Source organism: Ostrea edulis, chromosome 9, assembly GCF_947568905.1.
Source record: "Ostrea edulis chromosome 9, xbOstEdul1.1, whole genome shotgun sequence".
Taxonomy (NCBI): Eukaryota; Metazoa; Mollusca; class Bivalvia; order Ostreida; family Ostreidae; genus Ostrea; species Ostrea edulis.
This window is the reverse complement of record NC_079172.1, coordinates 17090492-17162580: the sequence shown is the minus strand read 5'-3', so window position 1 is coordinate 17162580 and position 72089 is coordinate 17090492. Positions and strand designations below refer to the sequence as shown.

The 72089-nt window shown below is 36.5% G+C and overlaps 3 protein-coding genes and 1 long non-coding RNA gene across 4 annotated transcripts; 2 read left to right on the top strand and 2 right to left on the bottom strand.

Moving 5' to 3' along the window:
• The first annotated feature begins 4112 nt into the window (after positions 1 to 4112).
• Positions 4113 to 9374, top strand: LOC125658689 (uncharacterized). The gene is made up of 5 exons (XM_056148674.1): positions 4113 to 4403; positions 5517 to 5800; positions 7014 to 7187; positions 8111 to 8235; positions 9078 to 9374. The coding sequence occupies exons 2-5, from the start codon at positions 5677 to 5679 to the stop codon at positions 9132 to 9134; spliced, it is 480 nt and encodes a 159-aa protein (XP_056004649.1). The 5' UTR covers positions 4113 to 4403; positions 5517 to 5676; the 3' UTR covers positions 9135 to 9374.
• Positions 9375 to 15046: 5672 nt separating this feature from the next.
• Positions 15047 to 35613, bottom strand: LOC130050073 (uncharacterized). Its single transcript, XR_008798460.1, has 2 exons — positions 35308 to 35613; positions 15047 to 15813 (listed from the first exon to the last, which is right to left on the bottom strand). It is a non-coding gene; the product is annotated as an uncharacterized LOC130050073 (long non-coding RNA).
• LOC125658690 (uncharacterized) lies at positions 34842 to 66728 on the top strand. The gene is made up of 4 exons (XM_048890047.2): positions 34842 to 35221; positions 40706 to 40845; positions 60554 to 60603; positions 65134 to 66728. The coding sequence occupies exons 1-4, from the start codon at positions 35142 to 35144 to the stop codon at positions 65260 to 65262; spliced, it is 399 nt and encodes a 132-aa protein (XP_048746004.1). The 5' UTR covers positions 34842 to 35141; the 3' UTR covers positions 65263 to 66728.
• Positions 66729 to 67473: 745 nt separating this feature from the next.
• On the bottom strand, positions 67474 to 70284 carry LOC125673068 (uncharacterized protein K02A2.6-like). The gene has a single exon (XM_056150654.1). It carries the CDS (start codon positions 70282 to 70284, stop codon positions 67474 to 67476), a length of 2811 nt encoding a protein of 936 aa, XP_056006629.1.
• Positions 70285 to 72089: the final 1805 nt, after the last annotated feature.

Sequence of the window (72089 nt, the reverse complement as noted above, 5' to 3'; positions counted from 1 at the left end):
TGTCTTCCTTTTTACTACCTCAATAAGCGTGGCTAGTGACGATTGTCTCCCTCAATAAGCGTGGCTAGTGACGATTGTCTCCCTTTACACTACCTCAATAAGCGTGGCTAGTGACGATTCTCTCCCTTTTCACTACCTCAATAAACTTGGCTAGTGACGATTTTCTCCCTTTTCACTACCTCAATAAGCGTGGCTAGTGACGATTGTCTCCCTTTACACTACCTCAATAAGCGTGGCTAGTGACGATTGTCTCCCTTCACACTACCCCAGTAAGCGTGGCTAGTGACGATTCTCTCTCTTTTCACTACCTCAATAAGCGTGCCTAGTGACGATTGTCTCCCTTCACACTACCTCAATAAGCTTGGCTAGTGACGATTTCTCCCTTTAGCGTGGCTAGTGACGATTGTCTCCCTTTTCACTACCTCAATAAGCGTGGCTAGTGACGATTCTTTTTCACTACCTCAATAAACGTGGCTTGTGACGATTGTCTCCCTTTTCACTACCTCAATAAGCGTGGCTAGTGACGATTCTCTCTCTTTTCACTACCTCAATAAGCGTGCCTAGTGACGATTGTCTCCCTTCACACTACCTCAATAAGCGTGGCTAGTGACGATTTCTCCCTTTTCACTACCTCAATAAGCGTGGCTAGTGATGATTGTCTCCCTTTTCACTACCTCAATAAGCGTGGCTAGTGACGATTTTCTTCCTTCACACTATGTAGTTCCCGGAACTCCTCTTACATTTTACGCAATAGCCAGATCATCATTTGCAAGATGCCTGGTTGTGTCCATTAGATGTGCAATAAGGTTTCAGAGATTTAATTTTCACCCTGAGGACCAAATGGCGTAGAAAACGACGTTTTCTTTTCTTTCTTTTTTTTAAACCCTGGTTCACAGAATTCCCCATACATTTTACGCAATAGCTAAATCATAATGATTGGTGGTGTCCTGTAAATGTATTATAAGTTTTTGTAAAAAAAATTTTTTATATCCATGTAGCCAAATAGGGGAAAACGATGAGTGTTTCTTTTTAACAACAACAACAACAAAACACCCACCCTGGTTCCAGAAGTCCTCATATCTTAAACAGTAGCCAAATCATCTTTAGGGAGATTATTAGTTATGTCCTTTAGATCTATGAGCAATACGATTCCAGATTTTTGTTTTGACAAATGGAGTGGAAAAACGACGAACAAAAATTGGTGCTCAGTTCATTGTGCCATATGTGCAACAAGAATATATTTGCTTTAATCTCAACCATTTTAAAGATATTTGAACAATGAAAAAATGATGGTGGTTGGGATGACCCCAAGACACTTGTCCAACATAATACTCAATGCATCAGCAAGAATAGATGTGGTGTATGATATATTATTTGGTAACTATTGTGACTCTCTAGTTAACAAGTACGACGTGACCTCCAATCGGAATTTAGGAATAATATGTAAAATTTCTTCACAACAGATGATATACATGGCACTTTTATAGAATAATGTTTCTGCTCTTGGTTTTATAAACAAGAAAAAATTCAAATGTCAATATTTATGAATTTTGATATTTCAGTGATGACATAAGTACTGTAAAGCTATTTTAGTAAATATGGTTACAGTCGGCAAACATAGCGTGACTGATGTCCCTTGAGAATATGAACTCGGTTGCAGAACAATAAATCTATAGTTTAACGAACAATACAATACAAATAACATCTAAATTTTCTATTCAGGAATGTTCAAAACGAAATGAATTATTCATATATTTTGTTAGAGAACACTTCGGGAAAAAATCCAAAAAACGGATGTTTATCAAAAGTGTTGGAAAAGTAAGAAGTGAAGGAAGATGAAAAAGGATGTTGAATTTAGACTGAACCTGCAAATCTACCAAAAATCATGTTTCCGGGATTTACCATTTCAGATCTAGATACAAGTCCTTTACTAAATCAAGAAAGAAAATATTCTAAATTTGAATCTTTTCACCGGGTTGAAATATATCAGTTGTCCATTTCTGATTCCGTCATAATATTTTTGCGTATCTGCCAATCTGATTAAAATCAGATCCTCGATCCTCTCCTCTTTTTTTCCCTTGTCGCTAGCGACAAGAAAAAAAGAAAAGAGGAGCGGATCGAGGATCTGATTTTAATCATATTGGCGTATCTGCGCTATTATTAATAATTAATTTAAACATGTTTTAATAAAATGATGGGGTTGGGCAGCAGACTTGGTCTATATAACCTCTCACCCTGAACAGTTTTACACATTCCTCGCGTATGGGTAATTTAACTGGATACAAAGTGATGACGAACAATGCGTCATTTAATTTTTTATCTAATTTTTCTTTTTCTTCTTGGTAAAGTCATGCTACTTGTGACGGTCAGAAAGTTCGATCGCTGGTGGCTAGATAGCTCAGTTTGTAGAGCACCTCGTCCTGACAAGAGATCCAGGGGACCCGCGTTCGAATACCTGTCTGGTCCGTTGCATTTTGTCTCCCTTCCTGTGACATTTGGTGCCGTACACCAGCCCCTGGGACAGGTAAAAATGCCTTTCAGGGAATAAAGATCCTGGGTTGATGTCTTCAAGGTGTGAAGACATTTAAGAAGGGAGGAATGTAGACGAGTTCAATGGCCGGTGACCATATACAGGAGCTCGATCAGTTGGTAGAGCATCTGGCTAGAGATTTAGGGGACCCGGGTTCGTTGTATTCTCTCCCTTTCTGTTACACTAGCTAGACTTCCTATCTCTCTGACTTACAAATCAACCACTATAAATTGAAATATTCTATTTATTCACTAAATGACGATGAGCTGTTTTGCACAATATACATGTATATATAATACAGCAACCCAATCATGTAAACTCAAAAGTGAGGGTCAAAAATTAGCCAATCAACATTCTACATATATTATTTATATTGACCCTACTGGCACACCAAACATACAATGTAGGTGTTGCTCGTTCTAATTTTCTGTGTATTTTACAGGACGTTGTTTTGGAAAGACTGCATTGGCCCTTCAATCAAGTAAGATTTTTGATAATATCGGGGATATACCTAAACTTCACATCTAATGTGGTACATCGACGCACGTGGTCTGCAAATGTGGCCTTGGATGTTGAATATATAGTCATGTGAGAATCATATGATCGTCAAAGTCAGGGGCGGATCCAGGAAATGTGGTTACGGGGGGCGTCACTTTATGAGGCAGTGGGTCCAGGGCGAAGCCCTGGTGGGGGTTTAGGGGGCGAAGCCCCCGGAAGCTCCTGGATTTACAGATTTTATGAGGCTTGAAATATTTCTCCTATTAAGTCATTTGTACTATTTTCTATCATTTTAATAAGGTGAAATTAATAAAATGACCCAAATTTTAAGGGGTTTGGGGAAAAAATTAGGTTCTCCCAATAAAGTAATTCAAGAAATTAAAGGATTTTGTCATTTATTTCTCCGGGAGTGGAAGAAATCATTGCTTCTTTTATCGTTTAGTACATTTTCCGAAACAAGATATCGCGAATTACTAATTACTTTAAATTTGAAAAATTGGGGGTGGGGGGGGGGGGGGGGGGGCGCCCCCTCTAAATCCGCCACTGAAATCAGCATTATTACGACTATTTTATGAAATCTAACTGTCAAGTTAGATATGGGCCTATTCATTTACAGCATGTATGCACAGTCACAGGGATTACAAAATGAAACTGTATTACGGCGGTCTATTGTTGTTAGGTGTCTGGCTCTATGAAGATTACAGGAACTGAAGAAAAAATTATCGTTATAAAATTCTGGTAAACCACTGAATGATGTCATAGTTATAGAATTCTGGTAAACCACTGAATGATAGCATAGTTATAGAATTCTGGTAAACCACTGAATGATGTCATAGTTATAGAATTCTGGTAAACCACTGAATGATGTCATAGTTATAGAATTCAGATGAACAATAAAGAGTATGGAATTGCTGTCATTGGTCTGGGGAATGCAGGACGTGTTCGCGTCAAAGATCTTCTGCAATATACAACACACAACGACATACAATGGTGCCTGAAAGGATTTGTGTCCAGGTTCTCTCTCTCTCTCTCTCTCTCTCTCTCTCTCTCTCTCTCTCTCTCTCTCTCTCATTATAAACTTATTTTATTAATCAGGTTAATTTTAAATAAACACAAAAGTGTAAAGATGGTTTTAAACAATATTTTTCACTCTGTATACAAAATCTAGCTACTTCATGTGTATGTAATATATCGTAAAGACATACTACAGAGATTGCAGGTATAGTAATACATTGTATACATGTTTGCTTTGGTAAAGACGTGTTTTAGACATTGAGGGGACCCGACAGTTGACGGAGGACGAGGTTTTTACTAGAACCGACGTTGACGCTGTTCTGGTCTGTACAGAAAACGAGCTGCATGAACCGCTAGTCAGGTAAAAATGAATACATGCATGTCTGATTAAAAATCAGGTGTCAATTCAAGATCGTAAAGTTTCTTATTAAAATGGAAATCTATTTGTCTCGTTTAAAAGAGGTATTTCTTTTATGTAAAAGTGTTGTTGGTTTGTTTGTTTTTTTTAGCTTATAGCCTACATTGTATATCCTTTTTTACTCCAAGCGATATCTGTTACTGAAGATTAAAGGGATGTCTTTTTTTTCTTTGAAACAGTTTTTTTTTTCCAGTGTTAAATACTCTTATTTCTAATGATTTTGCCTTTGATATCTGTAAAAATTGTAATGATAGCCATTTCGTCATGGATGCGCTTATGAATCTTGATAAATAGTAAATTTTAAGTAAACACATTAGATGAATTATTAATTTTTAAAATATGAGGTATGAATTTGCAACGCTTCACGTCGCTGTTGCCTAATTTACGTTCGGAATACCGGTGATTTAAGCGTTTCGGTCGGAGCGCTAAATGCATATGATAATGCAGGTTCCGGCCGCGCTATTAAGTTCCAGCCCGTGTAAGTTTGGTTCCGGTCATAATTTCGACACATTTTTCATGACGCGCTATCAGGAAGTGCGCCGGCGGAAGTGAATACCCTCCTGCATTTTCAGAAATGGTAATTTATTTCTTTAAAAAACAGAAATCAAAGATACAGATAGTTTTTATATACAATGTAGATACGTGTATGTGCAGGAGAATGACCACCGACACGAACAAGAGAAGAGAGTTAATTTTATTTATCTGTTTGCTTTCTTTAATATGATTGATTGATCGAATATCGTTTAATCAATTTAATTTATCTCGAGAATATTTCACTCATATGGAGACGTCACCACTGCCGGTGAAAGGCTGCAAAATTTCGGCCTATGCTCGGCGCTCATGGCCTTTAAGCAGGGAGGGATCTTTATCGTGCCACACCTGCTGTGACACGGGGCCTCGGTTGTTTGCGGTCTCGTCCGAAGGACCGCCCCATTTAGTCGCCTTCTACGACAAGCAAGGGGTACTGAGGACCTATTCTAACCCGGACCCCCACAGTAGCTTTCTTTAATAGTATTACCTTCAAGTGTGAATTATATATATATAAATATCTTACAGGAAAGGTCTAGAGAGCGGGAAACATGTTTTATGTGAGCTTCCGTTGGCCTTATCGGCGAATGTTGCCAAAGAATTTTTCGATTTGGCAAAAAGGAAAGGCAAGTCGGTCAATCGAATTGAATCACGTTCTTCAGCGTTTGTAACTGCACAAGATTCTTCAATGAACTGTTTGAATGATTCAGGTGTTATTCTTCACGAGGAAAATATCGGTTTGATTAACGACTACGAGGAACAGCTTGGGCGCTGCAACATTCCATGGACGCATTGCGACATTTTTCAAAGAGGTCGGTATAACATGTGGGTTTTTTCAACAATAATTCTGTAGGCTAAGTATCCTATACATGTAACGTGTAATGTATAAACATGTATATCCTATGTAAATGAATTCTTTAATCTTTCTTAATGGTGTTTACACATTTCCCGTATTTTTCGATGGTATAACCTGAACTTAAACTTTGTTTTGTTTTGTCATATTTCCAAAGAACAAAGTACAACATTTAATACTAAATCTCAAATCAGTACATTCGAGCGAATCCACTATGAATTAAGAACTGTAGAGTTAAGAATTGTAGCACACCAGGTAGGTAAAGAATTTCCCCAAATTTTCCTTACATCCTCAAAGTATTGCTACGCGTCCTGTTACCATTGTTACTGTCACAAATTGTGGTCGTTTCTGTCGTTTTTCAAAGCCTTGACGAAATCCTCTATATTTGACATATGCAAAATATGAAAATCCACATTTTTTACGTCCTTACCCCTTCACAATTCATTGCGAGACGGGATACAGAAGCTGGAACGTTCGTGTGTGTGTGTGTGTGTGTGTGTGTGTGTGTGTGTGTGTGTGTGTGTGTGTGTGTGTGTGTGTGTGCTCAAGTGTGTGTGTGTGTGCTCAAGTGTGTGTTATGTAACGCAGAGCTTATAGACACTCTACAGGCCATACATTTGGCTCGATTGATTCCATACTTGACATTTAGCTTTGATATCAAGATAAGAAGAACCCAATTGATTTTGGGGTCCAAAGGTCAAGGTTACTACGGGACTGATAGAAAAAGCTTGTAGAAAGTCTACAGGCCACGTGTTTTACTGGATTGATTTGAAACTTCACATTTAGCTTTGTTACTTAGAGCCAAAGGTCAAGGTCACGACGAGACTTTATAGAAAAGACTTGTAGACACTCTACAGGCCACAATTTTGGTTGACAGATTTAACATATAGCTTTTTATCAAGAGAGGAAGAACCTTACTGATTTTGGGGTCAAAGGTCAATGTCACAAGAGGATTCATAGAAAAACCTTATAGACAGTCATTGCGAGGGGATATGCCCCGCCTTGGGGATTTTTTACTTTTCACACTCTGACGGGATTACTTTCTTTTATCAGAAAGTCCATTGAAATAGGTCGAAATTATGTATACATATAGCTTTCAAAACTAAAATTTTCCAGAACGTTTGGTTATTAAGAAAAAGCAGATTTATATTTATATGTTTTCCCTGTTGAAGGAGGATACAATGGATGGGTGGAGCATAGTAAATCGGGGATTCCTTTTGTAAGGAGTATTTCAATGGTGGAAGCCGTCTGTCATTTATGTGGTGACGTAAAAGCAGTAGGCGGAGCTTGGAGTGAAGCAGAGACCAGTTTTGAAGCTGTAGCGAAACTAGAAACATCAGACAAAAGTTGATGTCTGTAAAACTAGAAATGTCAGACAAAAAATGATGTCTGTAAAACTAGAAGCGTCAGACAAAACGTGATGTCTGTAAAACTAGAAATGTCCAACAAAAGGTGATGTCTGTAAAACTAGAAATGTCAGACAAAAGGTGATGTCTGTAAAACTATAAACGTCAGACAAAAGATGATGTCTGTAAAACTAGAAGCGTCAGACAAAAGATGATGTCTGTAAAACTAGAAGCGTCAGACAAAAGATGATGTCTGTAAAACTAGAAGCGTCAGACAAAAGGTGATGTCTGTAAAACTAGGAACGTCAGACAAAAAGTGATGTCTGTAAAACTATAAACGTCAGACAAAAGGTGATGTCTGTAAAACTAAAAACATCAGACAAAAGGTGATGTCTGTAAAACTAAAAACATCAGACAAAAGGTGATGTCTGTAAAACTATAAACGTCAGAAAAAGGTGATGTCTGTAAAACCAGAAACATCAGACAAAAGGTGATGTCTGTAAAACTAAAAACATCAGACAAAAGATGATGTCTGTAAAACTAGAAACGTCAGAAAAAAGGTGATGTCTGTAAAACTAGGAACGTCAGACAAAAGGTGATGTCTGTAAAACTAAAAACATCAGACAAAAGGTGATGTCTGTAAAACTAAAAACATCAGACAAAAGATGATGTTTGTAAAACTAGAAACGTCAGACAAAAAGTGATGTCTGTAAAACTAGAAACGCCAGACAAAAAGTGATGTCTGTAAAACTAGAAATGTCTGACAAAAGGTGATGTCTGTAAAACTAGAAACGTCAGACAAAAGATGATGTCTGTAAAACTTGAAATGTCCGACAAAAGTTGATGTCTGTAAAAATTATATTCTGATATTTCGATACGAAGTTAATACTGCTGAACAATGCTTCATTTTTCTCTCAAAACAGAACGGTTACCATTACAGTTAATCGATACAAAGATTTTGAGGGAAGAGAGAAGTCTATCACTTTCCAACTACAGGATGGGAGTGACTTCATCCTCAAACCGTCAAAAACACCGGGAGCTAAACCAGGTACTCAATACTAGATACTAACGGATAACTGTATACAACTATCTACTGACAGATAACTGTATACAACTCTCTACTGACAGATAACTGTATACAACTCTCTACTGACAGACAACTGTATACAATTCTCTACTAACAGATAACTATATACAACTCTCTACTAACAGATAACTATACAACTCTCTGCTGACAGATAACTGTATATAACTCTCTACTGACAGACAACTGTATACAATTCTCAACTGACAGACAACTGTATACAACTCTCTACTGACAGACAACTGTATACAACTCTCTACTGACAGATAACTATGTACAAATCTCTACTAACAGATAACTATACAACTCTCTGCTGACAGATAACTGTATATAACTCTCTACTGACAGATAACTGTATACAACTCTCTACTGACAGACCACTGTATACAACTTTCTACTGACAGATAACTGTATACAACTCTCTACTGACAGATAACTGTATACAACTCTCTACTGACAGATAACTGTATACAACTCTCTACTACCAGTTAACTGTATACAACTTTGAATTCCCTCTTGGTTCTTTTCCAGGTTTCTTATCAAAATTCAATTTTGAATTGATGAATTTTCATTGCTATATAAATGTTGTGATTTTGTCATATTCAGTGTAGTTTTAATCCCATGATTATTTTGTCTATGTCGAAAATTGATCTACAGCGAAAACAAGACTGTTTACAGAATTTTGATTTTTTTTTATCTAAATGTAATAATGTTGTAGACTAGTATAAATAAAAAGCGCAATTGTAAATTGGTATGTAGCTCGATTTCGGTGAATGAATATTCTTGTGCTCCACCTTATTGTACAGGCGTGTTCATGGAAGACTTCTACATGTTTATGGAGGAAGTTAACTGTGGTCAAATAGACGAGGAAATGAAATCCAGAACGATTCGAGCTTTAGAAATAGCAGAGGATGTACATCGATTCACAGAGCCGAAATCATAACTTTTTAATAACATCTAACAAAATTGCGTTTTATCTGGATAGTTGTGGTACGTGAATTTTCCACTGGAACATGAAAATCGTACAATGTACATATATACTGCAGAAGAAAAATATTTGCAGGTTTTTGAAACATTGGTATAATTAAAGTTGATCAAATTTCTTTTGTGCTTATTGTTTTATGTTAAAACAATAATATTGAAGTTCTTTTTAACATGGAATACTTGTAGCTATACTACACCCCTGAATTAATCGAACATTGTAAACTACACCCCTGAATTAATCAAAGATTCCATATGACAAGTGTATCCACTGCATTAGTACTCCGCGAACAGAGAGTGAGGCTTTCACTTAATCATGTCTGTAAACATTTTTGGCCAAGAAAATTACTGCTTATACATGTAACAGTGATTTGCATTCTGCGCATGTTGATAGAAACAAGGGATAATTCACTACTTCAAAAAAGTGTGATGGTGCAGGGGTTTCAGCAGTCTCGATTAAAGTCAGCATTTCGCAAATTCTATGGTCGTTATAACGATCTAGTTTGCCAATAAAACCTATCATTGGGTCAAATGCTGTCTGATGTGTTTCATACCGATTGTTAGACAGTTCTTGGCACACTGATTTTGACTACGGATACCTCCGTTTACCTGATCAGGATATAGGGCTAACGGCGGATGTCACCGGTCGACAAGGGATGCTTACTCCTCCTAGGCACCTGATCCCATCTCTGATGTGTCCAGGGGTCCGTGTTTGCCCTACTATCTATTCCGTATTGTTTATAGGAACATAGGCGGCTGCCAAGATCTCCAGGCGTCTCGGTCCTGGGTCTTCTGCACAACCTGTCTCCAGGCGTATCCCATTTAGTTGGTGTCTCGGCGCCACGTGTTTCTCGGTCTTGAAAAATGACCCCCGGTCATTATTCTATGGGAGTCAAAATTTGCCTCTACACCTGCCTCTGTTTCTGTTACCATAACTCATCATTCTCTACCCAGAGTTCCGTGCGCTCCTCGCACTACACCTCTGTCAACGGCTTCTTACAGAAATCTTGTAAAAGTTTCTATTATCTATCATTTATGTTTTGGACTAAATATTTAGTCAGATTATGATATGTTTTTGGTGCAGTTAAATTGATGCTTACTGTAAATTGTTTAAAATCGCCGTTTTCTGATCATAAATTTGGAATTACTTCGTAATATGCGTATGAATGTAGGACATGCACGTGGTGGAGATTTAAATGTAAACATGGAATCAAAAGTAAGAAAGGCTGTAAAAATACGATAAAACTTGTAAAATAGAAGACAAACAGCTAAATGGTATATATGTACTTATAAAGTGTCAGTGGGCTATGAAAAGAGCCTGATGTATTACCTGTTGCCAGGACTTTTAAGGTATCACACCGGTAATTGTCCAATCAAAATGAACTTAGTCAATTGTAGTTCCATATATTTAAAGAAATATTTTTTTTCCTTGCGCGATTTTTCTCATTTCCTCTTCTTCTTTTCTCTTAATTTTTGTACCCCTGATTAGGAAATTTTGTGTAATTTGTAGAAATAATCAAGTGTATACAAAGGAACTATTTGCTGTTGGTAGCTGAGGCTACTTCCTGAGGTGCACTCCGGCTGTTTACACACATGTGAAAAACACGTGGATTTGAGGGTAGTCCTGTTTGCGGGTAATTTTTTTTCGAAAATGCCGCGTAGGGTGTTGTTTTTCTGGTGTCGGCAGACGAGATAGGTAACATAGAACGTGTCTGACTGCGTTATTCGGCATCAATTTTGTAAACTGATTTTTAATGATTTTTTCCCCTCTATAGTAATATATAGTGAAAATAATTACCGGTGTGATACCTTGAAAGGGAAAGGAAACCGAGAATGATCGTTTATATCATGTGATTATATTGTCACGTGATTTCAAGCGTTGACAGGTGTATGTGAAGCTTGCGTAACGCTCCCTCTGGTGAGAGAATGATAACTCATTGGACATAGAGAATAACACGTGTTCCGAAGCGAAATGCCTCTGACGATAACTTTTAGACGTGTTTTTGAGTTTACACAGATGTAGCTGATATGGTACTACTTTATGCTGGTGCGAGGCGTCCCATTTCATGCTCTCGTGTATTTTCATTTTGAATTATAATTAATATTCCACTGCATGTGCTGGCTATCTCAACCACAACAAAGCTCCCTCATTAACGAGATAGCGTACTTGTAGCGAATTTAATCTTTACTAAGGATATATCTTTCTGTAGTAAAATTAATCTCTGAATAAAGAATCTTTAATAAAACGATATATACTTTGTCGCAGGATGCATTTTCAGCGTAACGATACAAATCTATTTTCTCATGAATTTATTTGATACATTCTATATGCATCTCCGTAAATTTCTAATAAATCAGAAAACGTTCCCATATCTTTCCATCACAGAGTAGAAAAATATTGCAGCATCTAAAACAATACAAAAAAAGAAAGAAAGAAGAATAGTGTCAATTTCAACAGATAGACTCGCGTTACAAACGGAGCGATGACGTCAAGATATGTATATTCGTTTAATTGTTATCAAATACGCAATATTAGTCAATTCCAAAACATTAATTTCTAAAAATAGACGACTGCATCCTAGAAAACATCTATCGAGTTTATGAAAAGCAAACCTAAATAAAGTCAATATAAAATCAATAATTGTTATCTTTCTTTTTTATCTGTATTCCTCTAATTGATTTAGATGACATGACTGCCTACATATACACCTATGTCTAAACAGGGTGAACATTAATTTCCATTGTTTGTCATTCTTTAAAATTATGTTTGTGACGTTAGGTGTAGCTGAAATATAAATAGTACGTTATGTGGCATTGAAAATAGAGTGTGTAATTAATTCGAAGTACATATTTTACGATGCAGTGACAAACTTAGATTAAGTCTGTTATTTATAGACCGGTGTTGAAGCATCACGGCTGAATATTTCCCCTTGTTGACAAACCCTTCCTTACAAACTTTTTGACCGGTCGTAGAGATTTCTAAAGGCATGTTTCTTTGAAAATATAGATTAAAGACACTTGATACGAACAAAAAATGGATGCATATATATATATACATATATATATATATATATATATATATATATATATATATAATATATATATAAACCCATGCATCCAATGCTTTGTTTGTAGCGAGTATACTTAAATGCAAGGTGAAGATAACGAACAGTGATCAATCTCATAACTTCCACAAGCAATACAAAATAGATAGTTGGGCAAACACGGACCCCCTGACACACCAGAGGTGGGATCAGGTGCCCAGGAGGAGTAAGCATCCCCTGTTGACCGGTCACACCCGCCATGAGCCCTATATCCTGAGCAGGTAAACGGAGTTATCCGCAGTCAAAATCAGTGTGCCAAGAACGGCTTAACAATCGGTATGAAACACGTCAGAAAGCACTTGACCCAATGCGAGGTTGTATTGACGAACTAGATCGTTATAACGACCATAGAATTTGCGAAATGCTGACTTCAATCGAGACTGTTGAAATCCCTGTACCATCAACTTGTTTGTCAGTAGCTTACCTCGATTTAAAAACTGACTATACCCAGAACAAGCTCTTGCATATCGAATCAGTTGAGATATATAAACACGATATGCAGGTGATAATTGAAATGTGAGTAAACGAGAATACAGGCAACCCTAACCACATTGTTGCCTTTATGAATAAAATATTACTTACTGATATCGTAAATGACAGTCTTTAACAACAAAAATCCTTGCTTAACAATTAAATCAATATTAATATATCTTATATTTCAAATTACCTGCCGCTAAGAGAGAGGCCATTGAAGTTTACTTCATTACGTCACACCGTCGGTTCCGGTTTATTTCATCAGCAGCCCTGTAAACATGACAACTTACGAACAGTTAAGTTTGGAGCCGGATAGATTTAAACCCTTTCTTTCGCAAGAAGAATTTAAGAAAAGAGGACGTTCAGTCGAGTTGCAGACCAGGCAGATGGTACTCGTTTCTTCATACATGTAAATGTCTCAAACCTCAACTTTTCATTACGCAAATGATGGATCCACAGTTTACATAATATTTTCTTTTCAAATAACTTTGTTGAGTCAGGAATTTTGGGGGGAAACTTTTTTTTTTTTTTTTTTTTTTTTTTACATCTCCCCTTCACATTAATGTAATTAACTGCTTGACAGGGAGGCATCCAGCTATTTACAATGTATTCGTAAAATCTACCACATGCACATCTTTAATGATCTTAGAATCTCATCAAAACCGGAATAGACAGTGTGACGTCAAAATTATTAAATTGTGGTCTTGAATACAAAAGAGTTCCGCATCATGGCAGTCTCTATAGATGGCGGGAATTTCAATTCTTAAGGTTTTAAAATTAGTATTGAGGCTAATCTAGGCCGTATATCAACAGAATAGTATGGCAAATCTTTATCGTATAATCAATCCTATCATTTATCATGTAAACATTTTTGGGTTGCCTTTCCCTTTAACTGCGGCTACCTTTGATGCAATTATATATTTCACAGAGTTTTGTTTTGCAAGTTCATCTGAGCAAATTCGGATTTGGTCAATCAGTGAGCACACCTCTAAGAGAGGCGTGCCATTCAGAATGACAACTCTTTTCAGTACAATTGATTTGTTGAGAGAATCAGAAACCTATCTCCACTTGTAAACAGACAAAGAGGATTTAGAATCTCTCGTAATTGTCTCAAATATCACTATAGAATCAATACTGGTATTTGTTGCTATACATTAAAGTTTTGAAAACATGTGACGCTTTAATTGCAAGTATTCTTTAAGTGATCGATAACGCGGAAATTAGATAACAACATTGCATTTCAAATGAAACACTAAATGAAGTATTCATCAGAAAATGTGGCACTAATTCATCCCTGTGGGATTCTAAGTAAGAAGCATCTCACAGTGCACATTCAGTTTTATGCAGGGACATACAATCCATGTCACAAATGCATTCATTATCAATGGAAATATGGACATCGTTTAAGTAAAGTAACAAGCAGTCGATATCTTTTCATTCTTTGGCAATGGATTAAAAGCCAGAGTCCTGAGTGGAGCTGGAAATACAGGGAGTCTAACTCCCACAGCTTTTCCAAGCACTAGTTATCTATATCTTCATATTTTTAAACACATTTTATGAATTTTTGTATTAAAAAAAACTGAATCATGTTTGTTTTGCTCGGTCATTCAAAAGTATGCAGTGGTGAAGTTTAATCATGTTGATTGGTTGATGTGATTTATCGAAGATTTTTGATTCGCATATTACATACTTAAGGAGGTATGCTACACCAGAGTTTGATGTAGATGAATTTTGAAGTTGAAAATTTTCAAATTTACTTTATTTTGTCAAAAAATACAGTTTTAGTCGAAGGTAATCTGAAATTTTTTTTAAAACCCCTGCTGGACTCGAACCTGCGACCTACAGTTCAGCAGTCGGTATTCTAACCTACTGAGCTAATCGACTAGGTATTTAAATGGAAAAGGAAAAGTCAAATATTGCTGATATCGATTTTTTCATCCATGTTTTTAAAGTAAGTCAGCCATTATGACGATGTAGAGTACTACCTTAATTTGATTTAAAATAATGCATAAATACATGTGTCATTTTCTATCCAAGTATTATTACATTGCTGGCGTGCCACGACATTCTCTGCTAGGGCCTCATTTATTTTTGGGAGTTAAACTCTGTTTAACTTCCCACTGCCATCAAAAACTGCGTGCATGAATATATTGCACAAGACTTTGGTGTGGGCCTCTTTACGTCCCGTTTTATATGAAATAATGCATAACCCGTACAACGTTCCCAAAACAATATAATCCTATCGTCAAAAGCTACATGTAAAATTTAAAACAAAGAGAGCTTGTTTCAAATTATGAGCACCATATAAACAGATATGTTCGTTTCATAAAATGGACGAAGAGTTCCCATTGCCAATCCTCTTTCATCGTCATCTGGATTTCATGTGTGCGCTTCTGAGGATATCCTGGATGGAGGAAAACACATTACAAAATAGTAGTGTCGTATGCATTGCTGTTTGGTGATCACAAGAACAGCTTGACCACTCTATAATCGTAATAGGTTCTATCTACAGGTATCTCTTTACAAGACAGCCAGTGCAAACGAGGACACGCATTGTCGTGAATATGATTTGGTAATTCCCAACAGCCCAATTCAGGGCTCTCACTTTAAAATGCATAAAATCGTCCTGATGTCTTAAATCCAATCGATTAAGGAATAGTACAGAAACACGCGATTCAATACGTAGTATGATATTCCGGTGCAAAAAACGGCTTTGCTTTAGTTACGCAATTCCACCTCAGCCGTGAAATGTTCACCTGCACTATTCATTTCTCTTCCTCATGGAAAGCCACCTGGAGTTCCTTCGGAAGCAAACCTATACTCCCATAATATATTCCAGTAGCTCACGCTTACGACGACTGAATTGTACATCTTGAAAAGACTGGTATATGATTTGCGCATTGTGAACACAACGTACGGTTTCAGATTGATATGAGGCTTAATTTCATTAGACTTCGGAAGAGCAACGGGTGGGCGCTTTTTCCTGCAAAAAATAAGGTTCAGCAATTTCATACTAAGTCCGCAGACCCACAGCGTAGTGAATTCTGAATCCGAAACACTACAGAACAAGATTTTGACAAGTAACATATTTCATTAAAAGTGAATTGACAATAACTATATATTCGCTCAGTATCCTCCGTTAGACAATTCTCGATATCACGTGTTTGTGAGTGGAGATTTATTAGGCGCACACGAAGGAAATGCTGCATAAACTTCATGGAGTGGATGATGGATCCATATTTGTTTGGGTAAAAACCTGGGCAGCAAAGGCGAATAACGCGCGTCGTTTACTGAAATCAATTACTCGGTTAAAGTTATTTTTATTTCCATACACCAAAACACTTTCCTGCAGGGGGTGTACATGATACCTTTAATACAACATGTTAAAAATGAAACGAGTGAAACTCGTGTTGTCAAAGATAAATACTTCTAATAAATTGTGCTCTTTCCACAAGTGCGCGGGTAATGTTAGATCATGCAACTGGAAGGGTTTCTTTCAGTTCTGTATTCAAATTAATATGGCTAATACATTAAAGCACTTCAAGTGAAATTCAAACACATTCATATCACAAGACGCATCATATTGAATCCGTGTTAATTTTGAGATGACACCCTCTATATCCAATTTTAATTCAGACAATACACATGCTCATGAATATGCAATTAATAAAAACATTGATAAAAAGGTATTCTTCTTTTCAAAAGTAAACATGTAATTCGGTGCAGACCTACATTTTGCACCTACCAGTTAAGCCTAGGTTTCTTGTGCAAATATGACAAGGCTTCGGCAATTTTTGCACCTTGATTAAACTCTTGCTGTCTTAACTACGTCCTTCTACTAGGTCAAGTTGAATGCAGACGAGAGTGAGGTTGGTGGCGCATGGCCCTTCTTAACTTTTAAAATCAAAGTCACCAGCACAAGTCATATTTCCTCTTGCACATAACCCATCACATCACATCACACCACCACAAATAATCAAAGTCCTGTGGCGATTGGCAAACGACAAAAACAGCAGATGTGCATCAACTGGAAGCTGCAGTTGTTACCCTACACACAGGCAGCTCAAGGAACTGGTCATCAGTTCTTTGACCGAGACAGGAAAGCCTCCCGTCAACATCTTGATTGACTGAGCAGCCATCTCTAGGAACGCACTGCTCACCCCCGTTGCCTAGGAGAGGGCTAGAAATGGTGCCCCAAAAATCGCCCGTCTCAACTAACCCAGGCTAGTTTACCACGACTGGCAAGGATCCCCATTATGCAGTCGAAAATTACAAGAAAAACAACAAACGGATACCGATCACAGTCGGCGAGTGGAACGTTCGAACACTCTTGGACAAAGTTGATTCGAATAGACCGGAAAGAAGAACAGCACATACAAAGTGGGCATTGCTGCTCTGAGTGAAACTCGTTTTGCCGAAGAAGGACAACTGTGAGAGCCTAAAGCCGGATACACCTTCTTTTGGAGTGGGCATAGGAAGGATGAACGCTGTGAGTCGGGAGTTGGCTTTACAATCAAAAACTACCTAATAGGCAAGTTAGCTAGCCTACCCAAAGGGGTCAACGATCGCCTCATGAAGGCTAATCTTCAACTGAAAGGAAAGAGAAATGCTACCCTTGCTAGATGTCCCTAGCATAATAAACCCTGATGACATCAGACGACTCAACTGTATGACAAACGGGATGATTTCAGTTCTCCGTCAACTTCCCATATAGATGTAGCAATATTCCATTATCACCTGCATATGGTGTTTATATCTCTCAACTGATTCGATACTCAATGGCTTGTTCTGCGTATAGTCAGTTTTTAGATCGAGGTAAGCTACTGACAAACAAGTTGATGGTACAGGGGTTTCAACAGTCTCGATTGAAGTCAACATTTCGCAAATTCTATGGTCGTTATAAGGATCTAGCTCGTCAATACAACCTATCATTGGGTCAAATGCTTTCTGGCGTGTTTCATGCCGATTGTTAGGCCATTCTTGGCACACTGATTTTGACCACAGATAACTCCGTTTACCTGCTCAGGATATAGGGCTCACGGCGGGTGTGACCGGTCAACAGGGGATGCTTACTCCTCCTAGGCACCTGATCCCACCTCTGGTGTGTCCAGGGGTCCGTGTTTTCCCAACTATCTATTTTGTAGGGCCTCCGTGGCCGAGTGGTTAGAGCATCGCGCTCAAAATCACACGGCCTCTCACCTCTGTCGCCGTGAGTTCGAATCCCGCTCGTGCCGGTAAGTGAGAAAGTTTCCCAGTTTACTTTCGGAAGGTCGGTGGTATCTTCCCAATTACGCGGCTGAGTTAAGGCTTTCCTCATAAATACCAGTGCTGTAAAAGATGTACTTTACCGCACTGGCACATACATGACGTCACAATGAAAAATACGTCATGATGAAGGTCATGACGTACTTATCTACATTCATTTTGCGGTTGGAAATGTCAAAATATTTTTTCGTTATTTACCACCACTGTCAAACAATAAACCGCAATCGTGTAAAAGTTTCTGTCAAATGGGTTATATTAATTCTCTTTGATATTGAAATATTTTCAATTTCTTCTTTATATAACATACATGCTAAAGTAATATCCATATTATATTGTGATCTTGATATCGCCCCTAATCTGCACGAATATAGTGACTTTCACAATGAACTCATTTGCATAAACAGGGTTTCCCTACATACAAATTTCATCATTGGCACGACACCCCAAGGTTTTTGAGTGAAAGATGTTTGATTTATATGACATATGAACTTCAGTGCAAAAGGACAGTTAGGGGAGCAAGTTGTGGCTTCAACAGAAAACATGTTTTTCAGGCTAGATTCAACTTTGTATATGCAAAAATCGCCGCATCTTGCATATTTAATGCAAAAATTAGACATGTTACAAGTCACGATAAACTTGCTCTCATCACTTTTCAAATTAAGAAATTAATATGTTTTGAAGTAATATTAACTTCAACATGCATTGATATCTGGATATAATGCCAATGGAACGATTTATACATACACGGTACGATTTTATCTTGATATTTGATCACGTGATATACAGCTAATGTAGAGACTGTCGGTCTGGTGAAAAATGTATGGGAGGTCAATATGCACTTAATTATATATACATATTTTTTGTATATAAGGGTTGTGCGTACAGGATTTGTCAAAAATTGATCTGTATATATTGCTTTTTTCCTCTGACATATTCTATGGCCCTCCTTAACACAACTGCGTACATTGTATCTGGGTTCTCTCTTCCACCAATAAATACGTATACTGGGTGCCACCAGATAACTGAAAAATTGTTGAGTGTGGCTGAAAACATCAAGCAATCTATTTTGTATTGCTTATATGAGATTGGTCGCTGTTCGTTATCTTCACCTTTCATCAAGGACAAGTTTTATGAGGAACTTGACACTATCATCGCTTCCATAAACATGTGGTTCTCGTGGACTTTAATGCCCGGGTCGGGTCGGATGTAGAAGCGTGGAGTAAAGTCATTGGATCATGTAATAGCAATGGTCTACTCCTCCGATTATTTGCCCAACACTGCCTTAGTGCCACAAACACACTCTTCCAGCTGCCAACCAGAAATAAAACCACCTGGATGCACCCTCGCTCAAATCACTGGCACTTCATCGACTATGCCATAGTCAACAGGAACGATGTGCGAGTGACGAAGTCAATATGTGGAGCATACTGTTGGACGGACCACCGCCTCATCAAATGCAAGCTAAACTTTCATATTTAACCACCTAGGCGTCCACAGGGGATGAAACCGCCCAAGCTCCTGAATATTGACAAGCTGAATAATGCTAACGTCAAGCAGCAAGTCGCTAGTGAATTGGATGGGAAACTTGAGTCATTGTCCTTGAACTCTGGAGACATTGAGCAGGACTGGAGGAATTGCAGGAACACTGTACACTATGTCCTAATACGCACTCTCACCAAGACTAGTCTGGGGAAAACACTGCGGTCATAGACAAGCTGCTTGAAGAAAAAACAGGCTCTTAAAACTAAATATTTCAAACATTACTCCAGCCAACACAGCTGCTTTACACCAAGTAAAGCAGACTGTCCAGACTGAATTAAGGCATATGAAGGACAGATGGCTCAGTCAAAAGGACAATGAAATCCATTGCTTCGCTGACACCAACAATTCACCACTTCTCTCTCTGCTGATGGAACCAGAACCAAACTTATCACAGACAAGAATGGTATTATTGATAGTTGGGCAGAACACTTCGAGTAGGTTCTAAACAGGCCATCGTCAATCAGCAACGAGGCAATCAATCTTATACCTTAGACCCACTTGACGACCATCATTCTGTTACAGAGACCGAAAAGGCTATACAGCAATTGTCAACTGGCAAAGCTCCTGTGGTGGACGCCATTCCAGCCGAGATCTATAAATCGGCAGGTCCACTGACGATTCAGAAACTGACCAATTTTTTGCAGCCAATGTGGGCAAAGAAGACCTTACCACAGGACCTAACGGATGCTTTAACAGTCCATCTCTACAAGCGTAAAGGAAACATACAGTCCTGCGAAAACCACAGAGGAATTTCACTTCTATCCATCGCTGGAAAGACCATTGCACGCATACTGTTCAACAGACTTTTTCGCCACCTTGAAAATGGTCTCCTACCAGAAAGTCATTGCGGATTCCGCTCAGGTCGTGGAACAGTGGACATGATCTTTGCGGCCAAACAACTGCACGAGAAATGCCAAGACCAGAACGCCAGCCTCTACACAACTTTTGTAGACTCCGCAAAAGCATTTGATACCGTCAACGGGACTGGTTCATGGTTAATCATGGAGAAATTTGGCTACCCACCAAGGTTCATTACGATGGTACGTCAATTGCATGATGGTATGCAGGCCTACGTTCTTGATGATGGCAATCAATCTTCACCCTTTGAGGTCACAAATGGTGTCAAGCAAGGTTGCGTTTTAGCCTCAACGCTGCTCAGCATGATGTTTACTGCTATGCTGGCAGATGCCTTCTCTGAGCGTTACCCAGGCATTGGCATCAGGTAGCGCACTGATGGAGGAGTCTTCAACTTACAGCGCCTAAAAACCAAGACAAAGGTTCGCTTTAAAAGACTGAGAGACCTTCTCTTTGCAAATGATTGCGCCCTTAATGCCTCAACAGAGCTTGACATGTAAACAAAGCCTGAATAGGTTTCCAGATGCTTGTGACAACTTTGCTTTGACGATAAGCACTAAGAAAACTGATGTGATCTTCCAACCAGAACCAAACTGCCCTACAATGAGCCAAACATCTACATCAAGTCTGAGCGCCTCAACCATGTGGAAAAGTTTACAATTCATACTTTGGAAGCACCTTATCCCGAAACGTCCACAATGATGAAAGATAAAGATAATGAACAGTGATCAATCTTATGAATCCCATAAGCAATACAGAATATATGAAAAAGAACTTGATACATTGTCAGAATGGATTAATTAAAATCCCGCATTAGAAATATTAAAACAAAAGTACGTATCATCTATCCTTCTGTGTTTAGTAAACCAGAAGTGATAAAAGAATTAGATAGGTTACATGAGGAATATGTTTTGGTTTCAGCTGACAAAGCTTGTAACAACATTGTCTTTGTTTGTAAGGCTCATTATTACAACTGTATTTTAAAAGAATTTGACATTAATTCCACTTTTGGTAATCGTACTTTTACTCCAGCTGCCCTTTCAAAACTCTTACAAATTGGATCCAGTAAGTACTCTACCAAGCCCCTATCTTTGCTCCTCACGAAAATATCAAGAACTGTGAAGGAGAAACTTCAAATGTACTGTGCTATTACATATGCCAGAGATGGTGTAAATCATATGTGGATTTTTTTTTAAAAATTCTAAAGAACTTTTAGTAAACCTGAAATCGCAAAGCTTTTTCCAAATCAACAACATCAAAGCGTATGACTTTTCAACACTTTACACGACCGGTCCTCACGATCAATTAAAGACTAGACTTTTTGACATCATATACATTTGCTTCTTCACCAAAAATGGAAAACGTAAATATTCCTATCTAGTGATCAGCCATACAAAAATTACTTTGTTGAACGCTACTCTGATTCCATGTACCAGTACTCTGAAGTTGAAATAAAAAATATGCTAGAGTTCCTCGTTGACAATATCTTTATGATCTTTGGTGATCAGGTCTTGCAACAGTCTGTTGGAATCCCCATGGGCACGAATTGTGCTCCTTTGTTAGCTGATCTGTTTTTATATTCCTAAGAAGCAGAATTTATTTTAAAAAATATCTTGCTGTGGCCTTCAATTCGATATTTAGATATATTGACGACGTATTATCTATTAACAATAATAAATCTCTGTTCCAAAAAAGCTGCAAATTATACTGAATATGAGAAGTACTGGCAGAATATATGTGATTTGCTTTGATTATGTACTGTTAACAGAAAACAATTGCTTTATATGAAATGATTGAGACTGATCAGTGGACCAGGCAAAATTCTTCCAATTTACCCTCTCTCTCTCTCTCTCTCTCTCTCTCTCTCTCTCTCTCTCTCTCTCTCTCTCTCTTCGAAATTAAATACCTTTCACATTATATATACATAAATGTCACATGCACTCCTAAATATACACATATATTTGTATTTATATCATGTGTTGTTAATATCTAAATGTTTATTTATTGTGAAAGCAAAAAAATAGATGGATTACAAAAAAACCCCAAAAAAACCAATAATAATTTTCATTCATATGTCGATTCGATATATCTCTGTGAATTCGAAATGAAAGACACCACAAAGTCGTCCACTTCTGCTTCATACTTAGATATTTTATTGAAAATAGACATTAACGGCAAACTAAGAACTCAACTTTGTGAAAAACAGGATGATTTCAGCTTCTCCATCGTCAACTTCTCATATTTAAAACTTCATAGTTATTTCGGATTTCAAACATTTCGGTTGAGCATCACTGAAGAGACATTATTTGTCGAAATGCGCATCTGGTGCATCAAAATTGGTACCGTATAAGTTTTACATTATGACCCCTGGGTCGAGGCCTCTGCTGGTGGACTGTTAGTCCCCGAGGGTCTCTACAGCCCAGTAGCTAAGTACTTCGTTACTAGCTTGAAAATACGGATGTATATTTAATTGCTGTTATAAAATTTAGAAATTCATTTCAAAATTAAGGATTATCTCCCTCATGCATAGCTCTTATCCTTGGACGAATTTGGCTCCACTTTTTTTGGCACGCTGATTTTGGCTATATTTAGCTCTAAAACTTCATAGTTATTTCGGATTTCAAACATTTCGGTTGAGCATCACTGAAGAGACATTATTTGTCGAAATGCGCATCTGGTGCATCAAAATTGGTACCGTATAAGTTTTACATCTATGTAGCAATATTCCATTATCACCTGCATACGGTGTTTATATCTCTTAACTGATTCAATGCGCAAGAGCTTGTTCTGCTTATCGTCAGTTTTTAAATCGAAACAGGCTACTGGCAAAAAAATTGATGGTGCAGGGGTTCCACCAGTCTCGTTTAAAGTCAGCGTTTTGCAAATGCTATGGTCGTTATAACGATCTAATTTGCCAATACAACATATCATTGGGTCAAATGCTTTTTAACGATTGTTAGGACGTTCTTGCCATACTGATTTTGAGTACGGATAACTCCATTTATCTGATCAAGATATAGGGCTCACGGTGGGTGTGACCGGTCGACAGGAGATGTTTACTCCTCCTAGACGCATGATCCCATCGCTGGTGTGTCCAGGAGTCCTTGTTTACCCAGCTATTTTGTATTAAGGAGTTATGAGATTGATCACTGTTCGTTATCTTCATCTTTTATGTACAACATCGACACCATTCTGCGGTCAGACCAACTCCGATGGGCTGGTTATGTTGGAGGAATGGATGACACCCGAAACAGCTCTTGTACAGGGAGCTAGAAAATGGCTCACGCCCCAGAAGTGGTCAGGAAAAAGCGGTACAAAGACTCCCTGAAAATATCCACCATGCTGTTCCACATCGAACCTGATACATGGGAATATCTAGCTCTTGGCCGAACTTCCTGGCGCTCTAGCGTGAAGATTGGAGCAAGATACACGAGGAGAATCGTATCTGCCTGGCAAAACAGAAGAGGGCTGTGCGAAAGGAGAGAGAAGCATCGACAGCAGCTCCATCTGGACCGTCTTGTCCGGAATGTGGAAGGACGTTCCACGCGAGGATACAGGACTTGTCAGCCATCTTCTGACCCACAACACTCAACGCAGAAATCAGCAGAGGTGAAATTATGGTAATCTTCGACATCGAAGGATAGCAATGAATTCTAAATAAACTTAACTGCTCGAAGAAATATTTAATATAAATCACAAAAAAATTAACTTTATTTCATTTGTATACCCACTCCCGCCCCTACCCGAGGTTTAACGCATGACCTGCGGAACCGAATCTCCTAGCAGCATGTAACCAGCGCGGTAGACCGCTCAACCATCTAGGCAAGTTTGTTAAACGATGAAATTCTTGCAGCGCTGCCACATGCTATTGAACTCATTTTAACATAGTCATTTCGGTATGCATTTTATATCCGTGCTCATCTGTTTTGTGTCAGTGTGTTCTAACAGTAAATATTAGACTGAGTGATACTCAGATATAAGTAAGTAAGTAAGTAAGTAATTTTATTTATTATAGTGGCATGTGTACATATATTCATACATACAATTTCATCACAATATACAAATCAATAAACACCCGGCCCGTCGGGCCTATATGCCACTTTAAACGTTAATATAATTATATATAATACAAATAATTGCGCATAATAACATTTTTTATAACTATATATACATACATGTGTATACATGTATAATAAGCATATATTTAGAATCTATCAATTCAACTCACATCGCTTTCACTCATTTTACTAGAAGCTCATAAAGCTCATTCGCCGTAAACCATTTCAGTTCAGATGTCAATCATAGCGACGACATTCGTAAACAAAAGAATCTCATAACAAAAATCATTGATTTTCAAGAACTAACAACTTTTTATTTTGATTAGTAATTTACGTTTCATGTTGTCAGATAGGACTAAACACAGGTATATCATTGGAAATTCCTTTTAACAATAAACTAATATGTACTGTGGAAAGCATCGCCGATTTCACATAAAACGGACAATTAACCTAGCATCAACAATTTGAACAATCCAGCGAGGTTACACCTATGTTTGATTGCTTAGAAATAAACCACAAGGTGCTTAGCCTTTCATTAACGTTTGTTCGTTTTGATATGACGGAAAATTACGAGAAAACTACAGGATATGGTATTAACGTGACCAAATAAAGACCATGGCACGGCGAGTTCACAAAGGTTAAATGAAGTTGTTTTGTATTTCACAAACCTGACTTGTGGATAGGAAAATATACATCAATGTATAAACAATTTTAAGCAATTGTTTGAAAATGCAAAGCCAGGTGAATTTATAATGTTGGTAATTATAAATTCTCGCATGAAATTGTTTTTGCAATGAAAGTGGTGTTGTTGTGTGTAACATATTGAGATTTTTGCTTATCTTTGTTGGGTTGTTTACTAGAGACTATTGAGTAATGTTGTAACTATTCTAAATTATATATTCGTAGACTATAACAATTATAGTAATTCACAGAGTATAGTGTAAAATTTATACGGTACCACTTGTGATGCACCAGATGCGCATTTCGACAAATAATGTCTCTTGAGTGATGCTCAAGCTGAAATATTGGAAATCCGAAATAACAATAAACGCGCAAGAACTAAAAAGAAAAACAGAGTGCCAAAGACTGGAGTCCAATTCGTCTACCGATCAGAGCTATGCATGAGGGAGATAATCCTTAAGGAGGTATGCTACACCAGAAAAAGATGGATGAAAAGTGGAGGATATGTACAACAATATTTTGAAATTGAAAACTTTCAAATTTACTTTATTTAGTCAAAATATGCAGTTTTAGTAGAAAGCAATCCGAGAAAAAATTAAAACCCCTGCTGGACGATCTACAGTTTAGCAGTGAACGTGCTAACATACTGAGCTACTCGGCTAGGCGAGAATTTTTCTAATGAATAGACAAATATTGCTGATATTTATATTTTCATCCATGTTTTAAAAAGAAGTCAGCCAATGACGATGTAGAGTACCTCCTTAATTTTGAAATGAATTTCTATACTCTAATTCCATAAACTATGGGAAATTGTAAATAAGAGCCTGATCTTAAGATCAACATTAGTACTATCAATCGTTTTTAACATTGGATGTTTGAGGAATGCAGATTTATTATTTGTTTATTGTTTTCAAACACCAAATCTACAGAAGGAAACAATAACTGCATTAGTAAAACAATTGTTATCTTGCACATATATCCAGGCATGATATAATGTAGATAATAATTGAAATTACGAAACTAGAGTTCTCAATTTGACAAATGTTTCATATTCATTGTACAATCAATGTCCATTTTCAAAATTTTTGTTGTTGTTGTTGTTTTTTTGGATTTTATGTTTATATCCTAACGAGTATGTTGCATGATTAAACCTAGAATTATGACAAACTTCGATTTCAATATCATGATATTTTTAGTGATAAATTATACTGTGGTACTGATCCCATTAAAGATATTGTTAACCCATGTGATTATAATATTACAAAATGTTTGTGTAACTATTTAGATAGATGCTTTGTGCAGAGAAACCAATCCATGTTCTCTAAAGAACCGTATGAATATGTCTTGTATACGCTATAGTCATTGTGCCATATATTTTTTTCCCTTTTCTTTTTGTTATATGTCATTTGTTTGTTATTTTGACTGTATTCCAACATGGCGATTTCAAGAAATAAATTGAAATTGAATTATAATAATTTTATTCAAAAATATTTAAAGGGATTGGGCAGCAGACATATTCTAGTCTATTTATCCCTCTCTCTAGATGAAAAGCTGAACATCCTTGAATAGGAGCCAGCGACCATGCGCAATTTTACAAAAATTAAATTGCTATTACAGTGATTAAATATTAAAACCATTCATCAAGTTCGGAGTACTGCTTTTCCCAGAGTGCAATTTATAAAAGTTTCGTTTAATGGAGCAAGTTCTCAATTGAAGAGCGCATTGTACGAGACTTGCTGTTGTGAATTATTGAGGGAAACGAAATGACATATAGTACAAAAATGCAGCAATGGGGAGTAGTTAAATGGGCACACTCATCAACAACATTAGCGCAAAAACACACCATTCAATACTGCTATGGAAGTTCGTGGCTATCACGGAGAAACATGGTAGTAGTTTAATTGTAAAGTTTGAGACCCAGTTATATGTGTCTTTTGATTGGATGCCTACACGTTGTTTAAAGTGGAATCTCGAGTTAGAAGTTATATGACCACCAATTTCACAAACATTCTGAGAGTATTGCTGAGTCAATGCATGCCCCCTACCCTCCATCTTATCCTGCCTTTTTTCCAGCTACCTTCTATGATTAACTGGGATATATTTACTCAGCATTGCTGGGGCAATGCATGCCCCCTACCCACCATCTTATCCTGCCCCTTTCCAGCTACCTTCTGTGATTAACCGAGACATATTTATAAAATTTTGACGCGATTTCTATGAAGATATCCTCTTTACCTAGCTTACAATATTCTTGCTAAAATAATCAACACCCATCTTAAATTATTACACACTTCAAAGCTTGAGTATTGAAGAAAGGGATTGAGTTCCTTAAAAACAATTGTATACTTGCATAGTATTGGGATAAAATACTTTCTATTTGATAAAACAGAAAAACACTACTAAGAGCTTTTTTATGTTGCATTTATCATTTTAGAATAAGCCTGAACACAGTCTAAGCGAACACGAATAGCTGTAGGACACTACATACTCGTATATTTGGTGGGAATATACGGTTTGGCGATCCGTCTACATACTAGATTCATGTTTTTGTTGTTCTTTTCTTAACATTTCGTTAACTCCTCTGGATATATGGTTCTTCTAAAAATTTACAAAATTGTGGGTCCAATTTCGTGAATATTTTTAGATGACTTTGGGGATTGTATTTAATGTTTGGGGCAGCTGAATAGCGATGATTGTTACGTATAGTAGTGCATAAAAAGTCAAGACATCCCCGATATGAAGTCACTGTACAACTGTTATAGAGATACAGCTGACTTCAGACCAATCAAACAAGGCAGAAGTGTTGGCTAAGTCCGGCGACTGATCCGTTATGTGTGCTCCTGTAATGGGGAATGCGTTAAGCTTCTCGTTTTTGATGTTCTGTACATGATTCATGACGTGAATCATTTTAAATGATAGAAGTAAGTTCTCGGTATTCTTTTAAATGATTCTTTCTTCCCATAGGTCGTGAACCGATAGTAATTGCCTGGCGTTGACTGAAAAAACTCGCAATGTTTGGCAAATGCAAATAAAACACGTGCACAAACAATTCATTACCGTCGTCCAAGTGGCAATGTTTTTTGGATGTTTTGTTTGTTTGCTTGCTTGTGTGCTTGTTTCTGTTTATTATGACAGATTTACACAAGCAGCACACCTTACCAAAGAAAAGATAATCCGAAAGGAATTTAAGATTTATGAGGGCAAAATGAATCTAAAACTAGGCTCCGTGTTAGTTGTTCAGAATTAGTAGCGCCATAATATATTCAAGGTTTATAGGCATGACGGAGATGGAATACATCAGGTTTTGTTTTAGTGAGTTCAAACTTTACATTGGCGGAATGAATTTTGGCTTTGTCTTCATGGATATTTAGCCGCTCTAGTTTACTATATTTTGGTACATTATTTCATATCAATATACACATAATCATGATCTACATAATCAAAATGACCATTTCTATCCTACAAATACTAGGATGAAGTTAGCGATAAATCTGTAGCTCTCTGGGAAAATTTGGGGATAGACCAGAGAGCTACAGATCCATCCCTTATAAAAACCGTGGATTTACGGCGCAGAAAAAATACACACGGTTGAGGTCTTATACCTAATTCATCGTTGTATTCTTGCATCGCCGTCTCAAATATTTGATAAAGATTCCAACATATTTACCCCATTGTACTTGTGTCTAGATATATCTTCAAATATTTCTTATACCCAACTCCCAGCTTATTCAAATGTCTTCCGTTTGTTGACGTAGCCATGTTAGATAGCCAGTCAAATCGAATCCCGTTAATTTCCATACTCACAATAGTTTTAAAACAATGATGTCTATGTGAACAGATATTCCAACATATATTTTAGTTAAATATTTTGGATGATATCATTCCAGTTTAATTGAAAAATAATGTTTTAAATAGGTTTGAATATTGAATTCAATTCACGGCTTTCATACAGGACCAGTCAAATCGAACCGCCCCGTTTTTGTATCGATGAAAGGTGAAGATAACGAACAGTGATCAATCTCATAGCTCCTATACGCAATAAAAATAGATATTTGGTTGGGCAAACACGGACCCCTGGGCATTCTAGAGGTGGGATCATGTGCCTAGGAGGAGTAAGCATCCCCTGTCGACCGGTCACACCCGCCGTAAGCCCTATATCCTGATTAGATAAACGGAGTTATTCGTAGTCAAAATCAGTGTGCCTAGAACGTCCTAACAATCGGTATGAAACACGTCAGACAGCATTTGACCCAATGATAGGCTGTATTGATGATATTATATTCGAGGTATGTGTTTTGGTCATCATTTATCATAAACACGGATAATTAATCTAATATGAAAATTGCATAATTTCTATAGATGTAAAAGAAGCTTTTGAGTATCGAAAAGCAAGCCTGGTATGTTATGAAAGCCTAGCTAGTTTGACTACTTCAACAAACGGAATCATTTGAAGATGTGGGGCTTTCATCTTTGGTTGCATGGAGCTTTAATCAATATTTCAAGGTATGTTTGGACACAGGAATAGTAGTAAAATATATAAGGATTTTTTTAAAATAAATTTTTTTAGACGGCAATGCAAGAACACAGCGATATGGGGCCTCAACTGTACGCATTGTTTTCTGCGCCGTAAATCGAATGGTTTTTTAAATATTATTTTGGAGTCAATCTGTAGCTCTCTGGTCTGTCCCAATATTTTCCAAGAGAGTTACATACATGTATCTGTAACTAATATGAAGCATCAACAGACACGAATCATCACATCCAGGGAAATGAACAATTAGAATAGATAAACTTGGATCAGCAGCGATTGCATTGTTTGTTTGCTTGCTCATTTGTTTCCTTACTTGTTTGTATGTTTGTTTCTTTTTATCATAGCAAAATTGCAAGCGCAAAATCACGTTCATACATAAGCAAAAAAAAAAAAAACAGTCCCTCGATACATAACGGGTGGGGAATTGTACTATACAAATGAAAAGTTATACAATGCAAACCAGAGTTATGCAGACGGATAGTTTTACAGTACATGTGAAAAGCTGTACAATGCAAGTTAAGGGCACACACGGTACAAGTGGAGAACTGTGCAACAAAAGTGGAGCATGTGGAATATGGGTGGAGGTATTCTCTCTAGAGATGTGGAATATGGGTGGAAGTATTCTCTCTAGAGATGTGGAATATGGGTGGAGGTATTCTCTCTAGAGATGTGGAATATGGGTGGAGGTATTCTCTCTAGAGATGTGGAATATGGGTGGAGGTATTCTCTCTAGAGATGTGGAATATGGGTGGAGGTATTCTCTCTAGAGATGTGGAATATGGGTGGAAGTATTCTCTCTAGAGATGTGGAATATGGGTGGAGGTATTCTCTCTAGAGATGTGGAATATGGGTGGAGGTATTCTCTCTAGAGATGTGGAATATGGGTGGAGGTATTCTCTCTAGAGATGTGGAATATGGGTGGAGGTATTCTCTCTAGAGATGTGGAATATGGGTGGAGGTATTCTCTCTAGAGATGTGGAATATGGGTGGAGGTATTCTCTCTAGAGATGTGGAATATGGGTGGAGGTATTCTCTCTAGAGATGTGGAATATGGGTGGAAGTATTCTCTCTAGAGATGTGGAATATGGGTGGAAGTATTCTCTCTAGAGATGTGGAATATGGGTGGAGGTATTCTCTCTAGAGATGTGGACAGGCACAGTCTACATCCACTTCTCTTCGCATGTTCTGATTCTGGAAATCGTGAAAATGCCGGTGCCGATGTCGGTTTACGCTTCAACCGACTTTTCAACTAAAATATGCTTGGATTTATATTAATTGGTTGATTAATTAATTGTTTTTACGTCTCGTCGACGTCACTCATATTGAGACGTCATCAGCTGTATGTGAAGTACCACAAAATTGGACCTATGCTAAGCGCTCAACGCCTGCCGCGACACGAAATTCCCATGATTCTCACTTCTAAATGCCAAGCGAAGGAGCAATAATCATTACCTATTTTAACGTTTTAGGTTTGACGAAGCCATGGCTTGAACCCACGACCTCTCGGTTATGAAACAAACGCTATAACCACTGAGCTACCGCGACCGGTTAAATTTATGTTAATTACTAGTAATTCATTGCGGTTTTACGCCGTTTTGGCAATATTTCAGCAATTTTACGGCGGGTAACATCGTCGGAAACCCACGGTAGGTCGCTCTCCGTTTACCTCCCGTGGGACACAACGCCGATATTTTCGCATAACTCAGTAAAATGTATGACCTTATGTGACCTATCGAGGACCAATGGGAATTGCCGTAAGTATTCCCGGAACTCAAAGTGTCAGCTGTAATGGCGGCGCCCATGAAAGTGTGTGTTTTGTTGTGCCACTATATACGATATATAGATGAAATCTCCAGATTTGGCACCCAAAATAGCTGATTATTTTGGCTAATACTTCACTTTCACATGTGCCCCCCCCCCCCTTTCGGAAATACTAGATCCGCCTCTGGTATGTCTATTATCATGACTGTTACATGGCACGTGAATAAAATCAGTCATGCATGATACAATTGAAAAATCAGATGCAAATTTGAATTAAAATATGGTCTTACAATCCCGTTCACATGTCATTTTGTAATTAGCGTTGGTGAAACATCAATTGTGTTTATACAATGTAAAGAAGGTCATAATTACTGGTTCAAATTGTGCTGACAACACAACTGGAACAAATTACGGTAGTACTTAATATAGAATTAAATTTAACATACCTATATAAACCGATGAAATACCAAGTCCGTTAAAAAAACACATTGCTCCCGTATAATGGATAAAAGTGGCGAGACTACGAGTGCTGAACATGTATACATGTACATAGACTCGTACGCAGTAGTAAACGCTTGGTAATGCAGGCTTCCACCCCCACCCCCTGTCTATATAGGCACAAATACACCCTCCTCTTCAATAATGCAGATAAAGCATTTCTCTGAAAGTTTTGTAACTTATCCAACTTAAACGTAGTCAAAATCTTCGCTTCGAAAGCATATTTTTCTATGCTCCTGAGGACTGCAAATAAGGGGCTTTTTCATTATCGCAATAAGGAATGGTAAAGCGACCAATCGCATATACACTGTAGAAGCCGAGACACACCTTCCAGCGAAAATACTGGCGTTGAGTCCTACGGTAGGTAAACGGAGAGCGACCGACCGTAGGTTTCCGACGATGGGCGGGTAATAGACCTGTTGTTTTCCAAAACTTTAATATCAATGCATGCATATGTCACAAGGAAATTAACAATTACTCGCTGTTAATCAATTTTCACTTCTCGATCTCGGCGTCGCGTCAAATCTAAGACGTTTAATATACGTAGGATTTGTTTCTTCGCCAGGTATTTGAAGTATATCTTTCGGATATAACATTTAAAACGGGGTCTAGCGTCACGGTAGGCGTGGTCTCTGGTGTGATATTATGCTAAGACTGTAAGGGCCAAAATTTGTGGCACTTCGCCAAATGCTGACGATGTCTCTACTTTAGTGGGAAATTCTTGGAAGGGACGTAAAACAACAATCAAAAAAAGGGGGGACACATTAAATTATGTAAACATGAACTAATACTTTTTAACAAACAAATTTTATCAATATTTCATTCCAGAATTGTTCAGAACAAGCATTGTATAAGTATTACATAGCAAATATTGTGTGTTCCTTACCTGTCCCAATTCAAGTTATTTGAGAAATATTCTGCATGCGGTCCAAAGTCAAATCGTTTGGGAAATATTATGCGTGATTAATCTTGACGTCAAAAGTTCATATATAATAGAAAATAAATGATAATATAAAAAAAGGGGGGAATATGGAATTTGATAAATTTTTACATATTTGCGGGACCATGTCCGATCTTGAAATTTCAATGGTGTTGTTTTTTGCATTTTCTTTTTAAATTTTGATATTCAAAACATGTCATTGATCGTCTGTAAACAAAACTGTCTTTATCGTCACTTGAGACAACTCTTCAGTTGTATTCTCAGCATTAAGTTTTATTGGTGTCTTAGAAACAACCTCCAGCTAGTATTCTGAACAATGAGGCATATCAAAATCAGCATTTTCGCTTCTACCTAGCGTCTTCAACATTCTCAGCTTTCTAACTGCGTTTTCCGTCGATGCCCGAATCTCTTGTATTGTTTGAATAAAAAAAAAATCGAAAATCTATAATCGCATAGTTTTGGACGATCGGGCGGATGTCATTTTTCACTTCTAGGAAATATCATAATTTCGATTTTTCGTAAATATATGCGGTGAATCAGCCGAACTAGATTGATATACCTTAAATCATATAGATCTCACACAATGAAAGAAAGATACAGGGGAAAAGACGGTGCATTCATTAATTCCGTCAACTAGGAGACAAAGTTTTACAATTTTTGTCAGAACGATTCAACTGTAACAAAAGTAAAACAACCTATCTACTCATTCGATAACCACATGTCAAATTTCAGATTCCCAAGTTAAGGACGAAAAACTAAATTCGGCACAAAGTCCCACACATTTCGTAAAAATCGCTCAACTGTGATTGAATTTAAACTTGATCTGTAAACACCCAGTAGTAAAACTCAAAGCGTGATGAAAAAACTCCCGAAAATTAAGGTGTGACAGACGGACGAAAGAGCACAAGAAAAGAGTTAAGTAAAGGGAAATAAATCTCATCGTGACGTACCGCGTTTAGGCAAAGAAATATTTCCGGTGTTATCTTTTGATATTTTCACAGCATGAAATAACACACGTTGAAATATCGCCTTTATCGCACTGAAGACTTGCGTCGTTCTGAATTCTTTAAACCAGACTCCTATTTTAATAAACTTAATCTATTCATCAACAATTGAAGTAACAATATAGGGGTGTGAAAAGAGTTTATATTAAAACCAAAATCACGAGAACTTTTTTTTTTTTTTTTACTAGAGATGGTATACGATTTCTTCAAATTTTATACCATGATTATCAAAGTATATCAAAACTATTCAGACAAATAACAGATAAACATTTATCACCCCCAAGGTACATTTTTCCCGTGTTCTTCGTAGCAGGCTTTAAAAGATAATTTGATAAGGATGTGATGTGTGAAGGACAATGTTCATAATTTATTTTTTCCGTGTCCCTAGAAGATGTCCGCTAATCAGGGAGAGGGGGGGGGGGGGTTAGCTTAATTATTAGAGACAAATCAATTGGAACAGCGATGAAATCACACACAAAATTATGAAGAATAAAGTCGAAATATTTTCAATTCTCATACATTGCAATGAAATAGATATCCCGTATTTACTGCGGTGTCTCGGTCTATGACTCGTAATTATCATATACTGTAATAGTTAGATCGTACTTATTTCAGTTCTGAAATATCAAAGCAATATGCTTGATTTGAAAATCGTTGTCTTCTTGCAAGTAAACAAGCTGGGACAACAAAGATTTTCTCAAACAAATATGAAAAAAAATTGATTTTACTAAATTGTAAGAACGTAACATATAATGAAATGTTCTTCGATAAATATTTTACTGAAGAGAAAAACGGTTTCAGCGGCGTGTTACACAGTGTGGTGAAACATGTTAAATACATCATGTTTGTTGTCCCATAAATATTCAATACTGACTGAATACATGCAAACACTACAAGAGCGTTTAATATAACATGAATCGAACATGTATTGAAATGATCTTTTAAACCTCAACATAGGTAGAACATGGCGGAGATCGATACCTGTACGTCGATGCGGTTGCTAAGCAACGGAAGGCGAAGTGAATCAATGGATTCTGCCTCACTATTAAATATATGAATAGCAGGGTCGGAACCGCAGAGGATATATTAATTCTGGTAGAAAGACATTGAGCAAACATATTGGATTTTTTTTTTGCTAGTCTTGGGAAAGCTAACGTTCACTAACTTCATCCAAAAATGTCGGTGATTTTAACAGCCTGTAGAAAAAGTAAGCAAAATGCCATCGAGAAGGCTCTAAAGAAGAAAGCAGCTGATAAGTAAGTGCTATTTTTATTATCGTTTAAAATATTAAGAATTCTTTTGATTGTGAGCTCACGCATGTGTATTATTTTAACATACTCACAATCATACTGACATCGAATTATGCGTCTTTCATTTGCCCCTCTTCTTTAATTTCGTCTAGCACTGGCTTTTTCATGGCATAATTACGTTCTTTGTTGTAGTACAAACCAAGATTCTGTAACATTTGAACAGGGCATATGTTCTTCCCAATGAGAGAGAGAGAGAGGTAGAGAAGGAGAGAGAGAAGTAGAGAGAGAGGGGGTAGAGAGAGAGAGAGAGAAGTAGAGAGAGAGAGGTAGAGAAGGAGAGAGAGAGGTAGAGAGAGAGAGGTAGGGAGAGAGGGGGTTAGGAGAGAGAGAGGGGTAGGGAGAGAGAGGGTGTTAGGAGAGAGAGGGGGTAGGGAGAGAGAGGGGGTTAGGAGAGAGAGAGAGAGAGAGGTAGGGAGAGAGGAGAGAGAGGGGTAGGGAGAGAGAGAGAGGGGGTGAGGTAAGCTGGTTTACATCTAACAACATCATTTTAATTTGAACCTATTATATTGTACTAGTGTGACGATTGAGGTTCTGTGTGTATACATACACGACATACATACACGACCAAGTCTTACTTTGTACACTGTCGTGGATGTGGAAATTTCTTCTAATCGATGTCTTTAGAAATATTGATTTTTATTTTTGTTCGATTGAAATTGCAACACTTGCAAATCTTGTGTTTCTTAATATTATCTTAAAAATAGCTATTATCTCATAAAAATCTAAGCTTTACGTAATGTGGCGCACACGTATTTCGTAGTATTTCCTTTTGATGAGTCGCCCTTGGTTCCCTACAGAAAATGAGAATGATATTGTTTTTCTTTTTTATATTCGTACATGTATCACCATCACTACGGTAGTCTTCCATGTTGCAGCCTCGCGTTATTGTAATATTTATGTAAACACTATCTGCCTGATAAATTGTACCAAGTAAGAAAAACAACAGGGGAATTTTTGTTTAAATCATTATCTACATGTAGATAAACAAATGGATGATAAGAAATAAAGTTCAAAATGATTGTTAAAATTGATTTTATATGTGTGCCATAAATCAAAAGTAGGAATATTACACAAATAGTGGTTTTCATTAGCCTTGGTCCGCCCCAAACTGACGTTTTTTGTTTCTTTACATACATCATATACTAAAGGTGTAACCCTCAGAGTCAGGTACAATAGGTAATTTAGGAAACATTACATGCCTGGTGTACATTTCATAACAACACATACACCCACGTCCTTTGTTTTCCGGTTATAATGTCCTCCTAAGTAATCCCTCGTTAGCTCTATCATAAATTGGTTACAGACCTAAAATCTTTTATCTAAACAGACAGTGTGGTATCATCACCGTTGACGTACAATAGAAAAGATATATAAATCAATTACTGACAAAGTCTATCGCTATTGCACATTGTCGAGGTACATCGTTTTCTTCCAGTAGAAGTCGGGCCATCATCCGTGTTTCCTCTGTAAATATACAACCAGTGTTCGCTGCACTGTCAGTGCCAAACATTGTTTGATATTTTTTTTTATCAAGGAGAGCAATGAATCAAACACAAATATACTACCTAATAGTTTATATTCATAAGATATCCATGAAAAAATAAACCTCTTCGCAATCTTATATATATACACCTTCTGTTTTTATGAAGATATTCTCGTTTTCATATGTTATAAAAGATAAACGCACCGATATAGCAGGGGCACCTGTACGGGAGAAGTCGAAGCACAGCGTCTTTTTTTTTTTTTTTTTAAACGTTCTCTTAAAATGCAGATGCATGACGGACGATAAATCTTGACTTACGTGTACTTGAATTCTTTGAGCAGTTGTCAATAAGACAAACACCTGCAGACTGATAGGCTGGGTTTCCTGCGGCCATCATTTTTGAAATACTGATCTACTACGAAATCTGCAAGAAACAAATATCGTCTGATTATAACGAGACAATCATCTTGGTGTAAAAATGACAGAAATTATTGCAAGTATTACATATATAATGAATGATAAGACTTTTTTAAATGTCACTTTCTCAGAAAATGCACATTTTCAGCGATATTGAAGTAACTGGGAACAAATGATAAAAAATTAAACCTATGCAGGCTTCTGCTCAATAAACCCCTCTATATAGTAGTCTTACACGTACTTAAAAGAACTAAAACAGGAAAAATAAGTTGGGTATGCAACCAATCTAATTGAAATTAGATCCTATGATCCGGTCATCTATCGCTACACACCTGTGTAGCACTAGTACATGAGCGGATCATAGGATCTAATTTTAATTACAATGGGTATGCAACAATACCTTAGTATCTCTTTTTTTTTTCATGTATTATTGTAATAATTGGTATATGACTTATTATATACACTGTAAATAGAATTTTCATTCACCTCTTGTAACATATTGAGAGCGAGATTAATATAAGCATTTTGGCTTGTTTCTCAACCTATTACATGTACAAGACATTGTTTGTAAACATTATTATCAAATTATTTACGAATAAATATTGTTTAAACTAAAACCTAAGTAGTGCCCCTGAAGATATCTCGTCTTACCTAAATAACTTTTTAATTTTAACTTCCACCTTGTAAAAATAACTTGCTCGTTTTTTATACATTGTAACGAGTTGCTTAGTCGTTTCAACAAGATAGAAGATCGTTTTATCAAGATACTCATTCTAGCGAGATGCATGCACTAACTCCCTTTAAGAACTCGATACTTAGTACGATATCATGTTGCTGTACAATGAAATCAAGACAATTGATTGAATATATAAATTTTGAAATGCCATTTGATATTCATTTGTTTTGAACGTGTCAGGAAAATTAAATACAATTGTACGTCACCTGAAGTTGCAACCAATGACAGTGAGCGTTGCTCTGTTTAAGTGGTGTGTCATAAACCTTCGTAAGGTTTCAATAGATATGCAAATATTGCAATGGATTTAATGCGGTGGCGTTTCCTTCCTGATAAGCTGCAACAATCTGTGAAATAATGTATAGTGGCAGTTTTTGTTCAACATGTTATGATCTGCAAACAATCAGAAAAGACTAATCTTTTCCCCAAAAGCAGAAAATATTTAACTGATGAAAGTCCGGATCTGTGCTTGACAGGCAATGTTTAGAGGAATTCACACATATATACATATAAAAAACAATAATCAAAGAGACGATTTTGGAGCGCTCCCGGAATTTTGCAGTTGATGACATCATTGTGTCGGTGTTAGAAGAGAAATTCAACTAGATAAGCTTAAAAAGCAGTTTGCTTTCAGCAAAATTAGAATCGTTATAGGAACGTTCCGCGGGTTGATAGTGCAGGTACATTACTCAGATACAGTGAGCAATAACTGCAGAAGGTTGCACAACGCGCATGAATTTTGACATAACATCAAAACTCGGTTAGACCGTTATTTGTTTTGATAAATATAAAGCAATGTTTTTCCATATGATAGAACGACGCATACATGTTTATATAGCTGTTTTTACAGAAATTCTAACATCATTGCATAAGTATCCTGGTCTAACGATGAGAATGATATAAACTCCTCTTTATGGTAACTATGTAAAACTATTCATCAATCATCAAAGCAACATGTTGCAATGTATGCTATCAATGGCCATTTTCTTGCGCAGTTGCAAAAGAAAGCAAATTGCTTCAAGAATTAACATGGTAATTAAAACATGAATTTGATAGCCAGTATTAAGATTATAGTCATGTTCGGGGTATTTCCGGAAGTTGCTGGTCACGTGATACGGGAAGCTTTTAAGTGAAATTAAGTCAATCATACTCAACATCAATCATCTCTTATTAATGATGAAAATTGGAATTAACAAAATGAAATTCCTTGTCAGGTACCTGTAGTTATTGACAATGTGCAGTTAGAGAAGTGAAGTCTAAAGGGTGATTACAAAACAAAAGGTTTCTCGACTTAAATCATCCGGTCATGTACGGATCACGTAGAGTGTGTTTTAGTGGCGATGTTTTGTTCCCTAGAGATGTTTGTTCGCTCAAGTATCTCACATTTAACTGTGGTGTAGCGTGGCTTTTGCGCATGCGAGATAGCGCTCTACAACATATTACAATCAAATAAGTAGAAAAGGTGTTGGAAAATTGGCTGTCAATTATCTTTTATGAGCAAGCGGTATATGAATTATTACAAAATTCACGATGTACATTAAAGGTACTAAAAATAATTATATGTAAGCTCTTTCAGAGTACATTCAAAATTGTATGATTCTTACTTGGGCTGATACTTAAGTGATATTTATACACTGTTCAGGATTCTTTTTACACAACCTGCAAATATAATGTACTCTTCAAGAATAGACAGGACAATGGCATGAAAAAAACATGTAACAATAAATTTTTCCTTATACTTTGTCAAATCTTAGTATTGGAGACTCTCAATACCGATATGTCCAAATGATATGGATATTCTTGTCACAGGCATGGAAGAATTACCTCCCCTGAAAATCTGTAAAAACTTATTAACATCCTTTAAACTTTACTTGAAATTAATTTTCGTCTGAAATCAACACAGACTATAGGGGTTGAGAAAAATCGTTGAGATTGGAGATAACTCAATAGCGAACATTAGGAGTCATCCAAGGGCAGATCACTCTAAAGACGAACAAGTGCAAGCAGCAGGATTTCCATCTTACTTTTATGAGAATTATTTTAGTCTCAGTACTCTCCCATAGTTTTCATTTTTCAAGACTAAATACCCCCCCCCCTTTTTTTTTTTGAGGTCTCATTATCTAGTCATGCTATCTTTTCGTGAAATAGGCTGGCTCATTCTTACAAGAGCTCTTCAATGTGCAGTCTAAAAATATTCTTTAATGACAAAAGTACTTTTATGAAAATAAGTTCATTCGCATGCACTTTTATTTTTTTTCGTTGAAGAAGATAAGTGCACTAGACACTGATATCAATATTTCAAATTTGTGTCGCCAATTTAAAATATTCGTCTTGGTCATAAGTCAAATGGAACTTGTAGGTTTTCTACAGTGCAACTACTTACTTAAAGAGGAATGCTACACCAGAGAAATTTAATATGGATGAAAAGTGAAAGATATGTACAACAATATTTTGAAAGAAAAAACTTTCAAATTTACTTTCTTTAGTCAAAAATTGCAGTTTTAGTAGAAACCAATCTGAAAGAAAATTTAAAACCCCTGCTGGATTCGAACCTGCGATCTACAGTTCAGCAGTCGACCTGCTAACCTACATGTACCTAGCTACTCAGCTAAGCGATGATATTTTAAACGAATAGACAAATATTGATGATATGTATATTTTCATCCATGTTTTAAAAGGAAGTCAGCCATTATGACGATGTACAGTACCTCCTTAAGCAAGAATAGTACATCTGCAGACATTTACGTTAAATGAACCTATAACACGTGCTTTAGTTTCTTCCTTCTGTTTATTTTAGGAAAGCCAAGCGTGACGCCAAGGAAGCTCGAATGATGGCCTACCAAGCCGACCAAGGAATGCCATCGATGCATACCGAATGTCATGACACAACCACATGGAACTTCATGATATCCGAAGAAACCTTTAACATTTCCTTCAGTAAGATTTTTAATCTTTCTTCAAGCGCTGAACGCAACTGTCATTGTGTACATCTATTTCAAATCTATACACCGATTTTCGTGTCCTGTTTTATGTTATATAACCCAATCAATTTTATCACACGACTGTTCTATATTTGAAGGTAGGATTGCAAGTTTGAATATCGCAAAACATGTCATTTTTTAATTTCCCCCCAATTGAATCCATTTTGTAAAACGACTTGTCGACGTACACTTCCTATCACTAATCAATAACTGCAGCATGGTTTAACTCTGAAAAACGAAAGGTTGCAATATTGAATGGTTGACTTAAATATCGAAACAAACATAGACAACGTTTATACCAAGACAAACATATCCATGTATATGTACACGTATACCGGTAATATACATGTACTTGTAAATGTTTTTTAAATCAAGTTGAAAGACTGAAACTGAATTCAAAATTATGAACATCAAAATCACTAAATCACACTCTGTAGATGAAGAGTTCACTATGCTCCTAATTGCAGACGACGGTAATCACTTTGTTCAGATCTTCATCACTGACGTCAAACGTTGTATCCACTGACGTCAGATGTTGTATTCGACACAGTGTGTCAAATGCTGATCACGAAGAGCTTAATTTCTCTGACCACTCATTGTTTGTATAATTACAGTGTACATTCACTCGAAGCATTTCAAAAGGAACAACGTAGATTTTAGCATACTAGTATAAGATTATTTTCGACTTCATCTCGCATTCTAAACGGTCGCAGTGGCTCAGTGGTTAGAAGGTTTGCTTTGTGGTTCGCTGGCCGTGGGTTCGAGTGCTCTTTCTCAGACCATGGCAAACTTGAGACGTAGAAAAAAAAATAGTGCCTATTTTTTCGCCAAACGCTTAATATTTTGAAGTGAAGGTCGCGGGTCTTTCGCATGATATGTGTACCTTAAAAACCGATTTCCTATGTCACGACAGGCGTTGACACGATAAAGAACCCTTACTAGTATGGCTCTTGGCTAGCTCAAGAATCGTGGAGCTTCCTTTTCAGGCAGGTAGAAGGAAAATGAACATACACTCAAACACAAAGAGAATAATTATTTCGTTATACAAAAGGGGATCTGTTTGTTAGTTCAGCTCCGTCGTGTACGCTGCGTTTAATTCACGTACAATGCAAAGTAAAAGTACAAATGTAACCAAGCTTCAAAGAAATCCTTTCATTCTACGCTCTACACAGAAAGCTTCCGCGGGAAAAAAAAGTTGATGCAGCAGATGGTACGAGCATGCACGACCTCTCTACTGTTTTAACAAACTCTATGAACTGTGCGCATTATTTCCCAATTAAAGGTTAATTACCGCACAGTACTTGGAGCAAAACTCAGTTGTTCCTAAACATTCAGAAATTTGCAAATCAATAACCACAGATTAATGTGACTCTTTTCAGTTATCTACAAATTCTAGGTTATTAGTTTATCATCGTTAGTGTACAGTGTATATTTATATAGGGTAACCGTAACGCATACACATAGAACAAGTTTTGAATTCGTACAGTCATAAGTTAAGCCGACATCAAACTTGACATATTTTTATTACTTGTATACATATTACACTCAAGCATGGTATTAATGCTTAAATAATTCATTATGGAACACTACAGCATAGATGACGTAATTTTTATGATGGAAATCAAAGTCGATAGAGACTCTTTTTGTATATACATAACTCATATTTCTGAAATATCATAACCTATCCATTGAATATATTTTGCAAATAATGTTTCTGTGATTTAATTTCACTCGCATGTAACCTAACATGGAGATTTTTAAATAATAGATGCTACTTTTGCTTTGTTAAGCGAGATATGAAGGAAGCAAACGTTGCAGAAAAAAGTCGTTTTATAATTCATATTCTGTAATTGTTTTTTATACAAATACTTTCAAGTGCATAAAATATAGATACTCTATTCAAACAGAAAATCACCTGACCTTGATCTGTATCCATATTTGGTATTGATTTGCATATCTGAACGATTATAAAGGGAAATAGTCGACGGACAAAGTCTAAACATAAAATAAATCACCATGTCTACTTTTCTTTATTGCAAGTTGGTGTATAAATGTCACTGTACACTGTTTTTTATATAATGCTTTATTTGTACACTATATATGTTGAATATTACACATGTAAACATTGCATATACTTTGCACAGAAATGTTCTCACATACCTATGCACCTGATCCCACCCCTGGTGTGTCCATGGGTCCGTGTTTGTCCAACTATCTATTTTGTATTGCTTATGGGATTTATGAGATTGATCACTGTTCGTTATCTTCACCTTTCATACCAACTTGCACACTTGGCTCACACATACATGTATATAAATTCAAAAAGTTGTGATAATTTTACATGCTATGGAAAAGAAAAAAAAGCAACATAAAATGTAGTCCTGACTTTGGACATGTATACTATATTACATACAAACAGTGTCATTTTACTTCCAACATGGCTTTCCACTGTTCCCAGAGAGAATTAAATTTATCAACAGCCAAGTTCTTAACAGAAATATACTTTTCAATGTTATAATTGATTTTTTTTTTTAAAGTTTATCAATCCAAGTAAATTTGGCATTTTTCCACTTTTCAATCAACTAAAAATACAGTGTTTGGCAAACACAGTATACTGTTTTAACACATTTGTTTGCTTTATTTGTTAGTAGTTCAAAACGCATTTATTCATACACGAGTAGACGGCACTAAAACTCATCTCTAACTAGATTGAAACAAAATAGGCCTCCATTGTCGCAATTGACAAGTACAAGGCTTCACAAGAAATTAGGCAGACAACACAGAGAATGTAAATATATCTACATATTGTGTCGGATTAGGCAGACAACACACAGATAATGTAAATATAACTACATATTGTGTCGAATTAGGCAGACAACACACAGAGAATGTAAATATATCTACATATTGTGTCGGATTAGGCAGACAACGTACAGAGAATGTAAAATGCATATACATATTGTGTCGGATTAGCCAGTCAACACACAGAGACTGTAAATATATCTACATATTGTGTCGGATTAGGCAGACAACGTACAGAGAATGTAAAATGCATATACATATTGTGTCGGATTAGCCAGTCAACACACAGAGACTGTAAATATAACTACATGTTGTGTGGGATTAGGCAGACAGCACACAGATAATGTAAATATAACTACATATTTTGTCGGATTAGGCAGACAACACACAGAGAATGTAAATACATCTACATATTGTGTGGGATTAGACAGACAACACACAGAGAATGTAAATATAACTACATAGTGTGTCTGATTAGACAGACAACACACAGAGAATGTAGATATAACTACATAGTGTGTCTGATTAGACAGACAACACACAGAGAATGTAAATATAACTACATAGTGTGTCTGATTAAGCAGACAACACACAGAGAATGTAAATATATCTACATATTGTGTAGGATTAGGTAGACAGCACACAGATAATGTAAATAAAACTACATAGTGTGTCTGATTAGACAGACAACACACAGAGAATGTAAATATATATACATATTGTGTGGGATTAGGCAGACAGCACACAGATAATGTAAATATAACTACAAAGTGTGTCTGATTAGACAGACAACACACAGAGAATGTAAATATATATACATATTGTGTGGGATTAGGCAGACAGCACACAGATAATGTAAATATATCTACATATTTTGTCAGATTAAGCAGACAACACAGATAATGTAAATATATCTACATATTGTGTCGGATTAGTTTTCTTACATTTATAAACTGTGTCTAGAATATAATTGGTCGGAATGGGGTTTTTTTCTTCTTCATATTTCCTATCATTTCATTTCGCTGTAATGGAATAGGGTTTGTGGGTATTTTACGAATACAAAGTACCCCCTGTCTCTAAGTTCTGATCCAGCATGCCTTTCCATGGAAATGTGACATCTACTCAGATATTTCTTCTTCCTCTGAGAATATTTTAATCCAATACAAAAATAAACAGGTAGAAGCTCGTTATCCCTAATGATGATAGTGGCAAACGTTCATTTCACGAGGGGATCCGGGTTAGAATAGGTCGTCACTACCCCTTGCTTGTCGTAAGAGGCGACTAAATGGGGCGGTCCTTCGGATGAGACCGCAAAAACCGAGGTCCCGTGTCACAGCAGGTGTGGCACGATAACGATCGTTCCCTGCTCAATGGCCATACGCGCCGAGCATAGGCCTAAATTTTGCAGCCCTTCACCGATTTTGGTGACGTCTCCATATGAGTGAAATAATCTCGAGAGTGACGTTAAACAATATTCAACCAACCAACGATTCCATGTTTCCCTTACAACAGAAATTGCGGAGACACAGAACCTATGGAAACTCTTGGAAAACTGATTGGAGGAAAAACGACATCTAGTCACATTTCTGTCTACGATATATATCGTCGGAGAGTATGGGTTTGCATAATATAGGATGGTGAAAAGGTCCTGGGTCATTGTAAATCACGATGACTATATGCACAAACGCAAATAAATTTAAAGTATCCGATATATAATGGTAATATTTTGAAGAAATAGTATTTGTGAAATTAATTGTAAATCTAAGAATTGACAGTTCATATATGAATGCCAGAGAGATATTCTTTGGAACCTATACAATTGCTTTTTGGAAGGGGTGATGTGTTATCTCATTTTGCTCAAAAATGAAAAAATAGATAAATTTCATCAAATTTTACCCCATGACCCATATTTCTATCTATAGACTTTGATAAGAAAATGGCTTTGTACACCTGTTCACCAAAAGCTTTCCTGGGGAAAAAAATCTTTGTTTTATTTTTTCTGCCAATAGAGTTCAATGTTTTATTAAGTAGGCAATAATTTTAAAGTACGAGTGAATACTTGTCTCTCTGTTGATGAACTCTGAAGGAAAAGCAGGGTTTTAAATATTTTATTTTTCCTTTGCTGAAAACTTGTTAGGTTTGTTGTATGAACTATACTGAAACAACTAAAACTAAGATGACAAGTTCGATGTAAAACTAAATGTTGTAGCTACTATCCATTAACAGGTATTTCTTTATCAAAGACAAAATATGGTATGCACATGGGCAAGCAAACTGGTACACACAAAACAAAATAGACAGACTTGTACCTTATTAGATTTATTGATGGTAATGATCACGGCTGCTCATAACTAGTGCAAGGAGAAAAACCATAACCCGAAGTGAACCCTGGGACCAGATGCACACCCGGGAAAAAATAAGATAATGTTTACTTATATTTGTAATATCAATTAAATGAATGAAAAATCCAGGTGAGCTCTACTGGCAAGCTGAATCTCCGTCCACTCGGAAATGGCAGCCGTGACGGAGGAATGGCTCTCCATAATAGATTCTTGCCTGAAAATACAAAAAAAACAAAGCCAAAACACCAACAACAAATTAATAAATGTACAATTTCAGTTTACGGGGAGGGCTGGGTGGGTGTATTTCCATGTGCGAAATGCTGGGGAATCTTGCACGGTGGTCATGACGTAATTTATGACCTCACTAATACCCGAAAAGAGAATAGCTGGCAGCGGGGAATTACCCCGGTGATGCAGATTAATGTTTAATATTGATATTTCGCTTAGATAAACCGATTTAACTTCGACGAGTTAAATCCCATTAATCTATGACTATCATTACATCGTTTGTTTCATTGTTTTAATCTCCTTTGTTCTTCATTTACATGTATACGTTTTCCCTTAAATCCTTGTTCATGTATACTGTACTCTGTAGTTTCATTAATTTTCACGAGTATAAAATTTCGTGTTTTGAGACAGAATCGTTACAAGATAAATTCGTGGATAGTTTAGTACTTTTTATTCTTTCTTCTTGAATAGTATACCTATTTCTTTGATCATCTCATGGAGATCTGGGTTAGAATAGGTCCTCAGTACCCCTTGCTTGTCGTACGAGGCGACTAAATGGGGCGGTCCTTCGGATAAGACCACAAAATCCGAGGTCCCGTGTCACAGCAGGTGTGGCACGATAAAGAACCCTCCCTGCTCAAAGGCCACAAGAACCGAGCATATAGGCCTAAATTTTGCAGCCCTTCACCGGCAGTGGTGACGACTCCATATGAATGAAAAATTCTCGAGGGGGACGATAAGCAAGATACAACCAATAGTTCTTTTATCACAAAAATCTGTATTCTTATTCTAACATAAAAACAAATAAAAATGCTAAATGATGAACCCTTCAAGGCTGACCTTGTTTAAGGAAGCCCCACGTGCCTAATCTGCTGCCCAGTTTCTGGTAATTTAATAGATATCCTATATTTTACACATTGGATAAGATATTGTTAGATTTAAAACCCATAAGATTGAGAAGTTGATCTTTTGCTAGCATCTCAGATTGGGCAAATTCACACTCTCCTACAGCGTCCAAAGCTTCAAAACTCATGGCAGATGTGCCGGTAAGCAAACATTCTGGTAGCTGTCAGGACCTGTTTTTCGGTACACTAAGAATCTCACAGATGCAAGGTGAAGATAACGAACAGTGATCAATCTCATAACTCCTACAAGCAATACAGAATAGATAGTTGGGCAAACACGGACCCCTGGACACACCAGAGGTGGGATCAGGTGCCTAGGAGGAGTAAGCATCCCCTGTTGACCGGTCACACCCGCCGTGAGCCCCATATCCTGATCAGGTAAACGGAGTTATCCGCAGTCAAAATCAGTGTGCCAAGAACGGCTTAACAATCGGTATGAAACACGTCAGACAGCATTTGACCCAATGCGAGGTTGTATTGACGAACTAGATCGTTATAACGACCATAGAATTTGCGAAATGCTGACTTCAATCGAGACTGTTGAAATCCCTGTACCATCAACTTGTTTGTCAGTAGCTTACCTCGATTTAAAAACTGACTATACCCAGAACAAGCTCTTGCATATCGAATCAGTTGAGATATATAAACACCATATGCAGGTGATAATGGAATATTGCTACATAAATGTGGGAAGTTGACGATGGAGAAGCTGAAATCATCCCGTTTGTCATACAGTTGAGTTGTTAGTTTGCCGTTAATGTCTACTTTCAATAAAATATCTAAGTATGAAGCAGAAGTGGACGACTCTGTGGTGTCCTTTATTTCGAGCTCACAGGGATATATGAATGAAAGCTATCATTGTTAATAGACAAAACGTCATCGATATATCTAAAAGTCGAATTGAAGGTCACAGCGAGAGCTTTTTTCTTCTCACGTAGAAGTTTTTGAATAAATTCTGCTTCATATGAATATAAAAACAGGTCAGCTAACAAAGGAGTTAGACAGATGTTAAACAGATGTCTTTCGCACGTGAATTTAAGAAACGGTGGACATGCGCATTACTAAAGATGCTGTTATAACATGTTGGCATACTAAGTGATCAGTCTTAGGAATTTTCTCAATATTCGTCATACCTTTAGGACCACGGTGGGCATATCTTAGCCTATCCATCGTATCCTATCCTATGTACTGAATATTATTAATTGAACACAATCGGGTACATGAAGATTAACAGTAGAGCGATTTGGTAAAGACATTCTGTAGTTTAGAAGGAAAACACTACGAAAAACCACAACTGATCAGTTTAGGGAAATGATGGGAGAGTTGTATCATATTTACATGTATACATTCTCTGTTGGACGAAAATGAAATTAAATTGATGAACCACAATATGATATTCCATTACGTCTCAATACCTGGGGGGGGGGGGGGGGGGGGGGGGCATTGCGATAATCTCATTAGACACATCCTGTAACACACATGAGCTTGACTTGTTCTAGTATTCAACTATTCAGAAATCCGAGTACCTGACCGCGCATAACATAGGTGTGATACACGAAATTACACAGGATTCTTGCATTCTAGACCCTTGTTTAACAGAATAGGAATCTCAGAAGCATGGTGTAAATTATATGCAAATACCTCCCTCGATATTTAATGAAGCATTGAGAGATGATAGAAAAACGTAGGTATTTATTACAACAGTGTGTAGCTCGTTTTACAAAGTTAGGAAGATCTTGGATTTATCCTAAGATCCGTCTTACAAGCCCAGGAATCTCGCAATTATCAATCAAATGCGAAGCAGAGAAATATGTTGCGGACGTTCCCGGTTGTGGTTAGCAGATATACATGAAGTGAGAGAAGTTTAGAGGTGTGCGACATATAGATTTGTACAAATATTTCTTCATTCTGATGCTTCAAAAATACATGTATGTAATGAAAATGTATACGCCATCCACTTCCAGCTTTTCTTGCTTCAAAAAATACCCACTACTCGAAACCGGAATACACTGCGATATTTGGTTGATAATTGCAAACTTACCAGGCGTGTGTCTTGAGGAATTATTATATTTATTAGGTATCATCATGTCATCAAAAGCATATCGGCTTGACGGTTTAAATAACTATGATTAATAACTTTTTTGTTATATTTATTCAAAGTATTAAATGTTTGTTTTAATTACAATAGCTATGGAATCATTCAGCATGTTTGGAGAAAATTTACAGAAAGAAATATCAGTTAGAATGTACAGTGGACATGAAGAAGTAGCAGAATCATTACACCCCCCCCCCCCCCCCCCTGTTATGTTGTTCAAACTCTACTATAATGCATGTTCGCCAACTTTCCGCCGGTTTTTGTACCGTGGGATGATTTTGTTCATTTCACGATAAAATGTCTTATCGCAACGAACATCGTGACACTATCAGCAGTGGAATTTTGTGATTAACTTGCCTGTAAAATGGCTCAACTCTAGATCATACGCAAATGTTATTCATTTTCAAATTTGTATGCAGAATCTTTAAAAGTAGAAAATCTAAGGATCATCAAATCAATAAATGCAAATTCATATAGCACCACAAAATATCTACCTCCTAATATTATGTCTTAGTAATGATAATAAAAAAGGCTGCATTCGAAACAACGGAGAATTTACATTTGAGTAGCCTGCATTTCTTAGATATTTGCTTTACCTGAAAAGTGACTGATGGTAAAGTTTTTTAGATATAGGTGCTCGAACAATGCTTGCCGTGTAAGCAAAAAGCGTCGATCGATGCTTCACTGTATAAATACGGGGCTTAATGTAAAATGTATTACTGGCGAGATGAGTGCTTGGGATCCTGATATAGGATATTGGAATTCGCTACATCTATTTACGGACGGGGATGCCATTCTCATCGCAATTGTTTGAAGATGTAAAGATACCTTGTGTGTACCATGCGCTGGATCATTATCCGGACTCGGCAAACAGAAAATCCTTTTTAACGATTTTACAGTTGTTGCATTTTTACATTAAACTTTTCTAATGAAAAATCGAATCAAAGAATTTTGTTCAACGGCTGTCTAATGATACACATGCATGTGGAGCTTTTTATTATAATTATTTCAAATGAGATTAATTTTTTTTTTCTTTCATACAATATAAAAGTAAAAAAAAAAGTCTCAACGCAACAGGCATGAAATATACTTATCTTCGTGTTCAAAGTATTTAAAGTTATTCAAATTCATCTTAAGCATAATCATTGAAAATTCTACTCGTATTTTATAATACTCTTACATGTCTGATGTTTTTGTATTTGGTATCTTTACACATTTTAATTATGGCCATTTCCTTATGAATGAGTTGCAGTTAGGAACTTCTCGCGTATGAATCGTGATAAATATAGTACGTCTATTTTAACGACAGGAAATTCCGACAGAAATGAAAGTAGAATGTAAATATAAGAAATAAACTTTATTTTTTGAAAATACATGAGAGAGAGAGAGAGAGAGAGAGAGAGAGAGAGAGAGAATTTTGATGTATAATCTCAATAATGTCCAAAAGACGCAATCGTACAATGAAATTCAATTTTAGTCTGATCATTTGATGAGAAATATATATATATATTCTGATTGCAAGGATTTTTTAAAGTAGATAATCAGTCGATTCGGTGTATGTGTAAGATTCTACTTACTTAAAAAGAACAATGCAATCGCGTTTTATGACAGACTTTCAAATTGAAAATTATTCTCATCCAAAGGGTTTTGTTTGTCGTTCTTTGAGTATTTGTCAGTGATGCTCTACAGACTAAGGTTGTCTTGATTCCTGATACACTGTACATGTCTTGGAGAACAAGCCTACATTGTATAATACTTAAAAAAAATTCTATGTAGTACTTTTTTATCCTTTTAGGTATTTGTATGCATAATTTTCTAGTATTGAAAACTTGAATCATATTCACAATAGCCTCGGGTTGACTTTCCTCGGAAGTATTTACAGATTTAGAATTATCAGAACTTTTGACTGACGTAGTTCCTAGTATATGTTCACCATTGCAAGCCTGATACCAACAGCTGAAATAATGGACAAACGAATGTGACATGGCGGATCAATTATAGATAGGTATATCTAATTAAGATTGAAAATGCTACCAGGCAAATTGAATCGCTTTGCATAGGTCTTACAAATACTGCTAAATTGGTTACATAATATGAAGCATGATCCCACTCAGAACACGCATGTCTATATAAGTATACATTGATTGTTTCACTATATTGCCGCCCTCATTGACAGACTGTTGGCGCCCTTCAGTCTACATTCATGCTGTGTTCTGAATATCAAATATTTGTATATTTCTTAATTTTTCGTCTGGGAAAAAAATAAACACGAGTAAAGTTATTCGAAAATTGAATATTCCTTTATAATCGCTCAAAGATTGTGTTAGCGGCGTAATCGGAGCTTAATGACCTGGGAAATTATATGTATACTTATATTGATAAACATTGGTTAATTAAATAGAAAAGATTAAGATTTATTGTCCACATAAGTCATACCCCTTCCCTCCCCGGATCCGAAATTCGATTTGTGGAAGAGGACGATGTACAGACAGTCTGTGTGGTGTACTGTCAGTGTGTGTTTAAAGCATGATCCCTTACAAATGGACAAGGACGGAATCAGAATAGAAATATAGAGTTTACCCAAAAAATGCAAGACAGAATTTTTTTTTACTTTTCCTGAAAACTATATTGTTAAAAATTGTCAAATCGAATTTTTTTTTAATTTATTTATTTATTTATTTTTTTTGGTTAAAAATGTCTCGTTTGTTCTTGTGTGTTAATGAAACTGTAACAAGCAGTGTAACGGGGCCAATACACCAAAACTGTGCGGCTTATATAAGAATTAATCCAAAACATTTCATTCGTAAACATAATTACAAATCATTTGTCAGATGTGTATCAAAAAGCTCTCTAAACGTGAAATCTTAATTTTACGCAAATCAAGGGACATACATCTGTAAGTCATATAAAGGTGGATTAATCATATTAAGTCAAATGTGTGTGGTTTATTGTTGTTCAAAGTGAATCCCATTTCAATATCTTTAAGGGGAATTTTCTAGAAAGAGTTCCGCGTCTTGTGAAATTGGGTACGTCGTGACGGAAGACACAGTCTTTCTGTAGAAGTTTTCTTTCTCTCAGTTGATCAAATGACAATATTGAAACTTGGATCGTTCCAAAAAGTAACGTCACTTCTGCGGGACCACTCTTGGTGCATTTGCTGCGGGACTACTAGTGGTGCATTTGCTGCAAGACTACTAGTGGTGCATTTGTTGCGGGACTAATAATGGTGCATTTGCTGCAGAACTACTAGTGGTGCATTTGTTGAGGGACTACTAGTGGTGCATTTGCTGCGGGACTACTAGTGGTGCATTTGTTGCGGGAATACTCGTAGTGCATATGTTGCGGGACTACTAGTGGTGCATTTGTTGCGGGACTACTAGTGGTGCATTTGTTGCGGGACTACTAGTGGCGCATTTGCTGCGGGACTACTAGTGGTGCATTTGTTGCGGGAATACTCGTAGTGCATATGTTGCGGGACTACTAGTGGTGCATTTGTTGCGGGACTACTAGTGGTACATTTGTTGCGGGACTACTAGTGATGCATTTGTTGCGGGACTACTAGTGGCGCATTTGCTGCGGGACCATTAGTGGGGTGCATTTGTACCAAACATGGTATCATTGATGCAGCCGTCCTAGAAATTAAGTCGGTTTTGCGAGTCAATCCCACATACAATATGGTGGCCATATTGGAATTCGGATCGCTCGAAAGAGTACCAGCACCGCCATTGGACCACTAGAGGAACAGCTGTACGAAGTTTGGTGTCTAGAATGCAGCCATTCTAGTGAAGTCGGTTTTGTCTCAGGAAATCAAACATTTAGGAAAACATTGGTATCAAGTGAGGTGACTGTGTATGCAGTCATTGTGAAGAATATTAAATTGTAAACAACAGATATCGATGACGTCGACGACAGATTGACGGTCAACACCAAGTGATGACAAAACGCGCGCAAAACAAAGTACAGGAGAGACAAACGTACAGATAGACAGATAAATAAGAAACCTGTAGTCTCTCCGGTTAATCCGGTGAGGAAGATTCACTCTACAAAGTTTGTACATGTATGACTCTAAAGTCCCCTCCGGATACCCAATGCTACCCTTATCTATAGTAGAAGTCGATATTTCATATTACCAAACTACACGGAATAGCCTGAGAGATGATAAATGATTTTCATCAAATCAATTCTCCTTATCATATAAATCATGTTCATAAAGATATAAATCTTTAATTTGAGTAATGTTTACTTCGTAATAATCAACATATGACGGTATACATTTATATGCAATATACATTGTGAAAAAAGCCAAAAGGCTTATATTATTTCCGTCAATGGTAATTTCCTTGGGTTTGGTTTTGTTCTTAAACCAGACTTCTTTATGACCAATTTTGCAAACCCTAAAGGAGTTTTTTATTCTTGTTTTCATTATTTCAAATAAGATTATGTCTTTATGACTAAAAATGAATAATTAATGTCATCAACAAGTAATCGTGTTTGCGGGTTATACTGTGAGAATAAGTTAAGCTCCATAGAACCAATTTTACCTCAAATTAGATTGACTGGTAAACACATTGTAATGTATTGAGTGAATATCGACAAAAAACCAAATGTCAAGTTATTAAACAACTATTTAATCGATATAACGTCATAAAACTCTCCAATACAAAGCAGCTAAAAAAATGATTATTCGCCAAGCCTGTTTGTTTTTCTTTTGTTTTCAAATTCAATAAAACAATTGTAGGAATTAATTCCCGTGAAACCTTCTACTTGACATCCTAAGCTCCGGTATGATTGATAACAGTTCTGCTTCCTGTTAAAGTCGTTAGATAATATTGTACCTGTAAAAGAAACATTCGTTCGGTCTCATTGTCACAAAACTACCAACTAGAAATATATTCACATACACAATTTACTATGACCGAAATAATACAAATTCGTGTCACGCAGGTGTTTTAAATTGTATGTTTTTGTTTTATTATTAATTGCCCATGTTCAAACAGTAATCTTCGTTCTTCTCTCTTCACGCTCCGTATCAACATCATGTGCTCATCACGTGCTATAGGTACGTCACAAAGTATTACCGATTGAAAGAGTTGTTGCGTTTGACATTTCATATCATACATTACAATCTTAATGTTTCTTCCTCACAGAAGTTACTATGATTTTAAAAATGTCAGAGAGTGTCGCTTTTATCTGATAATTCATTGAATCTGAAATCGATGTCAATAAAAAAAAAAATAGGATGAACCTTGATTTTAAAACAAAAACATCAGTAAAAAAAAGATTGGAAAATGTTATTTCTAAATTCCTAGATTCTTTCGTTGGATGTCAGTAATATTAACATCTTGTTTAGATTAGAGAATGTTTCAATATTTCCTGTAAAATTGATTATGATTTGCCTTTCCTTTTGGTATTTTGCATTGTCCATTGTGTATGAATTATTCTAAATGATAATTACAGTAAAAAGAATCCTTCCTCCCGGATTGCTATGTTTTGCATACTATGTTGTTGGAATGAAGTGTTTTGAGTTTATTTCAATGTACCATTTTGCTTTAACCTTATCTACCAGCTTTGCTTGAATTGTAATTTATTATTTTAAAAGAATAAATGACTTTCAACCACACATCCTTATTATTTCCACACAAATGAGCAAAAAACTAGTTGCGGAAATGACAGTTCACAAAGGCGACTTTGAAAAAAAAATGAGTATAAAAAAGAATAGTTTCAATTCACTTTGTACTTGACTAGAAAGCATGCCATAAAAGACAAATCCATAAAATGAAATCTTTGAAGCCTTATTCAGAGCTTAAAGCTATATCTGCCATATTGTTTGGATATCACCGTAGGAATAGAAAGCATGTATTTTATATGAAGCTATTTAAGTTATACACTTAATGCAATTTAATTCTGTTGGATTAAAAAGTAATTAAAGAAATGAAAAATCCAGGCAGTGATGGATTTACAACAGATTTTTTTTGGAATGATCTTAAGGTTTATATTACTGGTGCTATTAATCAAATCTTTAGGCAAGGCTATTTACCAGTCTCGCAGAGACTTGGTATCATTTCTTGTTTACCAAAGGGTGATAAACCAAGGCAATTCCTTAAGAATTGGCGGCCTATCACTCTACTTAATGTGTTATATGAATTAATATCAGGCTGTATTAACCAAAAAATTAAAAGTACTTTAGATTATCTTATTTCTAATACACAAACTGGCTTCATAAAAGGTAGATACATGTATATAGGGGAAAATACTAGATTTATATATGAACTCATGGCCTATACAGAAAAACATAATTTACCAGGCTTGCTTATGCTTATAGATTTTGAGAAGGCATTTGACTCAATATCATGGTCGTTTATATATAAGGTCTTAGATTTTTTTGGTTTCGGTAACAATGTAATTACTTGGGCTAAAATTCTAAATACCAATATCAAAGCCTCGGTTCTACAATGCGGAAAGCTTTCTGAACAATTCGACATTCAGAGAGGGTGCCGTCAGGGTGACCCTATTGCCCCATACTTATTTATTCTATGTGCAGAAGTACTTGCTATTTTGACTAAACAAAATAAAAATATTAAAGGCATAGTTATCAATGATAAAGAACAAAAAATGTCTCAGTACGCGGATGATACATCTTTGACCCTTGATGGCTAAGATAAATAACTTTTTAATGCTTTGGAAACCCAGAAATTCTTCTCAAAGCTATCAGGATTAAAAATAAACAGCTCCAAAACAAAAATTATATGGATCGGAGCAAAACAAATTTCTGCTGATGTCTATCATCACCCAAGATGGAAACTAGACTGGGGATCCACAAGGTTCACTCTCCTAGGAATACATTTTTCAATTGATCTAGAAAGAATTGTAGTATTAAATTTTAGTCCTCAGATTCCTACTATTCATGCAATGATAAAGCAGTGGATTAGAAGGATTTAACACCTATAGGAAGAGTCACAGTCATTAAAACGCTTCTCCCAAAACGTAATCACTTATTTTCTGCACTACCAAATCACAGTCAAGAAATCATAAACTCATTAACACAGGAACTCTTTAGATTTATATGGAAAGCAAAATGTGATAAAGTTAAAAGAGTAACGGATACTCAAAAATGCATGTTGGGTGGGCTTACATGTAACATGACCAATATATATAATTTCATAATATCTTTAAAGTGCTCATGGATTAAAAAAGTAATAACATTCAACCAATCCTGGATAAACATTTTTGAAGCTTCTTATGGAAAAGGAGTGGTGAATAAAATCTTAGATTTTGGGGATGAATATATATATTGTCTGCTAAAAAATACTTTTAATCCATTTTGGACTGATGTTTTTACTTCATGGTTGAAGGTAATAAGTTTACACTTGGCACTGAATTCTCGGACGCAAACGAAATTTGTAAATGTTCCAATATGGTACAATTCAAAAGTTAAAGATGGCAAGTCATATGTGTTTGCAAAAAAGTGGTATGAAAAAGGTGTCAAGACAGTCAATGATTTTGTAGACTCTAACGGTATTTTTCTAACAATGGATAGATTTGGAAAAAAAATTGATATTGATCATGTTTGTTTTATGCAATACAACAGTATTATAAATTCTATTTTTACGATGGCAAAACAACTGTGTGTGTAAAAGAGTTGAGAAAATATGTTAATGGTCCATCCACACCTTTTCACTATGAAGATATACTATTGCATACGAAATGCACAAATTATAGATATAAGAACATTACTTATAAAGAAGAAATTCCGACTTCAATTGCTGAATGGAATTCCTGTCCATTTTCGAGGGGCTATAGAGATATCATTACCAAAGAAGTTTTTGAAATATGTTTTAAATCAACGTCAGATTCAGCAGCACAATGGTTGCAATACAGAATTGTACATAGAATTATATCTGTTAAAAGTTACTTGAAAAAAATCAAAGTTGTGGATAATGATATTTGCTCATTTTGTGGACACAGCTCTGAAAAAAATTGAACATATTTTTGTGTTTTGTGACAAAATAGGAACTTTGTGGAACTAACTAAGCTTACATATTTATGAGAAAACAACAAATAGAATTGGCTTCAATGTATTTAATATTATTTTTAGTAATTGTTCATTACAAAATTCCAACAAAGTAATGAATTTCATAATTTTATATACCAAACAATATATATATTTATGTTGCAAACAAAACAGATTACCATCTTTTGAGGTGTATTACAATATATTAGGATGAAATATGAAATTGACCATTGTATATTTTCAAAAAACTGTAATTTTAAAAAATTCAGTACAATCTGGGCTGTAAGGAAAAATATTTTTGATTAATGCCTTTCCACTCTTTACTTGGTACTTTCAACCTTAATATGTTATTATAACTAAACTATGTGTGTGAATGTATGTATGAATGTTATTATCAAATACTAAAATTTGCAAATAAAAAAAAAAGTAATCAAGCTAATTTCCTATTTGATTATATATTCTCCAAGTCCGATAGTGAACGCCCCATTTCGAAATATGTACGATCACGTGACATTGCACGCGGATAACTACAAGGCAACGTGAAAGCATGTACGGCCTGCAGGCTGTTGACGGGACATATTTAGCGATACAGACAGTCAGACGGAAAACAAGGGTGAGAGAGTCACTTTGAGCAATGGAAGGGGAATTAAGTTTTATGTTGAACATGAAATCACCATTCCGTACGACTATAAACCGTAACTCCTATGATGTTTCTAATGATATTTTTCTCGTACTCTTGTTCACTACCACCATAAACGTAACTCCTTTATAAATATGCACTAGAAAATCATCGTTTTCTCCTTACATTGAGTAGACCAGTATTCCTTTAATACCCGCATTTAATTTGTCGAAGATCCGGGTTAGAATAGGTCCTCAGTACCCTTTGATTGTCGTAAGAGGCGACTAAATGGGGCGGTCCTTCGGATAAGACCACAAAAACCGAGGCTTCGTGTCACAGCAGGTATGGCACGATAAAGATCCCTCCCTGCTCAAATGCTGTAAGCACAGAGCATAGGCCTAGATTTTGTTGCCCTTCACCGGCAATGGTGACGCCTCGATATGAGTGAAAAATTCTCAAGTGGGACTTAAACAATATGCAATCAATTAATCAAATCGTATCATTTTTCATAAAATTGCATAAATTCTTAACGCACCCATCCATTTTTAACAGATCGTAGCTTGCTATATACCGGTATATTTTACCCTGTTATCGAGTTCGTATTCTTTTTAATATTTATGAGATTGATCACTGTTTCTTAACTTTACCTTTTTATACATACAATGAAATATCAAAAAATATTTGCAATATTATGACTTTAAATTATCCACTTTTCTAATAAGTTCTCTTATAGGCATTTTATAACCTCCTCCTCCTCCCATGTTCTTTAATTTTGGAAAAAAGATTGAAGTGATCTAAAGTTCTTTGATTGGAGAAAAAATCTTGCAACTTTAAATTCGGAAAACGATTCGTAATTGAAGGGGATAAAAATAAATAAAAAATACACATGCCTGTAAAGACATAAAATATACCGGTATTATTCGACATGATATTGATATGAAAATGAAACGTTCCTTTCATGTTTGTATGAGAGTTTACAGAAGTTATATTACCAAGGTGCGATGGTATTTAAGAGAAAAGCAATTGACCAAAGCTACCAGTTCATAATTCGAAGGCTATATAATACTAGATGGTAATGTTTCAGCTGGTTAACAGGAAATTAAACTGTCTGTAAAAATCAATATGTAAGAGAATTTATTGTTCCTTGAATAAAGGTATCAGTTTGATGTACATTACCGTTTCATTAAACCTCATTCATAATCGTGCAATTAATGAGCCTTCATAACCGCTGAATGCTTTGACGTTTTTGTACTAGAAGCTGTTTCATTTGAATGTAAGAATACTAGATCAGAAAAAGAAATGATCTTATTCATCAATTTAATTATCTGTTAAAGAAATAAGCTGTCATCGTTCCTTCCTCGAGCGCCCGGTATTATAAGTCAAAGTGACGGGTCTTTCGGATATGACCCCTAAAGACCGCGGTAGGCGTCGGTGCCATAAAGAACCCGATACGCCCTTGAGCGTCATGCGTTTGTCAAATTTTGTGGTATTTCTCCTACAGCGGGTGGCATCTCTATATGTGTATCACTTCACCTACAGCGGGTGGCATCTCTATATGTGTATCACTTCACCTACAGAGGGTGGCGTCTCTATATGTGTGGTGTCTCTATATGTGTCAGCGGGTGGTGTCTCTATATGTGTGGTATTTCACCTACAGCGGGTGGTGTCTCTATATGTGTGGTACTTCACCTACAGAGGGTGGCGTCTCTATATGTGTGGTGTCTCTATATGTGTCAGCGGGTGGTGTCTCTATATGTGTGGTATTTCACCTACAGCGGGTGGCGTCTCTATATGTGTGGTGTCTCTATATGTGTCAGCGGGTGGTGTCTCTATATGTGTGGTATTTCACATACAGCGGGTGGTGTCTCTATATGTGTGGTATTTCACATACAGCGGGTGGTGTCTCTATATGTGTGGTATTTCACATACAGCGGGTGGTGTCTCTATATGTGTGGTATTTCACCTACAGCGGGTGGCGTCTCTATATGGGTGGTATTTCACATACAGCGGGTGGCGTCTCTATATGGGTGGTACTTAACCTAGAGCTGATGACGTCTCTATGTGTGTGGTATTTTACCTACATGTACAGCTGATGATGTCTCTATATGTGTGGCATTTTACCTACATCTGATGGCGTCTCTATATGGGTGAAAATTCCTCGAATGGGACGTAAAACAAAACGAAACAATAATCTTACACATACATGTTGTAAACAAAACGAAACAAAAAATGAGTGGGACAGTAAACTGAACACGTCCTTCACATTGTGGTTTTTTTTATCAGTAACGTGTGATATCCATTCACTGGGATTAAAACTCACGTTTGATTGTTATGTTTTTGTTTTAAAATTTTGTTTTTCGTATTTCTATCTTTTAATATGTCAATCGTTTTTCTTTTTTCTTTTTTGTTATGATGTGTTTTGTACTATTAAGGTGTGTCTACAGGTTAATTCAATAATACACATGTACTTATTAGGAGGACAGTTAACTACATTTTCATTGCATCTGCTTGAGAGAAAAGCTCTAATGGTCAGTTATCTTTAAGTTTTTACATAGAAAAACTGCACACAAGGTTCACACTTTATGCACAATTAAAGTCTACCTGGAATGGCTCTATAATAATATTTGTTTACATTGTTTTTTTCAACTTTCTGTATTTTCAGGAATGTACACCGGAGAAGTTTACTGCAACGGAGAAAAACTGGACGCCATGGTGAGTTTTAGACAGTAATTCACTGAGAGCATATATGCCCCAATGTAGTAATATTTAAAAAAGGATCAACTTTAGATTAAGAATGTTAAAGTATGGGTCTAGGTTTGATTTCTCAAGATACCGAGCAGACATTTCCGAATAAACAGTCTATTAAGGCATGCCCTTTGACGTTGTGACTTGAAAACCAATGGGAGCCATCAACTCTCTTGGGGTTACAAGGTGTTCAGTTTGATGTCTTTTGACGTCACGGAAAGAAATCTAAAGATATCGATCAGCGAACAAGATCTATGGCCAGAGTAGTTTAACCTTGACCTTGATGTCGGTCAAACAAAATGTTCTCAAGATATCGAACAGACAATATATCTATATTTCCAGAGTAGTTTTACATGTACCTCTGACCTTCCACCTTATGATCTCAAAATCACTAGCGGTCATCTACTCATCAGGTAGAACCAGTGTACCGAGTTCAATTTTTTTACGGTTCTCAAAATACTGACCGGACAATATCTTCCTGTGTAGAGTAGATTCGCATGACCTTTAATCTTGTGCTCTTAAAATCACTTGGGGTCATCAATTCTGTAGGGGAAACTTTTCTCGTGACTGAGCGGACAATACGTGGTCTACCGACAGGTATTATCCCATTTCCCCTTTTTTTTTCCAAAGGAGCATAAAAAGATGTATGTCGGTCATACGGATTGATCGCCGATGCCAATAGCTCAGTTGGTAGATCACTTGACTAGAAATTCAGGGAACCCTGGTTCAAATCCCTGTCTGGTATTTTGCATTTTCTCCCTGCCAGTTACAGAAGTCACGTGACTTCCAAAATCATCTATACAAGCCTGACTTGCTGATATTCTATAAGCTAAAACACATCAGGCTTAGGGGTTTTGTAATCTGCTTTGACAAACAATATTCGAATGTATAAAAATCTATATGCGCTTTTCAATTATGAATAAGCTTTGAAATACGTTTTCATGTTCAAGGACTAAACAAATCAATAGTAATTAAAACATTAGTTGGCTTCGTTGTTACGAAGTATAACTTGGAGACTTCATTAAAAAGTTCCGACACCAAAGCTTATAGCATTCCCCTTTTAGATGTTGAATACAGCAAACTTTGGTTGAAACGATATCATTAAACTTGCTGATGACAAATTCCCACGTGGTATTATGATCAGTGAAGCTTGTATTATTTATTTTCTTTTTAAAAATCCCTTGACTTGGGGAAAGTGATTAATTACCAGAAAGGGTGATCCTAATTACCAGAAAGGGTGGCCCAAACAAGTCGACGTCTCCGTTGAGTATAATTTCAAATTGAGATTAATTTTCTGTTCAAGTCAAGGTCAGGGAGCCCCTTAGTGACCTTTTTGGGTTGTTTTTTTTGTTTCTATTATCTAATTTGTTTGGCTTTTTTTTTTTTTTTTTTGAGAAATGAAAAATAAAAGTTACTGCCTGAGTTATATCTCTATGAAAAACTAAAACTATATTTGCATGCACTATATGATTTCATACTCTAATAATACCGGGTATACAGGTACCAATTGCTTGTAAAGACTTATTAATGCAAGCAACATGCATTTCCCTTTCCATGATAACACCATAATTTTCTTGGCATTGGAACTAAACTCCTTTGTAGTGTGGGTCACAAACCACAGAGACAGCTAGATCCATAACTTTATCACTTAAAACATCATCTGTACCTATTTTGAGACTTGGGATGATGCAGTTCTAGTAGATCATAAAGAAATCATAACGACAAGATATCGACCCTAACAATTTATCATTATAATAACAGCAATATTATTACAGTAAATCAAAGCATCATGGGAGATTTTGAAATGTAAATTGATTTTGACAAATAAATTCTGTTCTTTGTTGCTGTAATTTTATTGAATAATGCATATGAATGGATTATATATATATATATATATATATATATATATATATATATATATATATATATATAAGGTGAAATAGTGAAATGACATTTGAGTATGTATAAAATATACTAATAGTTTGATTTAAACAATATTTTATTATAGGATTAAACATTCTTTTTGAAGAATTTATCGATGTGTAAACTCTGGACATTTTACTCACAGGTTAACTTAAAAGTACTTCACACTTTTATTCAGTTTGTGAGTAAAATGTCCAGAGTTTATGCATCGATAAATTATTCAAAAAGAATGTTTGATTCTTATAATTCCAATTCGCTTCCTGTATTATCAATTTCAATCATTCTCATAGTTTCCCTGCACTATGTTATTTGTTTTCAGGCGCGTATGTATACATAACGTTTTTGGATTTATTGATGTGCGAATTCTCATTTAACTTTATTTTTGTCCAATCAAAACAATTGTAATAAATAACATTGGAATTATTCATAAATAAATAAATGGTATTGGGCAGCAGACACAGTCTAGTTTACAGCTCTCTCCCTAAAACTAGTAGTTAGATAGCATCAAACATAATTGACAGTCAAACTATGAAAACAGAATTTATTTGTCAAAATTAATTTACATTTCAAAATCCCCCATGATGCTTTGATTTATTGTAATAGTATTCATGGTATTATAATGATAAATTGTTAGAATCGATATCTTGACGTTATGATTTCTGTTTTATCTAGAACTGCATCATCCTATGTCTCAAAATAGGTACAGACGATATTTTAAGTGGTAGTTTCAATGTACTTTCACCTTACAGTTACAAATCGCGTGCATAGTTTGCCAAGAAAACCATGGCGTTATCATGGAAAGGAAAAGACATGTTGCTTTCATTAATAATTATTCTCAGGCAATTGTTACATGTACGCCCGGTAGTGTCAAAGTATACTTTTAGTTTTATTTCTTCACAGAGATATAACTCGGGCAGTAATTCTTTATTTCTCCCCAAAGCAAACTAGATAACCCGAAGATACACGATGGTTTTTTACATTACCAAGACCGAGAATTTTAAGATAAATTTGTTTTCAATTGAAATAAGCAAAAATAATTCTATTAATTGATTTCTTCTAATATATAAAAAAAAAAACCTGGTAATTTAGCTGAGTTTTCAACACTATAAACGTAGTTTGTTACATTACTTTTAAAGTCTCCTGCTTATCTCTCACCAGTATACATGTACATTTTTCAACCAGATTTTGCTCAAAATATGCCTTGTAAAAATCCACTTTGTCTCATAATAGTCAAGCATCTACTGGAAATAGAGTCAGTGAAAATCCACGCTGTTTCATGTTCTAGTAGAGACAGTGACATATAGGTGGAGAATCCACTAGATGTTTCATAATGCTCTAGTTTATTACTAGAAATAGAGGCAGTGATATCGGGATGGATAAATTCACTTTGTCTCATAATGTTCTAATATACCCAGTAAAACTAGAAATAGAGGCAATGATATATAGGTGTGGAAAATCCACTAAATGTCTCATTATGTTCTAGACAGTTACTAGAAATAGAGGCAGTAATATAGGTGTGGAAAATCCACTAAATGTCTCATTAAGATAATTACTAGAAATAGAGGCAGTGATATAGGGGTGGAAAATCCACTAAATGTCTCATTAAGACAATTACTAGAAATAGAGGCAGTGATATAGCGGTGGGAAATCCACTAAATGTCTCATTATGTTCTAGACAGTTACTAGAAATAGAGGCAGTGATATAGGTGTGGAAAATCCACTAAATGTCTCATTATGTTCTAGACAGTTACTAGAAATAGAGGCAGTGATATAGCGGTGGAAACTCCACTAAATGTCTCATTAAGATAATTACTAGAAATAGAGGCAGTGATACAGCGGTGGAAAACAAGAAAAGAAGACAGGACCACTCTTCTCATACATGTATATCTGATCACCTCAATGTATCTCAAATTATAGTCTGTTCAACGCACGACAACTGGGACTAGAACGAGATCAGTATGAGACTGACTATTTATTAGCGAGATCTCTCGGTATTAAGGAGGTACTCTACATCGTCATAATGGCTGACCTCCTTTAAAAACATGGATGAAAAAATCGATATCAGCAATATTTGACTTTTCCTTTTCAATTTAAATACCTAGCCGAGTAGCTCAGAGGGTTGGAATACCGACTGCTGAACTTTAGGTCGCAGTTTGAGTCCTGCAGGGTTTTAAAAAAATTCAGATTACCTTCTAATAAAACTGTCTTTTTTACAAAATAAAGTAAATTTGAAAATTTTCAACTTCAAAATTGTGTTGTACATATCCTCCACTTTTCATCTACATCAAATTTCTCTGGTGTAGTATACCTCCTTAAACACCCAAACAAATCGATACGTCTTCTTCATATCACAGAAAGGCTGCAATGGGGTGATGGGAACTTATATAATTTTGTCGTTGATGTATGTGATGGAATATGGTATTTATGTATACCAGTCCTGTGAAAGTGTAGTCTTGTCCACTGGTCGCGTTTTGATGCTTTCATTACAACACTTTAATGGTTGATTGATGAAACTTCACCTGTGTACGATTTATATTCTCAATAATCACTCTCAACTGCATCTTTCTTCAACAGGAAACTTTCAGTGAAGAAGATTGCAGTTGCACATATGATTTCGCCATGAGTGGACACAAAGGTCGCATTGTCACACGGGATGGAACACCCAATGCTTTGACAGTGGATGGGATGCTGGTTCCAAACTGATGACAGAGATACTGCTCCGAGGGTGCCTCTGAGGGGCGTTTGGACTTTTTTCCTGCCATCTGTGATAACATGAAATTAATCTATAAAAACGTATTTCAAAATTTTGAATTTTTGTTGTTGAAAATTTCAATTTCAGGGGACTTTGGGGGGAATTTGGATATAAAATGAGAAAATGTTTGAACGGGGACCATAATGTTGAGGATGTGTTGTATATATAAACATAACTGCTGATTATAGTCTGAAGCTGAAGCACGACTTTTATGATGTTCATTGTGAAGTCTACTGTCGACGTTAGGTTCATTGTGAGGGTAACATTGCTGTTGATTTAAACTTTTTAAAATTACCAGGTAGTTTGACTGTATAGCTTTAAAACCACATGTTTATTTGCAAATACGGCATCGAATGAGCACCGTAGACTTAGAATATTTTGAAGCGTTATGTGTTGATATCATTTGGCTGTTGTATCTTTTGAATTTTTCTCTTTATTACATATTTTATATATTCGCAGATACCGAGAATTTACTTCTATTTCAGATATATTATGAAACAAATGATTTTCGCTATTTCTAAGTGTTTCTTTTTAATATTCAATGCTGCGTTATATTTCTGTTATGTCTCGTTTATAGGCAGTTGTTTGGAAAAGAGATCGTGAAATAAACGGAAACGTTCTATGGCCACATTGAATATATATTTTTGTTTTGAAATATAAAGATTTTGAGATACAGTTGAAAGTAAAAACGTGCCTTTTCGTATGCATTAACATTTACAACCCTTTACTTCGTGAATAATGTTCGTATGCGGTTTTATGGCTAAACTTTGACATTTTGTTCCGAATAAGAGACTGTATTTTTATAACAATGTGTAATAGATGGCAAATAAAATATGTTCTTAACTTAATATTATTTGGTACAGTTTACTATGTTTATGATTTAATAAAATGTGAACCAACCTTTTTGATTTTAAATGTCAGTGATGAAAACCATGATTCCTGTAATTCATCTGGTGAAGGCTTGGTTAGGGCAATATTTTGGAATTATATATTTAATGATAACATTTATATACATTCATAGGAAGTCAAGCTGAAATATTCAACAAGTGCTGAATTGTTTTACCGAAATATGTTGCTTATTCACATTTTATTACTACATGTACGTTAACAAGATTTGTTAAGACTCAGTTTTTGTATCATTGTTAGACCTCATCATAAACAGCTGTTAGGGACCTATTTTCCTACACTCTTTATTCTCGCATATATTTTGGTTAATTCAACCAATGCTCAGTGTTGTATGCATTGTATTCTAAAATACCAAGGTATTGACGTCTATATGCGATAATTAAAGACTTCGTGAGAAAATGTTCTATGACAGTATATTCCATTTATTTTGTACGATCCCTTTACTTTGTGTACAAGGGCTAGATGATCTTGTTTTTTTGTAATTGTTACGTAAATAAAGAGTTACATCGTATCTTATTAGTTTCTTTATTTATTTATTTATTTTTTTTTTTACTTTTTCTGCTGTTTACAATAAACTGTAACATGTTACAATGATAAATCAAATACGACATTTTGCCATTTGTTTAATCTAAAGAATGGATATTGGAAGAGGATATATTCAGTGATGGATTTTTTTCTTCTATTATTCATTGTTCCTCATGTAAAAACAAAGTCAGTTCGCCCCGCATGCGGAAGGCCGGGGTTCGAATCCTGGCCGCGACAGACGTAAGTCGTTAAAACAGGTAGTGACTGTTTAGTACGGGAGATCGAGAAACACGTGTGAACAGTCTAACAAGTTTAATAAAGATGGCAGTCAAACAAAATACAGTGCATTCTGGGAATAGTTCAATACACACATGAAATATCGCTAGAAATTCAAACTGGGAAATAATCTTTAAATGTATTATGCTATTAATATATTATAAACATCTCCTTCCTTAAGATGATAAATCTCAAAAATTTATCTTTACCAAAATTAGGAATAGTTGAAGCAAAAATAGATGTACAGTACATAGGAATTGAATTTTTCAATGTATCAAAATATCTTTATATAATGATTAGAGTTGACTGTCTTTATAACATAATTACATACAACTGTGTAATGTCTCTATTCACTTCCAGTGAAATGTGCAAAAATGAATACCATGTACATTAAAGTAAATGAATAGCAAAATAGCAAAACTGTTCAAAATGTCTGACATGACTTATGAATAAATTCACAGCAAATAGTCACTTAGGTATTTGGGGCGTTTTATTTCGCGACCACTACGCCTTACGGTAGCTGGTGGAGTGCTACTCTGTGGAATGTTCGTAACAGGTACACTCGGAGTTTCATTGGTAAGTGGTGTGGTTGTTTCGGTACACAGCGATTCCTCTGAATTCTGGTTCCCCATCGGAATTTCCGGTTCCGGTTCCATAGCGGAAGAACACTGAAAATCACTTGGCACAGATGAATCTTGCATTTCATCATTGACATGAAGCAAGTGCTTACGATTTCTCCTGAGGTCTCCACTGAGAGTTTTCACAAAGTATGAGCGGTTCGCGTAATCAGCAGATGTGACGATTCCTGCCTCATCCCAAGACTTTTCTTTATCAGTTTTCACCCTAACACGGTCACCTACGTAAAGTGGTTTTAAAGTGCGAGCTCCATGCATACGATTGAAGTTTACACGCATCCTGTGTTTGGATTGTCTGTCCTTTTCCCTAACTTTTCCTAGGTCCGGCCATCCAGGCTCTAGTTGGTCAGAACCAATCGGAACGGTAGTTCTGATTTTACGTCCCATGATGAGTTCAGATGGACTAGTACCTGTCGCATGTACGGGGGTACTGCGGTAAGCCATTAGGGCTAGAAATACATCCGGCTGTTTGAGTATTCGTTTGGCTACTTTAACCGCACTCTCTGCCTCTCCATTTGCTTGAGGATAATGAGGACTGGAGAATGTATGATGAAATCCATAATCAATCGAAAACTGTCTAAATGATTTCGAACTGAACTGTCCACCGTTATCACTAACAAGTTCCTCGGGTATGCCCCATCTGGCAAACATATTCTTTAATTTGCCAACTACGTGATTACTTGTGATATTGTCCAGGTAGGCAATCTCCAAATACCGAGAAAAGTAATCCATCACTACAAGGTAATTTTTGCCCTGTAATTCGCAAAGATCAGCTCCAACCCTTACCCAGGGACGACTAGGAAGCTGAGTAGTTTTAAGTGGCTCACTACGCTGTGACGGACGGTTGGTATTACAAAACTCGCAACACCTGATCAAATGTTCCAAATCACTTGATAATCCAGGCCACCATACTGATGACTTTGCACGCTCTCTTGACTTGTTCAGTCCCAAATGGCCTGTATGTATCGCTGCGAGTACATCAGCTCTCAGGGATTCTGGAATCACTAGTCTGTCTCTATAGAACAGTATACCATCAGACACTGAGAATTCGAATCTTGGCGCGAAATATGGTTTCAACTCCGCATACAATGAATTTTCTTTTTGCGGCCAACCTTGCATAGTGTATCTCATGACGTCAGGTAGAATCGGATCTGAATATGTTTCGTTACGAATTTCTTCCAATTTCTTATCTGATAATGGTTTCGTATTGACCACGGACGCTACGTATGCGGTAACATCTTCAACAGTATTGCTTTGATCACTGATATTGAGAGGACTTCTCGAAAGCGTATCCGGAACCACGAGTTGTTTTCCTGGAACATGTTTCGCTACGACATTGTACCTACGTAATCTCATCAGTAATCTCTGGCATCTCAATGGCGCTTTATTGAGATCTTGAGTATTAATCAGCGGTACTAACGGCTTATGGTCCGTAATCAGTTCGAATGATCCAATTCCCATGAGGTATCGGTCGAATTTCTCGCATGCCCACACTCCGGCCAAACATTCCTTCTCAATTTGCGCATATTTACGCTCTGCCTCGGTAAGTGTGCGAGACGCAAATGCGATTGGTTTAGTCTCTCCATCCACAACTTGAAATAGCGCTGCACCGATACCGAAACTACTTGCATCAGCACTAACGATAGTGGGTCGAGTCATATCGTAAAATGCAAGTACTGGCGCTTCTGTAATGCGTTTCTTCACACGGTCAAACGCACTTTGCTGAGATTCATCCCAAGTCCACGCTGTGTCTGATTTTAACAGATTATTGATAGGGTTCATGATACTGGATAGATCAGGAACAAATCGACCAAGATAATTGATCATCCCGATAATACGACGCAACTCACTGATGTTAGTCGGTGGTGGCAAATCCAGAATAGAGTGCACACGTTCTGGACTAGGTTGAACACCATCTTTCGAGATGATGTGTCCAAAATATTCAATTTTCTCCTTTCGATATTCGCACTTGTTGGGATTTAGCTTGATCCCTGCATCTCTAATACGATCCAATGCTGCTTTTAATCTGCGGTCGTGTTCATTGCGTGAAGATCCATAGATGATGACGTCATCTATTATCGACTCTACGCCTTCCAACCCAGATAGTACTTCTCCCATGCGCCTTTGGAATATCTCGGGTGCTGACGAGATTCCGAACGGTACGCGCGTGTAACAGTACCTTCCAAAAGGAGTAATAAATGTAGTCAATTTTTGACTGTCCTCGTGCAGTTTAAGTTGATGAAATCCTGATGCTGCATCCAATTTAGAGAATATGGTCGCTTCGCTTAATTTCGGAGAGATATCGTCCAGATTCGGTAGCATGTAGTACTCACGTTTAACGGCTTCGTTAAGACGCTTCAGATCGATGCAAATACGCACATCACCGTTTTTCTTTGTTGCTGGAACAATTGGTGCACACCAGTCAGTAGGTTCATTAATTTTACGAATGATACCATCATTTTCTAGTTTGTCGAGTTCTGCTTTCACTTTCGGCATAAGAGCGAACGGTATTCGTCGAGCAGTCGTAACACAATACGGTTGCGCATCAGATCGGAGAACAATTTTCACTGGGTCACCTTTCATAGTACCGTGATGTTCTATGACACTTCCTATCTTCTGAATGAGACCCATGGTAGACGCAACTGATCTTGATAGAAGATTATTCTGAGAGTCGGTGCTTGGAATCACAACTACGTGAAATGAATAAGGATGATTCTTATGTCGAGTAGTAACCTTGAATTTTCCAAGTGAGTGAAGATCACCGTTTGGCGTTTGTAGTTTGCTGTTGTTCACATGTAATTTTGTTGAAATGGTAGCGATTTGTACGTGTATTCTGACATGATGGAAATGTCAGCACCAGTATCAATCTTGAACGGAATCTCTGAACCACAAACTTTAAGTTTAACAAACCACGGTTCTCCCTCGTTGCACGTGGACACTGAACCTAGAAAGTAGTCATGATGATCATTGTCGTCGTCGACAATTTCACGAACACCGGCAACAGTGTTGGAACGACAGCACACTGCGAAATGATTCCTACGGTTGCACTTTCTGCATCGCCGTCCATGAGCTTGGCACTGACCCTCGTAATGTTTACGATTGCACGCTCCACACAACGGTAAATTCGCATTCTGTCGGTTCTGATTATTAGATCCTCTGCCGCGACTAGACTGTCCACCGCGAGTCCGTTGCGCACCTCTTCCACGATTTACTTGGTGTGGCGGATCTTGAGTATGACGTTTCACCCGTACCGCATCCAAATTTTTGGATTGTAGATCTCTAATTTGAGATTTCACTAATTCAGAATTCCTGGCCATTTCTGACGCTTTCTCAAGAGTCAAATCCTTGGTTAGCTGCAGTTTCTCTGATAGTCCTTTGTCGTTGATGCCAATAACAAGTCTATCTCGGATTGCCTCGGATCTGTTAGCAAAATCACAATGTTCTGAGAGTTCATGCAGTGAACGAATAAAAGTTTCGACTGATTCTCCTTGAGCTTGCGATCTCAGGTGGAATTTGGCCCTTTCGTGAATCACGTTACGTTTGGGTACAAAATAGTCATCGTACTTCTTCAGAATTACCTCGAACTTTGTCTCATCTTCCCCGTCACCAAATACAAAAGACTTAACTATGTGTTCCGCCTGCAGTCCCATGGCATATATCAATGAACTAATTTGGATGGCTTCATCCTCCTTGTCAAGTTTCGTGGCGGTTCGGTACCTGCAAAATCGCTGTTTCCACTCCGGCCACTCGCTTGGTCGGCTAAAGTCGAACGATTCTGGCGGGTTGAATTTAGGCATAATGGTTCAGAATATCGGAAATGTCACCTGAAAAACACTTACAGTCTCTAGGCGTTTCCTTACTGTGTTAAGTCTTCTGACACCATGTTTAGTGCGGGAGATCGAGAAACACGTGTGAACAGTCTAACAAGTTTAATAAAGATGGCAGTCAAACAAAATACAGTGCATTCTGGGAATAGTTCAATACACACATGAAATATCGCGGGAAATTCAAACTGGGAAATAATCTTTAAATGTATGATGCTATTAATATATTATAAACAGTGACAGTTCCATCATCAAACACATCAGGTGTGAATTTCACGGTTCCTCGGAGATTACCTTAAAAACGGATGTCCCGTGTCACAGTAGGTGTGGCACGCTAAAGAACCCTCACTGCCCAATGGCAGTAAGCTCCGATCCAAGACCTATATTTGAAACCCTTCACCAATCTTGGTGACGTCTCCATATGAGTGAAAAATTCTTGAGAGAGACGTTAAACAAGATAAAATCAATCAATCACTACTGACCTGATACAATGTAACATTTACTGACCGTGTCTGATATATCTATACATTCGCTTATATCTTTTACACGTATGTTCATCTGCTAGCTAACGATGAACATGCCGTTGTTCCCTTCCAAAAATTGCAAAAACCT

Coding starts and splice junctions, on each gene's coding strand:
- LOC125658689 (XM_056148674.1), top strand. CDS start 5,677: ATGAACTGTTTGAATGATTCAGGTGTTATTCTTCACGAGGAAAATATC. Junction 5,801..7,013: donor TTGCGACATTTTTCAAAGAG/GTCGGTATAACA, acceptor TCCCTGTTGAAG/GAGGATACAATGGATGGGTG. Junction 7,188..8,110: donor ACTAGAAACATCAGACAAAA/GTTGATGTCTGT, acceptor CTCTCAAAACAG/AACGGTTACCATTACAGTTA.
- LOC125658690 (XM_048890047.2), top strand. CDS start 35,142: ATGTCGGTGATTTTAACAGCCTGTAGAAAAAGTAAGCAAAATGCCATC. Junction 35,222..40,705: donor AAGAAGAAAGCAGCTGATAA/GTAAGTGCTATT, acceptor TGTTTATTTTAG/GAAAGCCAAGCGTGACGCCA. Junction 40,846..60,553: donor AACCTTTAACATTTCCTTCA/GTAAGATTTTTA, acceptor CTGTATTTTCAG/GAATGTACACCGGAGAAGTT.
- LOC125673068 (XM_056150654.1), bottom strand. CDS start 70,284: ATGGGTCTCATTCAGAAGATAGGAAGTGTCATAGAACATCACGGTACT.